The sequence below is a fragment of the Salvia splendens genome, chromosome 14, assembly GCF_004379255.2.
Source record: "Salvia splendens isolate huo1 chromosome 14, SspV2, whole genome shotgun sequence".
Taxonomy (NCBI): domain Eukaryota; kingdom Viridiplantae; phylum Streptophyta; class Magnoliopsida; order Lamiales; family Lamiaceae; genus Salvia; species Salvia splendens.
Genome location: NC_056045.1, coordinates 22,699,244 through 22,766,275, shown reverse-complemented (window position 1 = coordinate 22,766,275; position 67,032 = coordinate 22,699,244). Strand labels below are relative to the sequence as shown.

The following is a 67,032-nucleotide window of genomic DNA, read 5'->3' as shown; positions in this document are numbered from 1 at the left end:
CCGCGCCGCCCCAACGACGCTCCCGTACGTATATCCATCGTAACCGGGAGGAAGCCGCTGCAAGGTTAGTACGCGACTACTTCTGCGATAACCCAGTTTGGGGAGATACGTACTTCCGTCGCCGTTTCCGCATGGGGAAACCTTTATTTCTCCACATCGCGAATACTTTGGCAGCTCGGGAAGAGTTCTTCCAGGAAGGGTACTACGCGGTCGGCCGTCCCAGCCACACGACGCTGCAGAAATGTACTGCAGCAATCCGCCAGCTTGCGACTGGACAAACGGCCGACATGTTCGACGAATACCTCCACATCGGAGACAGCACTGGGCGAATGTGCTTGCTCAAATTCTGCAAAGGCGTCCGGACAGCCTTCACCGACGAATTTCTCCGGAGGCCAAGCACGACCGATTGTCAGTTCCTGCTCGACCTTCACGAAACAGTGCACGGATTCCCCGGGATGCTCGGCAGCGTCGATTGCATGCACTGGCAATGGAAGAATTGCCCGGTGGCGTGGAAGGGGTCCTACACGAGCGGCCACAAAGGCACCCACCCAACCGTTATACTTGAGGCCGTTGCCGACTATCGCCTTTGGATCTGGCACGCGTACTTCGGGGTCCCCGGGTCGAACAACGACGTAAACGTGCTCCACCAGTCCGACCTCTTGACCGAAGTTTTGGATGGTAAAGCGCCGGCCATCAACTTCGTCGCCAACAACCGGCTTTATAAAATGGGGTACTATCTCGCCGATGGCATCTACCCGAAGTGGCCTACCTTCGTGAAGACGTGCAGTGGGTCTGCGAACCCAAAGCAGGCTCTTTTTGCACAGAAGCAGGAGGCTGCTCGCAAGGATGTGGAGAGGGCGTTCGGGGTTCTCCAAGCGCGCTTCAACATCATCAAAGCCCCGGCTCGTACGTGGTTCATGGAAAACATGGTCGACATCATGTATACGTGCATAATCTTGCACAACATGATTGTCCAAGACGAAGGACCCGAGGCGGGAAATTGGTTCGACGACGAATCCCCCGGAAGCTCAACCGCAAGTAGTCCGCCTCGAAGTGGAGCGCATCCGTCTATACAAGAACGGTTATCTATTCGTGCAAGGACACGCGACTCTAGTGCCCACACCCAACTCTAACAGGATCTAATTGAGCACATTTGGGCAAATTTTGGCGGATGAAATTATTAAAATTGTGTAATTTTATTTTTTTAGGATTTTAATTGTGTGCTTTTTATTTTTTTAGGATTTTAATTGTGTGCTTTTTATTTTTTTAAGTTTAAGTTGTAATTTTTTTTAATGTTGTGTGTTTTTTAATAAAGTGTGTTTGTTTTTTAATAAAGTGTGTTTTTTTAATTGAATTTAGTTGGAAATATAAAAAATGAAATTGAATGAATAGTAATTTAAGGAACGGTTAAAGAACGGAGGGTTGCAGGTTCCGTTCCTTAATTAAGGAATGAAGTAAAAAAGTACAGTGTGGCCCTCAAATAGTGGTTTAAGGAACGGTATAGGAACGGTATAGGAACAACGTTGTTGATGGCCTAAAGATTGAGCAATGTGCGGTAATTAATATAGTATGCTGTCGTGATCCCAACAAAGTATTGGATTGTGCTAAAGATAGATAGCTGTAGTAATTAATTACAAGGGATTAACTTAATTGGTACTAATTGGGCTCGGAAATCCAAGCCAGATCTGCTAGCTACGGAAAATTAACCTCCCCACACACACTGTGGTTACTGTGTGGTGCAGAGGGGCAATAGGGCCTCCAGCTTTACAAATGTTCTTCTAAATAATGCCTTACGTCCCCCCGATTAATTGTCACTCTTTTCTATTTTGGTCTATCCCTCAATTTTTGTCACACTTCATTTTTTACCATAAATGGTAAGTAGGTCTCTGATTCCACTAACTCACTTCACTCACATTTTATTATAAAACCAATATAAAAAAGTGGGTCACACGTTCCATTTACTTTTTCAACTAACTTTTCTTTACATTTTTTTAAAACTCGTGGCCGATCAAAGAGTTACAATTAATTGGAGACGGAGGGAGTATATCCCACAAACAGTGACTTTACAATGGGGGGCCCAAATTAATTTTAATAGTTATAGGATTTTTTTTATGTTCATGACGTCGAAAGCTTGATTATTTGATATTTTCAATTTTAACGTAAATATAATTAATGGAAACGATTTTTTTATGATGTTTAAATGTAACCATAAAAAAATATCAAAAAAAAAATAGAATACAATAATTATTTTTAAGTTTTGTTTATTATGAGTATAATATGGAAGAAAACCATGATGAAATGACAAAGAATTAAAAGTAACATAATTAGTTGGGTAAGAGAACAAATAGAAATTATGTTTCAAAAAATTAAAAGCAAAGAAAAATAAAATATACACATTATAATGGATAAATAGAAAAAGAATAAAAAAACCGTCCCTAGGGGAATTCAATCTCGGGAAAATCAGAAATGAGACACATATTCACACCAATTGCGCCATACCTGGATTGGGATCCCCTGCTGTGCAAATTGCCACAGCAGGGGATGCTATGCACATCTACACCTTTAAATAATTTTCCATACTTGTATTATTTTTTTTCAATTCAACAATGGATGGTGGGGATGGGCACAGCATCCCCTGCGTGGCAATTTGCACAGCAGGAGATCCCAATCCGCCATACCTTCATTTGTAAACTTTTTATTACATATACAATATATAGGCAAGAGGAAAATTGATGGGGAATCAGGGGCTCCCTTGGCCCCAACGTGGCTTCGCCACTGCCCACAAAAATAAAAACAAAAATTTAAATAGCACAAGGAAAGTGGTCTGCAGGACCTTCACTTCACTTCCTTGTGCCAATTGTTAACACATTCGCTAGGGTATTATTCATTTTGATGGAGGACTGACTATTTTTCAGTCTCATGATTGATAGAAGAGACGAAGGTAGAAAACAAATTGGTGGGAATTTGGTCTCTAAGATCTCATGAAACTTGAGTTATATGATCGAAATAGATTGTAAGGCTTATGGATATTACTATTTGATACTTTCCTCCGGTCCACCATAAATGAGGACTATAGTTCTAGACCTAAATACAGAGTAGTACAAAATAATTTCAATTACTGTATTATCTAAATAATCAATAAGATGGTTTGGGTTCCTAAATTGCTAACGAGAACTAACATAAATTCGATATCTAAGAACAATGGAATTTATCCGTGTTAACAATTGGATATGAGAATTGAAGAACGCGAAATTTGGACCTTGAAAAACCATTTTTCAATGCATAATCATCAAATTTCTTGTTCCACTGTCTGGCTTGTATCAAAATAATTTATTTACAAATTAATTTGTTTGTTTTAGAAAAAAACAATTAAATTTGTGATGATGTGGCGAATTTTTGATGGGAATAAATGCAAGTAATAAACGATCACAACACGGAAAATTACGTGGTTCGATTTACTGAGGTAAATCTACGTCCACGGGAAGAAAAGAGGGCAAATTTGTATTGCTTGGTTTCGCTTACAGATTACAATACTGATTTGCTATAAGATTCAGGATCTAGAGCTTTTTCCCTGTCTATCTGATCTAGGTTCTATTTATACATTGAACTAAGATCGTGGTTTGCAGCACCACTCACTAGATCGTGGATGGTTGATAACTGCTTAACACCACTAAATAGATCGTGGGTGTAATGGAGGTCGTGGAGATCCTGCATGGGTCCACTATCTCCTTGTTCGGTCGAACACTGAGACCGAACTGCTGAACTTTGCCGATTAGCTTTTGCCGATCTGAGAGTAGAGCTTGATTGGTTCTTTTGCCGATCTGAGAGTAGAGCTTGATTGGTTGGCTTTTACCGAGCTGTAGGCTGCGACCGAACTCTTTGGTTGTGCCGAACCGAACTCTTTGGTCATGCCGAACTGATACTCTTTCTTGGGTTTTGGGCTGATGGGCCGTCACTGTTATTGGGCTCGCAACTAGGGTTTAGTTGTTTAGTTCGTACCCCATCACCACCCCCCCGAAAAGCGAAGTGAATCACTTCGGCATTTTGGATAAATGTAAGGGGGAGGCTGACGTCAGGGGACGTGCCATGCGCGTGTCTGCATTAAATGTGACAGTAAATCCGGCTGTTGAATCCAGAAAAAGTGGGATTTGAAACGGCGCGACGGATTTGAAATGCCTTTGCGAATCCGATAAATATTTCCTTTCTTCATCATTGGAAATACTTTTGCGATTATTTCTTCTGTATTCTCTCCCTTTTTCGAAAAATTTTCTTCCGCTTCTTCAAGACTTTCTTCAGACTTTCGACCATCAGAGAGTAAGAATCATGTCTTCTTCTTCTGAATCTGTTTCTGAATCAGGTAGCGGTAGGAAGGGGGGTAAGGGGTCTTCTGGCCGAAAGAAGTCCGGGGAGAAGACGGTAGAATATTTTCCGAGCATTTTGAGTAAGGATACTGTGATATCCTTACACGGAAAATATTTTCTACCTGGGGGTTTAGTGGTAATTCCCGACGACATTCATAGGGCTAACTCGCCGCCGGAGGGTTATGCCACCGTTTACGAAGCCTGCTTAGAATGCGGGCTTCGTTTCCCTCTTCCCCCTGCCTTTGTAGAGCTTCTTGATTTTTTTCAACTTCCTTTAGGTCAGGTGACTCCAAATTCTTGGAGGCACTTATCGGCCTTTGCTGCCGAGCTGCGTAGACTAGAAAAGGATCTGTCTCTGAGGGCAATCCTTAATTTCTTTCAGTTTAAGAGAAAGGGATCCTGGTTTTACTTGATCCCTTTACAGCCCTTTAGAGCATTCTGTAAAACCAAATGGCCGAAGTGGCAAAATCGTTTCTTTTTTTACAATAGGACAGCGGCTCCGGACTTTTCCTGGAGAGGGCCGAAGTCCTTAATTCCTCATCCTCGGGTAGAACCGTTGGACGAGCTCGAGGGCGAGCTCAATAAGATTCCCATGATTAGGAAACAGTATTCGGAATCTGAGCTCGTCAAGGGTGACTTCGTGTTCGATTCCTCGTCTTCGGACGAAGAGACTGAGGGTGAGGATTTCTTTTTATGCTTTACTGCTTTAACGACGAAGACTAACCTTGTTTTCTTGCTTTTTGGCAGTGAACATGCTAAACAAGCTCGGTCGCAAATCCTCCGAATCTAATGAGCCGGAGAGACAGAAAGCCACCGGCTCGGCGTCTGATGCCGAGAAGAATCCGAAAAGGCAGAAGACCTCTTCTTCGGATCCAAAAAAGCCGGAGTCGACTTCGGCAAAGGGGAAGGGGAAGATTCAGAAACCCCCAAGAGCGCCGGAGAAAGACATTGTCTTGGCGGCCCTTTCGGAACATGTCTGTGAGCCTTTTGCATGGCCAACGGACTTTGTAGAGGTGAATTCTCTTCTTGATTTTCTGGCCTTGCTTTTTTCCTATATTTTTGGTGGCCCCTCTGTTGACTTTTTCCTTTTTCCATTTTCAGAGGAACAATATGCTCTCCAAGCTCGTCGCCGTTGAACTCTCCAAAGCGTCCAACGATTATGCTGAGATGCAGAGGAAGTTGAATGCTGCTCGTCACCAGGCCGAACAGGCTCGGGCAGACTTTGAGAAGGCAAGGGCCGCTAGGATCTTGGCTCAGGATGAAGCTCAGCGTGCCAAAAACCAGCTCATCATCCAGAGAGAGCAATCTAAACAGAGGGAGGCTGCCGCCGTGGTTGCTCAGGGGGAGGCTCTCCGTGTTTTCGCGGAGAAACTCTTTTTGAGCAATCAATTTTCGGCCTTTATCGGTGATCTGCTGAAATTGATGACCGATAACGCTGAGCAGGGACCCGAAGTCGTCCTGCCGCTGTATGGCCGAGAGATTGCAGCTCGTCTCCAGAGTCTGCCGCTCCTTGAGGAGCTTGCTTCTTCCTCGGTCCTGCTCTCTGCTGAAAGAGTCTGTAACTGCCGCGCTGACCGGGACGAGAACATGGAGGCCATCTTTGCCTCCTTGGGACCTGTTTCACCCGCTTCAATCTTTAACGAAGAGGGTGGGCAGGAAAACGAGGCCGGCAAGGAGACCGAGCAGACGGATCAGCAGGCCGGCGACGGGCATGCCGAGCAGGAGATGCAGCAGATCGGCGATGGGGGCACCGAGCAGGCTGGAGGGAGTAGGGAGGCCGAGGCTGAAGCCGAAGTAGACAAGGAGAAAGAGGCTGAAACCCACAGAGGAGCCGGAGACGAAACTGGCGGAGTATGATTTCGTCTCCCTTCTCTTAGTTTAGTTTCTTTCTCTCCTTGTAAAATGGCCTTGAAGCCCTCCTTGTGTAAAAAAAATTTTTCTTGTGAATGAAAAAATTCTTCTTTCTACACTCGTGTCTTCTTTATAGCTTTTCGTAATCTCTTTTACTCCTGTTGTGGTTTACTGCCTGCTCGGTAAACTGAAATGCCGAACTGACATAGCTGCTTTGTATTCTTAACTCTAAGGAGCTGGAGGTACTTCACTGGAAGCGGCTATACTCTTCGGCTTTAAACGAAGCTGAGAAAAAAGCCATAGATGACCAGGTGAAGTATGACGAACTCTTGGCTCGGTTAGTGGAGCTGAAGTCCAACAATAAGGACTTAAAGTCCATAAAGAAAGATCTGGAGGCCGAGCTGAACACTGTCATCGCTGAGAGGACTGCATATGAGGATTTCATCTGCGGGCGCGGGGGAATGACCATATCTGAAGTTCAGAATCAAGTTGATGAACTGTGGGAGGAGCTTCATGTACTCCGGAAGAACAATGCGCTGGAGAGCTCGGCTTGCCAACAAGTTGTGAAGTCATTGCGGCGCTTGGCTTCTCGGTACGACATCATTCTTTCCCGGCGTCCCTCAATCGAGAGATTCCTTAGGCGTTTCCCGCCAACAGATGCTCACACTCCAACTCAAACCTCTAATCCACTTGCTCAAGATTCTACTCCAAACCAACAACGGACTCAGGATGAACCGGAAACGTCAAGACGAGAACGTACTCCAAGTCAGCAACGGACTCCGGAGCAACCGGAAATGTCAAGACGAGAACGCCCTGAAGTTCGTAGAGGAGTTGTGATTATGAGTGAGCAAGATCAGCGGATGCTTCGTGAAGAGACTCTTCGCCGCCGAGGTGCTAGAACTTCCCGGACTCAGGGAAGGGGCGGTAGGTCGATCAGAGCATCTCGTCGACCTACTTATTCTTCAACTGTTCGGAACACCCGAACTCAGCATCATGATGATGTGGCGAATTTTTGATGGGAATAAATGCAAGTAATAAACGATCACAACACGGAAAATTACGTGGTTCGATTTACTGAGGTAAATCTACGTCCACGGGAAGAAAAGAGGGCAAATTTGTATTGCTTGGTTTCGCTTACAGATTACAATACTGATTTGCTATAAGATTCAGGATCTAGAGCTTTTTCCCTGTCTATCTGATCTAGGTTCTATTTATACATTGAACTAAGATCGTGGTTTGCAGCACCACTCACTAGATCGTGGATGGTTGATAACTGCTTAACACCACTAAATAGATCGTGGGTGTAATGGAGGTCGTGGAGATCCTGCATGGGTCCACTATCTCCTTGTTCGGTCGAACACTGAGACCGAACTGCTGAACTTTGCCGATTAGCTTTTGCCGATCTGAGAGTAGAGCTTGATTGGTTCTTTTGCCGATCTGAGAGTAGAGCTTGATTGGTTGGCTTTTACCGAGCTGTAGGCTGCGACCGAACTCTTTGGTTGTGCCGAACCGAACTCTTTGGTCATGCCGAACTGATACTCTTTCTTGGGTTTTGGGAGTAGAGCTTGATTGGTTGGCTTTTACTGAGCTGTAGGCTGCGACCGAACTCTTTGGTTGTGCCGAACCGAACTCTTTGGTCATGCCGAACTGATACTCTTTCTTGGGTTTTGGGCTGATGGGCCGTCACTGTTATTGGGCTCGCAACTAGGGTTTAGTTGTTTAGTTCATACCCCATCAATTTGTTTATTAAGTTAATCAAAGGGATTACATAAAAACTGAAATAGAAGAAAAACTATAATGTTGATGACCAATTTAACAAAAATTACTACATATAACAAGCACCGATTAAATTGATAAATTGAGATCGACTGTTAAAATTTAACAACTCCATATAATTCGATAAATCTCGATGGATCACATCATGGTATTTTATATTCGTCTGAACACAAACACTGCAAATACACTATACAGAAAAAGTATCAGCATATTTGGGCAAAAGTTGAGCCCATCATTATTTGGGCTTAAATAAAATTGGATCCAAAAATCATTTACTAAGAAGCGAGTTTTACATTTCTTGAAAATCATTTTTTTTCCGCTTCTAATTTTTGTTTACTTCCCCTATCATGGAAAAAGTAAGGAGCAGTAATATTTGAAAGAAAGAAGACCTCAAAGTATTAGAGTGTCCACTATGGGAGCGGCTCGGCGGTCGCCGAAGAGGGGTGTGGGGCGAGGCGGGAGGCGCGGCGGTCATAGTGGCTGGGGTGGCCGCCGCGCCTGAGGACGGGGGAGGGGGGCGGAAACGGCTTCGCCGCGTGCGGGGCGAGGACGCGGCTGGTGGGGGTGAGGCGCGCCTATAGGCGCGGCGGTCATAGTGACCGCAGCTTCCGGCGCGGCGGTCGACGCGTGCAAAATTTTTTATTTTTAAAATGAAAATTGATTATAAAATTTGGGGGCTATTGGAGGTGTCCACTATAGTGGCGGAAATAGAATTTTGGGGCTATGGACAAAAATCCGGGGCTATGGACAAAAAACTGGGGCGGGGCTATTGGGCGTGTCCACCTTATAGTGGACACCCTTAGGGGGCAAAAGTAAAGTAAAGTAAAGTAAAGCAAAGTGAAAGTTGAATATAAGGAAAAGCTAATTTATTAAATACGGAGTATATTGTTTTGCAAATGTAAGTGTCAGGATCAACCGGTTTGGATTATTCATTGATTTCATTAAGTGTGATGATTGCTTTAATGAATATCAATTTGATGACACGACAAGATCTGGCTTTGACGAGTAATGAATAGCAATTTTTAATGATATGATAAAATAATTGGAGATAGATCCAACTTTGATTGGCGCGTCACGCTCGTATGTTACTCAATCTCCATAAACATAAAGTAAAATTCAAGAAAAGGGGATGCTGGTTTTTATATTGGAATGTTTTTTATAAGTAGAATAAATGCTGCAGCATTATTAGACATTTTAAAAGAGGACAGATGATTAGGGTGATTTTAATTTGTAAACAGATTTTAACACATTATGTTATAGAATATCCGAGTTGCACATGGATGGCACATGCCACATGCCAAATCTACCTATTGACGTCAATATTTTTTCCCCATCCGTCCCATAATAATTGTCACTCTTTTTCATTTTAGTCCGTCCCACAACAATTGTCACACTTCATTTTTACCATAAATAGTAAATAGGTCTCACGTTCAACTAATTCACTTCACTTATAATTTATTATAAAACCAATATAAAAAAGTGGATATCACATTCCACTAACTTTTCTAACTAATTTTTCTTTACATTTCTTAAAACTCGTGTCCACAATAAGAGTGATACTTACTGTAGGACGGACGAAGTATTTTTTTTACCTATCACTAATTATACCTTCTATTTTCTCCGGTTAGATTTTTGCAGGTGGTAATAAGTTCCTCCATTCCTAAATTGAATGGATTAATCGTTATCTTATTACTGAAATAAATTCTGACAGACTACTTGTAGCGATATGATTAGATATGCACGTGATGTATTCAACTAATTATTGTCTAACGGCAAATTTTGTAGATTGATTATCTATTAGAGGGAACTTTTTTTTTACATCGACCATCCTAAATGGGTAAATTTAGTCCATAACATTTAATAATATCTTTTGAGATTCGTCAACTATGGATTAATATCAATTCAACTACTTATTTTCAATATTTTCATGATCAAAGTACCCTCAAAGCAATGAAGGTCATTTCAATCTATCTACTCTATCTTTTTTATTAAAATATACTAATATAATTTATTTCTCCTTCTTTCATCATCTCCTTTCTTCTTTCTAATTTTTTCCTTCCCTTTACCCTAAAAGACCCTATCCAAAGTATGTAATTTACTCTCTATTCTTTATTAAAATATGTAATTTTTACCATTCAAAATTCCAGTCCAAACAAATCGTCTCCTCAGAAATCATAAACATCATTTCAAAGACCAAAATCTTGAACCAAGATTCCCTAAAAATTTAATCTTTCCATAAGGAATTCCAAAGAGAAGTGAAAGGGCCATGCAGGAGGAAATATGTTCTGTAGAGAGAGAGGGGGGTGTTGAATATATTGTGGTGTGGTGTAGGAGCATTGTGCATAAATTAACATTTGTCTTTCATGGCTTTAAGGGCATACTTTAAAGAAAATGCGAGGATAAATAGATTGAATTGTCTTTCATGGCTTTAAGGGCATTTTCGTCCAAAAAATATTGAAAATAACAAAAAAGTAGTTGAATTGATATTAACTTATAGTTGATGGACCTCAAAAGATATTATGAATGTTACAGACCAAATTTACTCATTTATGATAGTTGATGTACTAAAAAAGATGTTCTCTCTATCTATTATTATGCCTCTGTCACATTAAAAATGTACTCTTGACATTTTCCTTTTAGATTTATCCTAGATGTAAAATGTTTTTTAAAATAAAAAAATATTTTTTTATTAACTCATAAAACAATATTATACTTTCCATGTCCCATAAAAATATGTGCACTTTGATTTTCACCCGTCTCACAAAAATACGTGGATTCTATTTTTGAAAAGTTATCCCAGTTTATTAGCTCTGTACATGAACTTATTTATTCCGTCCCGCCCCAACTAAGTTGAGTCATATTTGTTATTGGATATCCTAACTAAGTTGAGTCATTTCTGTTTTTTTTACAAAAAATAAATCATCCAATCACTCTTATTTTATTTTATCATCTACTTTACTCTCTCTTTATCTTTCATATTTTATTCAACTCTCCTACTTTTCATCTCAATTTCTTGACTTTGTGCCCAAAAGTTTTGACCCATCTTAGTTGGGATGGATGGTGTATAACTTATACCACCATTAAACACTACTAATAATGTGGTCACACTATCCACTAACAATATTTTAACTATTTTTCCCCTCCTCTTTTTTACTTTACCAATTTTGTCTTAATTACCGTGTCATATCAATTGCTCATATTGTTATGGGACGCGAGGAAGTATAAAATTTGGTGCCAAAAACTAATTACTATTTCATATTCATTGGGACGGAGGGATTAGTATTACTTTCAAACTTTTTTATTAAATGTTTCAGAGCTAATGAATTTAACAAGCTGTTAAATCAAGAACAAATATATCGATTACACGACGCGAGAATTACGTGGTTCAATCTCTTGCGAGATTTACATCCACGGACGAAGTAGGAGGGGATTTTATTCAACACAGAAACAAGGAATCCCAATACAAAACAAACCAATCTCTAAAGCTAATCCCTCAATTGAAAACCCTTGTTTCAATTATAAAACTCAAAATGGAAAAAGCTGTGTGGTTTTGTATGTGCTCGTGTAACTCTTTCTCTGATTCCCCCTTATATATAAAACACAATACAAGAGATGAAACGACAAAACCTAGTCGTTTCAAAACAGAAAAGTAACGTCTTTCAGCTTCAACAATGAGCCGAACTTCATATCATCAAGCTGGAGCTTCTTTCTTGGGCCTGGACTTGATTTCTGTTTGGGCTTGAGATAATTCAGCCACATTACTTTCAAATCTCCACCTTGGTTGCATTTATCATCACCTCCACCTTCACCAATATTCCAAATCACCGAGCAACAAGCTTAAACAAGTCTAAGCAATGATTAAACTTAGAACTTGGTAATGCTTTTGTGAGCATATCTGCAACATTCTCTGTAGTGTGTACCTTTTTCATCTTTACCCTTCCATTAGCTATCTCATCTCTCACAAAATGGAGTTTAACATCAATATGTGTACTCCTTTCATGAAAAACTTGATGTTTTGTCAAGCTGATAGCACTATTGCTATCACATAACATGTTACTGAACTTTGATCAACACCAAAATCATTGAGTATCCCTTTCCGCCATATTGTTTCCTTGACTGTCTCAAGAGCAATATATTCTGCTTTGGTTGTTGAAAGTGCGACAACAGACTGAAGGTTGGAGTTCCAACTAATAGCAGTCCCATAAAGCTTGAAGATATACGCAGACTGAGACTTTATGTTATCTGTATTTGCAGCAAAATCAGAATCACAATAACCAACAAGCTCTTCATCCTCAACTGTTTTTTGCTTCGAAAAAAAAACAGTCCATGACTTTGAGTGCCCACCAGATATCTCAAAGTCCATTTTAGAGCTTGCCAATGTTCATTCCCATGATCAGCCATGTACCTGCTGGTTAGACTAATAGCATGAGATAAGTCGGGTCTTGTACATACCATAGTATACATTATGCTACCCATAATGTTAGCATATGGTATCTTGGACATCTTCTTCCTTTCCAAATCAGATTTAGGCCTTTGGTCGATTGAGAGCTTGAAATGCTGACTCAATGGAGTAGATACTGGCTTCGAACTGATCATCTGAAATTTACTCAGCATTTTCATGATGTATCCCTATTGTACTAGCCATAAACTTCCTTTATCTATGTCCGGATGATGTCCATCATTTGGTGAAACGGGAGATGATTACGCGTGATCAAGTTATATGGAAAAATAACCGACCGAGTGGATCAGTTTGCAAATTTCGTTGCGACTTGATCAAGGCGCTTCTCTCTTTCACAAAAATATTTATAACTTCCTAACATGCATCCTTCTTTAAACAGCAAGCAGCAAGTATGTGGTCGATCCCACAGAGAAACTGGTGCGTTGAGTGTGTGTTTAGTGAACAGGGTTCGGCTCCTGCCACGCTTTAACTTGGGAGTTTTAGACTACTGGATTAAACTAGGAGGAATGTAAGCTAACTACTGGATCAAGTGACTCATCATTCTGGAGAATAGCGAACCGATCAAATAAGCGACAAACTGGAATAAAAGATTTAACTACCTAAACATGCTACGAATCTATGAAACACTCTGCCATTCAACATAATGAAAGTTCAACTTTGGATCTGGGATTTTTTTTAAAGATAAAGATTAAACTAGAACAGTCGACGAAAATTTCGGAAACAACTAACTTTGATTTTTAACTCAAAACAGAATTGTGAAGATGCGGAATACAAAACAAGAAACGATTCTTTAACTACGCAACAAACACGAAATCAAACTAGTCAACTAGATCTAGAGTGTAAGAAAGCGAATAAAGCCGAGAGATCCTCGGTTGGAAACTTGAGACGGCGCCGAACAGATTTGGGTTTCTCTGTCGCTCTCCTTCTAGCTAACCATTACTACTCTCTAATCTAAGCTATTTTGGAACTGGGAAAAAAGAACTCTGGACCAGGAACAGGTGGAAAAGGAACTCAAGGAAGAAGAAGCTCTCTACTATGGCGTTGCGTCCTCTATTTATATGCTCTTCACAACAACCTCCAGCTATGATAACAACTTTGGCAGTGAATATTCATCCTTGCTGGGATTGTGCGCCTCATCCGTTGATACGTGTCCCATTTTCTGTTTCACAGCTGTAGTCCTTGATAACTGATTGAGGATCGTCTTCTAGCGCATCGGCCATATGTGTCCTCCTTTTGGAATATAGTGGTTCCCTGCCTAACTGCTTGATCACCACCTTGATCAACCCACACGGTTTTTGCCCTTTTCACCTTTTGCGCCAGCTTGACCAGTTTGGCTTTGCTGCCCTTGGTCAAGCGGCATTCCTGCACAATTAACACTCGCCTTCCGCGTGAAACTGATCAAGTAGCACACTTTTTACCCTTTAAACCGATGCATGAAATAGGCCTTATCACATCCCAAGTATCCTCTTTGCTTCTCCTAAATCCTTAATTTGAAAGACACTTTCAAGCTCCACCTTGACCTGATTCACCTCTGATATGCTTGGCCCAACCACAAGTATATCATCAGCATACAATAGGAGATAGGCTACTGGTTTCATATACTTGAATCTAATGTACACACAGCTATCAAAAGCTGAAATTTTGAACCTCATCTTGGACATCTGATCATCAAATTTCAGGTACCATTGTCTGCTACTATGTTTCAAACCATAGATTCTCCTTTTAAGCATACAAACCTTATCTTCATCACCTGGCTTCACATAGCCTTGTGGCTGCTCCATATATATGACTTCCTCTAATTCTCCATGCAAGAAGGCGGTCTTTACATCCAATTGATGTAATTCTCAGTCTTTGCAGGCAACAATTGCCAATAAGATCCTTATAGAGCTATGTTTCACAACCGGGGAAAAGATCTAATTGTAATCGACTCCCTCCTCATGTGTGAAACCCCTAGCCACCGGATTTTGTCATCTTGTGAAACTTCCACTTTCTTCTTATAAATCCATTTGCAACTAATAGGCCTTTGCTGAATCTGAGATCTTAAAACAAGAACCCATGTTTTGTTCTTCAACTATGATTTTATCTCTTCATTCATTGCCTTTATCCACTTCTGTTTATCCTTGCTGCCAATTGCTTCTTCATAAGTACTTGGCTCTGTAATCTCTAACTCTTCTGCTATGCAAAGTGCATAGTAGACATAATCTGCATCTCTATACTTATTAGGTGGTCTGACCTCTCTTCTTGTCTTATCTCTTGCCAACAAATAATCACTTTCTCTGTCATAATCATTTGAAGCTTCAGGTATCTGTTCAGGTGGTTCACATTCTTGAACAGAATCTGGACTGATTCATAATCATTGCCACTTTGACCAATTTGATTACTTAGATCAAAATCCACATACTAAGTAGACTCCTTTGTTGTATCATCAACCTTGTAGGGCATTTCTGATTCATTAAAAACAACGTCATGGTTGATTACAATCTTCTGATGACCAAGTTCAGTACATCATAATCTGTACCCCTTCACTCCATCTTGATACCATAAGAAAATGCATTTCAAAGCTCTTGCCTCCAATTTCCCTTGTTTGATGTGAGCATAAGTTCTGCAGCAAAAAACTTTTAGCTTCTCATAGCTCCCAAGACTACCAAACCACCTGCTATCTGGTGTATCAAAATTTATGGCTGAACATGGTCACTTATTTGTCAATTTTGCAGCGGTAGAGACAGCCTCTGCCCAAAACTTTTTAGGAACCCCAGATGTAAGCATCATGCATCTGACCCTTTCCAATAACGTCCTATTCATTCGCTCTGCTATCCCCTTTTGTTGCGGATTCCTAGGTGAGGTCCTATGTCTCTTAATCCCTCTTTGCTTGCAAAAGTTGTCAAACTCGTTGGACAAGAATTCCAAACCGTTATCAGTCCTTAAACATTTCAGACTGTACCCCTTTTCCACCTCAACAGATTTGCACCAGATTTTAAACTTATCAAAAGTCTCTGATTTTTTATTGAGAACGTATATCCAAACTTTCCTACTGTAGTCATCTATTATACTCATGAAATACCTTCCTCCCCCTACAGAATTGATTGGACTCGGCCCCCACAAGTCACTGTGACAGTAGTCAAGAGGTTTTGTGGAACTGTGATTACCCGAACTGTAGGGCAGCTTCTTACTTTTTCCCAGTAAGCATGATTCACACAATCTCGTTGTACCCGGATCACTGCCATTTATCAGGCATCTCTTCAACAACTTCTTCATTCCTCTTTCCCCAACATGGCCCAATCTCATGTGCCATACATTCAAGTTGTCATCCTCAGCTACACAAGACCTCCCAACAACAACTTCAGCTTTAAGATAATAAAGGTTGTTCCTCCTAATAGCAGTCATTACAATCACAAATCCCTTACAAACCCTCATACAACCATGAGATAAAGTAAAAGAATACCCCTTCAATTCTAACATTCCCAAAGAAATGAGATTTCTCTTTATTGTCGGTATGTATCTTACACCAGTGAGCAATTTAACGGAACCATCATGAACTTTAAAACATATATTACCAATTCCTTTAATGGTACATACCTGATTATGGCCGAACAAAACTGATCCATCGGCCTCAACAAGATTCTCAAACTAATCCTTGTGCGAGCATATATGGAAAGAGCATCTCGAGTCCATGATCCAAGAATCAGCTATTTCCTTCTCAGCCACATTAAGAACTTGTGCCGGCTCTAGTTCAGCTGCACAATCAGCCGTGCTTGCCTTGCCATTCGACTCTGACTGCTTCCGCTTCCATGCGTAGCAATTCTTTTTTAGATGGCCTGGTTTTGGCACCAATGGAACTTCCTCGTTTCCTTTACTTCTTCACCCTGCTTCTGGCCCAAAATATGTGATTTGCCTTGATTATCTTTTCCCTTAAGTTGCTTCTTGGGTTTGAATTTCTTGACCACAAGAGCCTCTGCAGTCTGATCATGGGTCGAGCCAGAAACTTTCTGAAGTTCCTTCGCCTTTAAAACACATTGGACCTCCTATGGAGTGATGGTCTTCTCTTTCCCATACAACATAGCATCTCGGAGATGATCGAAGGATTCTGGAAGCTCATTTAGAAGCAAGATAGCCTTATCTTCATCATCAAGGCTTACGTCTATGTTTTCAAGATCGTCTATAGCCTTATTAAAATCATCTAACTGCTCTTCGACGGACTTTCCATTTTGAAACTTGTAGGAATAGAACCTCTGTTTCATGTATAAGCGGTTCGCAAGAGATTTCGTCATGTAGAGAGATTCCAATCTCGTCCAAATCCCAGCAGCAATAGTTTCTTTGGATACCTCCCTAAGAACCTTATCTCCAAGACACAACACGATTGCGTTGTGAGCTTTCTCGAACGTTTCCCTCTTTTGGCCAAGATTTTCTCATCCTCTCCTTCTATAATTTCCAGCGTATCCGACTTGATCGCCTTGGACAGCCCCTGCTGTATCAATAGGGCTTTCATCTTGATTCGCCAAAGTCCAAAATCATTTTGACCCGGTGAACTTTTCAGCCTCCATCCTCGGCGTCGTCATTTTCCTACAGACGGCGCCAATTAAATCAAGAACAAATATATCGATTACACGACGCGAGAATTATATGGTTCAATCTCTTGCGAGATTTTCCACGGACGAAGTAGGATGTGATTTTATTCAACGCAGAAACAAAGAATCCCAATACAAAACAAACCAATCTCTAAAGCTAATCCCTCAATTGAAAACCCATGTTTCAATTGTAAAACTCAAAAAGGAAAAGGTTGTGTGGTTTTGTGTGTTCTCGTGTAACTCTTTCTCTGATTCTCTCTTATATATAAAACACAATACAAGAGATGAAACGACAAAACCTAGCCGTTTCAAAACAGAAAAGTAACGTCTTTCAGCTTCAACAATGAGTTGAACTTCATATCATCAAGCTGAAGCTTCTTTCTTAGGCCTGGACTTGAGTCTTGTTCGTGCTTGAGATAATTCAACCACGTTACTTTCACAAGCCATAAAAGTTTTTCATTTTAATTTAAATTGAAAATATTAATCATGTATTGCAATAAATCATTTTATTCACAGCAATTTTACTAGCAAATAAAAGTTATTTGGTCTTAATACATTTAATAGTACAATATTTCTATTTCTAAATTAAATGCCTTAACGAAGTTGTACACAAAATAACACTCTAGCTAAATACTGCATCGTTGGAGATTAGTCACTGAGAATTCAAATGAGTTCAATTATTGTTCCACCTCAAAATGACCTCAACATAATGCAGTGTCGGTGTTAAGGTTCACAATCTCTTCTATTAAATTTTTTTTTTGAAGCCAAGCCACACATATTTATTGAGATTACTTGGGCATCTGAATTCCATGAGTCAAAATTGTAGATTATTTATAAAGTTGTCTATTATTCTCTAGAGTCGTTATCATTATTTGCATTATATTCTACTATGTTCCTACTTATATTTGTGAAATGATTGATTTTCTTTTTTGGTTTTCCTTTTTTTTTTAATCGTATAATTTTCTTTATATAATAGAGGAGTAGTATAAAGTTGAAAAGGGTTCCTTGAATGGGACGTCTCAATTTCATTAGGAAAAGTGAGATTTGAAAAAATGGTGAATGTGCATTTCGGATAAGATTTGAAAAACAAAAGCGACAAATTGAGGTGCATAGATTCCAGTGAAAAAACTGCACATGGTTTACTACTGTAGCCTTCACGGAATTTCAATCACAACACAATAGTCATGCCTCCACGTTTTCAAACCAATCCAATGTTTACACTGGATGAAAAGATTGATTGTATATTCATAATTAGAATAAGGGATAATAAAGGGTTAGAATTTTTATTGCATTACCTGTTCTTGATATAATCCGTTCCAAAAACAAAAGAGATTTCAAAGATATAATGAATTTTAATGTGAAATTAATATAGGAGTATATATGAAAGCAAGATATAATATAAAATTTTAATGCAAAATTTGTAAAGAATGATAGAGTAAGAAACAATGTAATTAGAGTAGTGTTAGATACTGAGATTTTATTAAATAGAATAATTTGTGGAGATTTTTTTAGAAAAAAAATGAAAATTGACTAAATGTTTATTTTTCGTCACGAGATTTTATTTGGTGAAGCTTTATGAGTTAAGGTAAGAAAGAATACAATAAGAGTGAGAAGAACAGAGACAATATTATTTTTATTTTAGAAAATGTGTCGTTTTCAGAGGGATAAACCAATAGGAAAACATGACATTTTTAATGGGACTGCGTGTAAATTTTAACTCACGATGAGTTCTACAAAATGTAAAAGTTGATGAGAAAAGCTTGTAAAATTTGAATTCTAATTTTATATAGGTATATTAGTTTTATACTCGCTACATCTCAACAAGGATGGCACCCTTGCATTTTTAGTTTATATCAACTAAGATGACACATTTTTATTATTGGAAATAAATAAGTAATTCAGTAACTTTCCGGCCGCAATTAACTGAGCAACTACTATGTCTCATTCCAATTAAAATATTCAAACACTTTATTTGCTCTATATTTAATAGTAACACTCATACTTTCTGTATCCAATTAAACGCATTATCTAACAATTTCTACAATCCGTAGTGACAGAAATGTACCATCTTAGCTGAGATGAAGGCAATAATAAAATATAAATATGATGAGTTAGTGAAATTTAAAATCTTTGTAAAAAATACTAATAAAAATGAAATACGAATAGTAACAAAATATAAATGAAACGAATTACTCTCTCCGACCTTTAAAAATAAAAATTATTTCTATTTTGGTTCGTCCTATAAAAAGAGAAACTCTCTATGTAACCTTTTTTTCCTTTCGAATAAGGCGACACTTCATTCTTCACTAATAATACTTCAATCACTTTTTATTTATTTAGTTTTAGTTTATTAAATTAAATTTATGTTATTTCAAATAAAAAATTTGTAAAAACAGAGCCACAGAGGTAGTGTATAAATTTATTTTTAAAAGTCATATAGTGTAATAAATTGTGGATTTTATAAATAGTATCCCTCGTTCTTAATAATTTGTCACCATTTTACTCCAAACGGATTTTAAGAAAATGTAATAGAAAGTGAGCTAAAAAAGTTAGTGGCATGTGAGTCTACTTTTATATGCTCCCCTTGTCCATGAATAAATTTGTATTTTTTCCTTTTCAATCTGTCTCATATGAATATGTATTTTTTAATTTTGAAAACTTTTTTCTCTCTAATAAGTGGCACCCATTATCTACTAATAATACTTTAATTTTTTTTCTCTCTACCTCTCTTTTACTTTACCAATTCTGCATAAAATTTATATCGAATTCAAAGTGCATATTCTTTATGAAGGAAGAAAATATTAATTTTATAAAAGTGTAAGTGAAAATGAATTAGTGTAATGTAATGAACTTTCATTATAAAAAATGATAAAAGTAAAAGGTTATAAATTTTTAGTTCAGAATTAAAATGAAAATAAATGATAAATTTTTCGAGAAAGGGAGGTGTATATATTTTTAGAAATAGAATAAACAATAAAAAAGGACGCACGTCGTACTTGAGGTACGTGTCGCGAACATTTGCTTAAATGTAAGTTGTTATCATACACACTTGTTCGACCAAGTGTACATAGATCCTTGTGCAATAAATATATGGTAAAGTTGTAACCCAAAAATTTTTATGGTCAATTTCTTACATATACTGATAAAAACGATTTTCTACTATCATTTTCCGAATACTCCATTCCAATACGACAAAGTATAAATTATGCTGTAGCAATTAATGTACATGTGCCATATAATAATAATAACATATATATAGATGATTTCAAATGAGAAAGGATCTATATTTTAAATAAAAATGAAGAATAATTTAAGAATGATAAGGAACTATAAGAGCATTAGCATATCCTCACGGACATCCCAAAAACACCTCCTGCCACGTCATACGGACATCCCACTACACAGTGGCGGACATCCCCAAGGACATCCTGACGGACTTTCCACAATAATAAAAATTCACAAATTCACAAATTAAACAATTTCCGGAATTAAACAATTTATGGAATTAAAATTTCGACACAAATAGGGAAAAAATCCATTAAATAAACAAATTTCTGGAGTCGACATGGGCTTATTTTTGGCGCATGTCGGCAAATGCACGGACTCGATCGACTTCGTCGTGTGGTATCCCCATGCGTAGATTGCTAGCGGCCACGCCGTAGCTTGGACCCGCAGCATCAACATCATCATTGGTCCAATCAGTCATTGTTGGACCATCATCTTCGACAATCATGTTGTGTATGATAATACATGCGTACATGATGTCGGCGATGCTGTCAACATACCACAGTCGTGCTAGACCCTTCACTGCCGCCCATCGAGCCTAGGGCACATAAAATTCCCGCTCCACATCCTTGCGTGCTGCCTCCGACGACCCGCAAAATAGACATTCTTTTCTTCTGTGGGGCATCTGATCGTCTTCACAAAGACGGGCCACATAGGGTATATCTCATCCGCCAAATAATAGCTCATATTGTGCTGGTTGCTGTTAGCGACGAAATTGACGGTCGGACCAACGCCCATGCACTGGTCGTTGAAAAGGGGCGACGACTGGAGGACGTTGATGTCGTTGTTAGACCCGCCTACTCCAAAATAGGCATGTCAAATCCACAGCCGGTAATCAGCTACTGGTTCAAGGATCATCGTGTGATTCTTGCCCTTGAAACAAGTAGTGTACATCCCTTTCCAGGCAGAGGGGCAGTTCTTCCACTCCAAGTGCATACAATCTATGCTGCCTAACATTCCCGGAAACCCGTGCTGATTCCAGTGCATATCCAGCAGAGCCTGACAATCTTCGGGGGTAGGCTTCCGAAGATACCTATCCCCGAATATCTCCCTAACGCCCTGACAAAAATACTTCAGGTACTTGCGGGCAGTCATCTCGCCGATGTGGAGGTACTCGTCGAATATGTCGGTCGCGCTTCCGTATGCCAACTGCCCGATTGCGGCAGTGCACTTCTGAATCGGCGTGTGGCCGGGTTTACCAGCCGCATCCACCCGCACACTGAAATACCCGTATCGACTCTCTAAAGCGCTCACAATACGCAGAAAGAGCGGACGATGCATCCTAAAACGTCGCCGGAACATGTTCTCCCCATATCGTGGCTCCGGAGCGAAGGAACCATCGTACAACCGACGGTGTGCAGCGAGGTGGTCCCGGGGTACTATAGATCGACGATGGATAGGTCGAGGTACCGCTGGCTCCAAGGCCGCTTGTTCCTCCCTATCCGCTGCCTCCCGCACACGTGCATGAATCAGCCGCATCATGTGTTCATAATGCCCACCACTACCACTACCACTACCACTACTAGTCATTACGGATATATAAAAGAAATTTAGAGAAAGAGAGACTTGTTAAAACAAGTGGTGCGAATGAAATGAAATTCAACGAGCCGTATATATAGACTTTTAAACAAAAAAAATTAAAAATTAAAAAATCGGGACGTCCCGGCGGACATCCCTAAAACACCTCCTGCCACGTCATATGGACATCCACTGTGGATGCCACGTCATACGGACATCCCACTGCACATTGGCGGACATCCCCAAAGACATCCCTACGGACTTCCCACAATAAAAATTCACAAATTAAACAATTTACGGAATTAAACAATTTACGGAATTAAAATTTCAATACAAATACGGGGAAAATGAAACCACTTTATTTAAAAAAAACATACTTAATTAAGTGGTGTGAATGAAATGAAGTTCAACAATATGTATTTATAGAATTATTAAAAAAAGAAATTAATGCAATAATCGGGACGTCCGTGTGAGTCAACGCAATGGTGGACGTCCGCACGGTCGCGACGGATATCCGCGGAACGCCGAGGAACTCCGATGTCCGCAGCGGATGTCCATATCTGTGTCTCCCTTGCACAATGGCGGACGCCTCGCGCGGGCTTCCGACACGCCGATCGGAATTCCGTCGGGACGAGCGCCATTGCTAATGCTCACCTTAGCAGGAGTACAAGGCCAATACTAAATCAAAGACGTCATTTATTTTCTAATGTTATGTGTATATAAAAATACATATTAGTAGAGGGAAAACCGGAAAACATTCTATAAAATTTAGATTTGCTCATATCAGTGGACAGAATTCGAAGGAAAGCTATATAAAAATTTGATTGTATAGCAAAATTATAAAGGGCAGCGCGATTTCATTCTTTATGCATCTGGTTTGTATTAATAAGGAGTACTTCCCAAATCTGCAGTATGGATTACACATAATTAAAATTTAAAACACACGACTGATTTTGATTCCTTTTCGGTTAGGGTTGTTAGACGCATCCTCGCGGAGCGAACCCGACCCGATTAGCCGCCAAATCGAACACAACCCGGAAACTCTGCTGCTGGATATTCCCGATTATCGACAACCCGGTGTTGGTACCCGCAAAGGCAAAGCAAAATTTCCCATCACTATCCACCGGAATCAAGTAATTCGACGCCGGCAGCGACACATCCGCGCCCTCAAAATGCAGCACCACCGTCGGCACCTTCACCTCCGTCTTTCCGGATAGATCGAAGCACGTGTCGAAGAGCGAGAACTCCAAATCACGCTTCAGATTCGGAGCCCCGGCCACGAACGCGTCCCTCAGCGACACATACGCGGGTCGGGTCAGCCTGGTAACCGACGTGCCCGAATCCAAAATCACCCCGCCGTTTCCGATCCCATCGAGCTTGAAAAGCGACGCCGTGATTCCGGGCACACGCTTCCCGCCGACCGAGATCCCGTTCAATCCGAGGTAGTAGAACGTGTCGAGCTTCGGATTCGTGAGCAGCGGCGTGTAAACGGCGTTCCTCGAGGCGGCGGAGTCGCCGAACACCATCGACGACGGGTTGGAAGAGGCCGAGCGGTCGACCAAGCAGTAGGAGAACTTCTTCCCGAATCGGCCACCGGCTTGGGTGGGAAAAGAGAGCTTCCCGCGGCCTAGGCCTAGCAACCCGGCGGCGCCAACGAACAAACCCTCGTTATCGTGGCCGCAGCCAAAGGCGACGTTGCTGACTTTGGTGCGCCTAAACGTGAGCGTTTCGGTGGAGAATTCGCCGACGGTGAAGGAGCCGTCACCGTAGGAGACCTGGTAGAGGCATTTGCGGCGGGCGTTGCAGCCGGGGGAATCGAGGAGGCGGCAGACAGGGGAGGCGCAGGCGACTCCGAGGAACGAAGTCGATTTTTTGGGATCGAAAAGCGGGTCGGTTTGGGAATAGCATTTCCTACAGGGGGAGCATTGGACCCAAACGACGTCGCTGCCGGTGTCCAGCACCATGTACACGTTTCTGGGCGGAGTGCCGAACCCGATGCGTGTGAAGTACTCTCCGCTCCCCTGCGCGATCCCGGAGGTTACCGAGCTGCTGAAGTCGCCTCCGCCGCGTGGCTTGCTGGAGGCGGCCATGGCGGAGAGAGCTTTGGCTCTGGCGGCGTCACGCTGGAGGCGGAGTTTGAAGAGGGAGTGTGGGGATGAGTTGAAGGCGGGAGAGAGATTGTCCACATGATGCAAGTTTACTGAGAGAGTTGATTCGGATTGTTGAAGGTTGGGCCATGAAAGGGTTTGAGGGGAGGGTAGGGAGGTGGGGATGAGGGTCTGATATTGAAGAGGAGCGGCGAACGAGACAGCGATGGCGGCGAAAAAGGACAGGAAAAGGGAAAGACGTTTCCCGTTCATCGCCGTGATCAGTGTGAGAGAGAGAGAGGGGGGCATTGGGAGTATAAATAAAGAGGAAAAAGAGTAAAGCGCGACAGAAAGCAGCGGTTTGTTTGGAAGTAGTATTGCTTTGGATTCTCTGAATTGCTGGAAAATATGCCATTGCAACAGCAGGTAATCCGCTCCGGGCCACCTAGGGTATATCACATCCGCCAAGTAGTAGCTCAAATCAGGCCGATTCTCGTTGGTAATAAAATTGATGGCCGGACCGACACCCTGACACTGCTCGTTGAAAAGGGACGACGAGTTGAGGACGTTGAGTTCGTTGTTCGACCCGACTACCCCAAAATATACATGTCAAATCCACAGCCGGTAATCAGCTACGGCCTCGAGGATCATCGTGGGATTCTTTCCCTTATAGCCGGTCGTGTAGAACCCTTTCCAGGCAACGGGGCAGTTCTTCCACTCCCAATGCATACAATCTATTCTGCCCAACATCCTGGATAACCCATGCTTCTCCCCGTGCATCTGCATCAGATCCTGGCACTCTTTAGGGGTAGGGCATCGAAGATACTGATCACGGAATATTTCAATGACGCTCTGACAGAAATACTTCAGACAATCCAGGGCAGTCGTCTCACCGATGTGGAGGTACTCGTCCCACATGTCTGTCGCGCCTCCGTAGGCCAACTGTCTGATTGCCGCAGTGCACTTTTGTATAGGTGTGTGGCCGGGTCTGCCAGCCGCATCGTACCTGAACCGAAAACACAAATATTGACGCAACAAAGCATCAACGATACACATAAACACTGCCCTACGCATCCTAAAACGCCGCCTGAAAAGAGGAGCCCCAAACCGCGGCTCCTCCGCAAAGTAGTCTTCATATAGCCGCTGATGTGCAGCTATGTGATCCCGATCAATCACTGCTCGTCGGTGGACAATAGGTGGAGGTCGAGGTACCGCCAGCTGCAAGGCCCTTTGTATCAACCGGTTTATCTCGCGGGACGTATAGGCCTCCAACTCTTCATTCATTTGCCGTTCATACTCCTCAGCATCACCACCACTACCACCACTACTACCATCCGCGTTACTCATTTCACATTGTTGCTCTTGTACAGAAATTAAGATGGAGAGAAAACTCGTTAAAACAAGTGGTGCGAATGAAAATGACGTGTAAATCGCGTATATATAGTTTTTTGAAAAAAAAATTGAGCTGGTCGATCGCTCGCCGATCGAAAGCCTGCAATGGCGGCCAGCCGACCGGCGAGCGGATCGGCCAGCGCCCGAAAATCGGCGTCGGGTCGCCGATTTTTTTGCCGAAATGGCGCTCGCTGGTTCCAATGGTTGGGCGAGCGGACCGGCCAGCGCCGGGAATCGGCTAGCCTGTTCGCTCGCCGCCATTGGAGATGCTCTAAAGATATGATATTTTACTCTTTTTTTACTCCATGTTTTTAGTATTGTTACCTACTTTGGTATTGTCGAGATAAATTAAAAACATACCTTGGGCGGAGGTCGGAGCCGGAGCCTTGGAGGGTTGTGTTTCTCAGCGGCAACACCACTTCAGTCTTCAGCAGCGCGGCGGAGTGGATTTTGAATTTGGGCCTGAGCGAAAGAAATAAGCACGCGAGTAATTAATTGTTGTATGGATTGGGCTTGATTTTGATCGTTGGGTTTAACGTATTGGGCTTGAGTTTGACATTTGGTTGGGCTAATGCTTAGTTTAGAATCTTTTGATATGGGTTGAGACTTGAGGGTAAACCCCTCCAGCCCACTGCATCCACGTGATAATAGAAAACTTCGAATGATATTTGGTTTTGAATTTGGTAGTAGAATTTCAGTCAGGGTTGTGAACAAACCACGAGGAATTGTCTGGATTTCGTAATTAAGTATAGGCATATCTACTTCGTTTATGTTTTACTAGAAAAATATAAATACAGATTCTGATCTGATAATTTATTTAAAGAGTTGTTTTTAGGCAATTATTAATTAAGTTGGGTAGGCTCAATTTTTAATTAGAATCGACTAATGATTAATTATACTGTACTCCATTTCTTCTCAAGGCTTTAGTATCCTCTGATAAGATAGGGGTAATGTTTGATAGGGGTAATGTCAAGATAAAGAATTATATCTTGACATTTCTATTTGTTTGGTATCTAAGAAAAGCTTAACATAAAGCCCAATAAAAGAGAAAGGCCCGTCTCGGCCCGGCCAAAAGTGCGCTGTTTTGCCCATTTATGTAACCCACAAAATTGGTGGGTTATGTATCTATTCTCTCAGATTTGCGATGCTACCCTCTCCATCACATGACTTTTCTTCTCCCACCGATCCCCTCCTCCCACGATTCTCCCTCTTCTATTCTATTAAGTTCATACCACCAGGAAGATCATCTCATTCCTCTGTAACGACGACTGTCCAGATACTCCTGCGGTAGTGTTTATGATCTCGGTGGCCTTTCAATTTTTGGATTGTGTTTCACTCCGCAGCCTCCGTCGGAGCACAACCTTCGGGGCATCGCTGGCCGACGCAGATTCATGGCCTGAGTTTCTATCGTAGTTGACCAATTTTTCCATCTGATTTTCTGTTCAAATGGTTCAGCTGATTCTTCTCTGTGATTCTCCAAGGCAGTGATGATGATGTCGTTAATTTGAGCATATTTGATTTTAAAAAAAAAATGCTTGAATTGTGGAAGATATAATATTTGCTGTTTTTTTTTTTATTCTGGGTTCTCAATGTTGGGGAGGGCGTAGCTTTGTTCTTCGATGAATGTGAGTACTATATTATTTTATTCTTTAACGAAGGTAGTTATTTACATGATTAGATTGACAGTAGTAGCTAATTAAGTTATTAAATTTGTTTATACTATAAAGACTTGCACCACTAGTAAGTAGTAGTATGAAAAAAAGAAATATATACACATTTCAAAATAAGGGTAATTATGTTATTTCATGTATTATCTAATACAAAAATCAAGATAATTACTCTTCTACCAAACAGCGACAAAAAAACTTTATCAAGACATATCTTGATAAAAAGCCCACATTTATTATCTTACTTTACATATCTTCTTATATCCCAACATCGTTATCAAACAGACCCTAAGAGCTTGTTTACCTATGGTTTAAAATTTATCAATCATAACAACCTAATGTGTGTGGCGATAGGAAGCAATTGATAATCTATACTATCAAAAGGGACACTTGGGATGAAATCCCTATTATACCCTTTTCGGTGGGAAAGTTGTCCATTGATTGACAATTGTTTATTGATAAACTATAATATTAAATCAGAGTATATTAAAAGGAAAAAGTAACCTGTTTTTATGTAGTACTCCCCTCTCCAAATAATTGTCACTTTTATTGTGGCACAAGTTTTAAGAAATGTATAAATGACACAGGTTTTAAGAAATGTAAAGAAAAATTGGTGAGAAAGTTAGTAGAATGTGAGACTCACTTTTTAATATTAATTTTATAATAAAATGTGAGTGAAATGGATTAGTGGAATGTGAGACCTACTTATCATTTATGGTAAAAATGAAGTATGACAATTATTGTGGGATAGAAAAGATAGACAATTATCGATGGATAGAGGGATTACTTGGTTTAGACAAAAAAGCTGTATTGTCAGGCAAGCTTATCAAATAAGCTTTCATTAGACATAAAAGCTGCGATTGATCAAAAAAGTTTTCATTCTCTATAACTACCAAACAAAAATAGAACAGCTCAAAGAGAAATAGATGAAATATAAGATCAAGTAATGGAATGCATCATCAAGAACAAACGACACCGGTGAAGCATGCTTGCGGTGAGGCATGACGGGGGAAAGCCGGAGAGAGAGGACGGCGGGTGGGCGTCAAAGCGGCGAGGCATGGAAGGAGAAAAGCCGGCGAGGGAGGAAAGTGGAGCAATGCGGCGAGGCAGGCGACTGGGTGAGCGCGGCGGCAAGGCAAGGCAGAAAGAAAGCCGGCACTGGAGGAGGATGGAGCAGCGAAGAAGACGTCGACGGCGGCGTGTTAGGTGGGGCAGTGGCGGTAGTCAACCACCGCGCGCAGCAACGGCGGGGATGACCGACGGTGTTGAGGTGGGGTCGAGTTTGCGGGGACGACGAAGAGGCAGGCGGTGCTGTGGCTAACGACGACCGGCGAATGCAGGCAGCGGCGTTGGCTGGGGAATGGGGATGGAGGTAGAAGCAGAGAGAGAGAGAGATCCGGAAGAGAGAGATAACTAGAGAGGTTGAGAGAAATAAGATACTGAAAGAGAAGGGTCGCCGGAGGAGGAGGCGTGGCCGGCGGCTGGCGGCGCCGGAAAGGCAGAGGCTGCAAATCCAAAAGTAGGGTTGGTAATTGGATTTTTAAAAAATGAAGATAACTAGGTTGAGTATATAATATATTTGGCCGGTGATTTATATTTCCCTTGGGCTGAAATCAATGCAAGAATTCAATTACAAGATAAATTAAATTCTTAATTCAATACAAGAATTCAATTTGAGTTTTATTTATAAAAAAGTTAAGTAGGATCATATAACAATAGATAATATAATTTTAAATTGTGACCCTAGTATATTTTTATAAATAATCATTTGAATAATGCATTATCAATTCTCCATTATATTCAATTCCACAAACTTCGATTTTCAGGTTCGGCATTATGGGGGATAAACTGTAATTTGTTAAACTTCTTAATTATATAGACAAAGTAACTTTTATTAAAAAGAGTTAGTTGAAAAGATATGGGTAATAGTCAAAATAAGAAACTAAATGTGGAATTGTATTAAGTTATATATAATGGTCCTAGAAGTTCATTCTATCCTATCTTTACTTAGACGGAGTATAAGAGAGGTTTTGTGAAAATTAATAGAAATGCCATTTTAAGTGTTTTAGCTGGAAGGATTAGTAAATAAATATGTAGATTGTATTATACGCAACTAAAGCATAAAATAATAAACTATCAATTAGGTCCAAAGAAGGTTGCGTGCCAAGCTATTTAATTGCAGAAAATAGGATAGTGTGAAAATCATAGTATATACAATTAAATACATTCATTTCATTGGATTTTAAAATAAAATTTTAAGTAAATATTTGAACTTTTACATAACTCAAGAATATTTAAATTTGTCATCGGTTGTATTCTATCATCGGCTTTATTCTCTTCGTTTTTAATGATCAAGATGGGCCTCGGGTGGGCTAGCCTTGGCCGTTGTATGGTCTATGAAATGCTTCACTAAAGAATCATGTAACGGGTCAACGAAAGAGGCTCGAGCTGCTTATGCTTACTAGAACGATAGAGTCGGCGTATGTACCTTCTTTCTGAAGCAATGTGCCGTTGGAGAACCTAATAAAGAGGGGGAGTTGGGAGAAGTTCAAAGTCGAATGTGAAGTCCTGTCGCCCCGTATTCAAAAAGACATCAACCACATTTTCTCACTTTATTTTTTAAATGTATCAATTTATCGAATTTCGTGTCCAAAACAAACGGCTCTACTAACTTAGGACAGGGATAGCTTTTTATCGTCTTATATTTTATGGTTATGAGTTTTATGTTTTGGATATTTTAATCTTAATGAAATAAGTAATTATTTTGTACTATATTAATTTTATGAATATTATAATATGATAAGTGTGATTATCCTCTTTGTAGTAGATATCTAATTGTGCTCTAAACGATATTATACATTTCTTAAATTGTGTTGTCAAATGATACATTCCTAATTATGCTGATAAAACGATAATATTTATTAAATACTCTATAAAGTTTAGATAATGATATTGATTCTTATTTTTGTTGATTTATTGAGAATGTGTGATTAGTATGTGAAAATTATATGGCCCGTGCATAGCACGGGTGTTGATTATAGTATGGTCAAGTGTCAATCATGTACATCGGGCCCAACCCAATAATATTAGGGCATCATTAACCCCGGCCCGGTTTCAGGCCCCAAGTCCCCTCCACGTCATCATTCCTCTACAGTTGCGGCCCAGGTCCCAACTGCTCTAACCCTGCAGGCCACAACCAGGGCCGCTACTAATAAATGACACTATTCACAACTTCAACATATTTGACTCGTAAATGCAATTCGTTGAACAATTCAAACCGGAAAAATAAATTGTTCATTCGACAAAAGAAATTATAAATCCTAGAAAAAAAAATACAAATGCAAAAAAACTAAAAATTATAACATAAAAAATGCAAAAAAACTAAAAATTATAACATAAAAAAATGCAAAAAAACTAAAAATTATAACATAAAAATGCAAAAAAATGCAAAAAAAATAAAAAATTAGCAAATTGGATCCGCCGCCCCTCTTCTTCATCCCCCTCCCTCTTCTTTCTCTTCCAAATGCAAAAGAAATCAGAAAACTGGGCTCCGTCACCCATCAACCTCTCCCTCTTCTTCCTCTTCCAATTTTTTGCAAAAATTGCTTCCTCGTCACGGCCCCGAACCATCCAACGCCGGCAAGGCCGGACGTGGGAGCGTCACCGGGCCGCAACTGCGGCCCCGGGATAGGCCTGGGCCGGAACCTCCACCCCTCCAACGCGTGGAACTGGCCGGGACTCGCGTTTTGCAGTCCGGCCTCCCCCGTTAACGATGATCTTAGGGCCATGAAACCCGGAACTATTACCAACGTACATGTAATCCCAATCATATTCGCATGGATAGCATTAAATCAATCTACAAAATCAAATACCACGTGCCTTTTTCTTTTAACGCAAATTCACCTAATACAACTAGAGATGCCCAAGGTTTTCGGTTCCGACGGTTAACCACGAAACCGTAACCGTCTGTTCCGGTTCCGAACCGGAACCGCCATATTTTGAACCGCGGGCCGGTTCCGGTTCCAAATTTTATGAACCGAAACCGTGCCGAAACCGCCAATTCTGGACGGTTCCAAACCGAAACCGTGAAAAACCGTCGGAAAACCATGAAATCTAGCCGGAACCGTGAAAAAACCGCCGTAAAACCGGCGGTTCGGAACCGGAACTGAAACCGAAACCGCCAGTTTTCGAACCGAAACCGGAACCGTGAAATAGCCTCACGGTTCAGTTCCGGATCCACATTTCTCGAAACCGGAACCGCCGGTTCACGAACCGTGGGCATGTCTAAATACAACCGACACTTTGTTCATTGCATGTCTCCTGCAACATACGACTTTATTCCAATCAATTACCCAAATGGGCACGCGGTGAGTGGCACAAGTCCGTCCGTCCGTGCCAGCGGCGCGGCACAGCCTGCTCTCCGTTGGCGCGGCGCTGCTCGATGCATCGAGCACGTCCGTGCCAGCGAGCAGCTGACGTGGCGCGTTCTAATTGGCCAACGACATTTCCGTTGAAAATTCTTTTTATTTTAAAAAAATCGAAAATAATACCAATAATAAAAAAAATATTTTCAGATTCCCAAAAATATGGCCGTTTTTTTACCATTTTTCTGGAATTTTTTTGATTTTTTAAAATTTTTTTATTCCCAAAATCATCTATAAATACACACATTTATCATCCAATTTTCACATCAAATCATCTCCCATTCATCTCTCATTCATATTTTTTCATACAACTTATCTACATCTTCATCTCTCACTCAAACCCTCTCAAATGGATTTCACCAATCTCATTGCGGAAGCGGAGCGCGAAGAACAAGAATACTATGAACAATATCGTGCCGCCTATGAAGCCTATGTCACCGCGAATACCCCCGCCCCTCCTCCTCGATCAACTAGGTCAACTCGCCGCTACATCCATCGTGACCGGGAGGGAGCCAACGAAAGGCTCGTTGCCGACTATTTTTCCGACCAGTCGCGGTTTCTGGAAGATTACTTTCGACGCCGTTTTCGCATGTCAAAACGCTTGTTTATGCGTATTGTCAACACATTATCCGCCCATGTTGAATACTTTCGAACAAGTACAGACACAACCGGTCCGCAAAGTCTCTCGGCGTTGCAGAAGTGTACGTGTGCCATCCGACTACTTGCTATTGGGCAAACGGCTGACCTCTTCGACGAGTATTTGCATGTCGGTGAGTCAACTGGAATCTTTTGCCTTCAAAAATTTTGCGACGGCGTTCGTTCAGCTTTCAGTGAGGAATTCCTTCAGGCACCCACCACCGATGATTGCGAACGGTTGCTTCGTCTTCACGAAACAGTCCATGGTTTTCCCGGTATGCTTGGCAGCATTGACTGCATGCATTAGAGGTGAAAGAATTATCTGACTGCTTGGAGGGGGCAACACTTAAGCGGCCACAAAGGCGGCGGCCCAACACTTATCCTTGAAGAGGTCGCCAACTACCGCCTATGGATTTGACATGCATATTTTGGTATTGCCGGATCCAACAACGACTTGAACGTGCTCTATTCTTCACCACGTTTCAATGATGTTTTGAATGGTGTAGCACCGGCGATCGACTTCACCGTCAACGGAAATGCATACCATATGAGTTACTATCTCGCCGATGGATCTACCCAAAGTGGTCGACTTTCGTGAAGACGCTCAACAACCCGCAAGACCCGAGGTGGGTTCTTTTTGCGCAGTGTCAAGAGTCAGCTCGAAAAGACATCGATAGAGCTTTTGGGTCCTTCAAGCCCGATTCAACATTGTGAAGTTGTACGTGAAAAATAACGCCGACATCATGTACACGTGTATTATTTTGCACAACATGATTAAAGCTGACGAAGAACCGATGGCGGCTAGCTTTTACGACGAGGATGAAGCCAGAAGCTCAACCGCGAGGTCTCCCCCACGCCGAGGTGTGCATACGACGGTGGGCAAGAGAATCGAAACAAGGAACACAATGCGCGATACCTGAGCCCACATTGAGCTACAAGAAGAACTAATCAAACACATTTGGGCGAAATTCGGCCACGAGTAGTGGATTTTTTAAATTTTATTAATTTAATTATGTAATTTTTAATATTTAGGATTTTAATTATGTACTTTTTAATTTTTATGATTTTAATTATGTAATTTTTAATTTTTTTGTAATTTGTAATAGTATTTCAGATATTTTTAATGCATTTTAATTTTGTGGAAATGTATTTATTTAAATTGAATAATAGAATGTTGAGACCTTGAGTTTGTCATTGCGGAAGAGCACGAATGTGAGTGTTGTGCTCTTGCCTAAGAGTAGAGAGTAAAAGTGGGTCCGGGCCCACATCCGTGCTCGTTGGCAAGAGCACGGATGGGGATGTTCTTAGATTTTAAAAGTTTCAATCATTATCACGATGTACGTACTAATTTACTTGAATACAAAAATCACTCCTTAAAATTCTAACACTAAGTAGTACACACTGAAAGACTGTAACTATACTAAAATGTTCGCATTTGAGATTGTTGGCAATTGAAACTAAAAATATAACATATAATTGTCCCACATCGGTGTCAAGATAAAACTGAAACTAGTATATAAGTCTCATGGGCCCCTTCTCCTATCACCAATTGGTTTTAGGATGGAACCCATGGATTTCTATCATGGTATCAGAGCGGGTCACCGATTGTGGGCTAAAATTGACTGACCCAGCAGTATAACTGGGCTGAAACTGAAAAAATGACTGACCCAGCAGTATAACTGGGCTGAAAATTTGGGCCAGTGGTCCAACCGATCGGAAAAAAAATTGGGCCGATTGTCCAATCGATCATAAAAAAGTCCAACCCCTCCAAGATTCACCTTGAAGGGTTTGAGGGAGGGTGTTGGCAATTGAAACTAAAAATATAACATATAACTGTCCCACATCGGTGTCAAGATAAAACTGAAACTAGTATATAAGTCTCATGGGCCCCTTCTCCTATCACCAATTGGTTTTAGGATGGAACCCATGGATTTCTATCACTATCCAATCCCGACCTGTATAGTTATATGGGTAACCCGATACTCGCATCGGGTATCCCAAACCCGCAGGCATAATCTGAATTGTGTATTATATTATTCAATGGTATTATGTTTTTAGTTTTCGCTTACCATCAATGCTAGTCATCTAATACAATAATTTTATGTACATGTTTGTAATTCTAGAATGGATTTTGGGATTGTTGCTAGTTGCTACACTATGATTTTAGATTTGTATTTTTTTTACTTTGTTGTATTTGCATAATTTCCAACTATTAATGAGTGTCAAATTTCCATTGACTTTAAAGCTCTAAAGAGCACCATAGAAAAAGATCATAAATTAAATTAATCCATAGATTCCACAAGTAATTCACATCTTTCACAAATTAGGAGCAACGTAAGAGTTTAGTTACACATCCACAAACAATAAAGAAAAACCATAGAACTCATGAAATTGATGTGTAGATGGTAGCAAATCTCCTCGGGATGATGGAAATTGAGTGATTCGACCTCCAATCTTCTTCCCCTCTTCCTCCTCTTTCTCGGATAATTTTTGTGTATGAAAATCTCTGAATAATCCTCCCAAAACTGCCTCCAAACTATTTCAAAACCGAATCCGACAGTTACTGCATCTTCGTACCCGACCGAGGGAATTATTAGGCATGAAATTCACCCGGCCGGGTGGCTCTTTTTCAGCCTATTCTGGACTCGCGACACAGACTGCGCAGTATGTCAAACTGGGCACTTTGCACGACTTTCTTCAATGACCTTGTTCTCCACCCGAGCTTCATTCCATGTCCCGTTTCACCATTCATTCCGCTTTCTACACCATAATACATACTTTTGCGTGCATCAAACCATATAAATCACGTAAAATAAAGGGAATAAAGATATACAATTTGATTCACGTCAATTAACTATGCACAAATATGGTGATTTCTCATCTCTTAAATATAATATGACTACGTATGAAATATAATGCAAATCCTAATTTCAAATAAGCAAATATGATAGAAACATCAAGCATGTCTAAAATTAAATGACCATTCAAAAGTTTAAGATAAAGTGAGATTATATATATAAACTTGAAAATTTTACACTCCACTCATAAACATTTCGACACCCCTATTGTTATCATACACGTCTTTTTATTATCTTCCACCAATCGAAAATTTTACACTCCACTCATAAATAGTCACATGATTGAATAAAAACGTTAACGTATCTATTTGTCGCTTTTATGTGTTGATGAATTTCTCTAGTGTGCAAAAATTGGTGTTCGGAGTGTTTCGTTTGTGTTTGTTTTTCAGTGATTGTGAGATTTTCTACTTAATTCATTAAAAAGATAAAACAAGGAATGGATTATTGTAGACTAACAAATTCTTCTAGTATACCTATCATATATGTTTCCCTTTGGAAAACAAACATAATTTGCGTGATTAATCTTAAGTGGACACTCGAGAATTTATAACGAGTATGACACGAATAATTAATGAAGTTTACTAAATTTTGCTAAAATGAGCTTTTAAATGTTGCTATCTGTCCATTTATGCCCCGCCATTTTTTTCCTGAAACCACATAATGACATAAATATTGTATTTAAATAGCAACAAAGATGTGGTATGGAAATAAATTTGATTATTAATTGTTATTAATAAATTGATAGAGTTGAAATAAGCAGTTTCTATCTTTTATGTGCACGGGCATATCTCCAATCAACTAGGGCTAGCAATTTTCGACACGACACGATAATCCGACATGAATCCGCACGAAATTATTGGGTTGGGGTCAAGTCTTATTGGATCCGTGTCCTTATCGGGTTGACCCATTAAGAACCCGATAATTTCGGGTTGGGTTCGGGTCGGATGCGGGTCGGATACGGGTAACCCATTAAGAAATAATATTATTATTTTTATTATTATTTAAAAAATATATATTACTTTAATTTTTTAATTTCTTATAAATTAGGTTTAAATAGTATAAAATGAATTTTAATTGTGTAAATTAGGTTAAAAATTAAGGTTTAATCGTGTAATATTAGGTTCTAATCGTGTAATATCAGGTTCGGGTTGTTATCGTGTCGTGTCAACCCATATTATATCGTGTCGATAACGGGTTCGTGTCGGGTGCGGGTCGTGTTCGGATTTGAAGGTAGCAAGTCGGGTTCGTGTTCGGATTTACAGTTTCCTTAACAGGTCGGGTTCAGGTTAGACCTTATTGGGTTGGGTCATTATCAGGTTGACCCGATAACGACCCAATCCGCACGATTTGCCAGCCCTACAATCAACCGCAATAACACTAGTAAATCATACATCAAAACTTAATTATAGATACATAAACTAAAACTACACTTGATTTACCAAATAGAAGGTCGATAAACTACTGAGCCACTGTGAAATTCAACCTTTAGACATCAACATTTAAGCCAACTAGTGTTACTACCCGTGCTATGCACAGGACAAAAGATTTTGGAATAATAAAGATATATTTACGGTTTAATAGATTAGAATAATGAATATAGAGAAAATAATAGTATAAAAATATTCTTTTAAGAATATGAATTAATTATAAATAGTATTACTACGATTATAAATAATTAAAAACATTATAATCAACAACAAACCGACATTTGTAATTATCTCAACATACTGTAATGAAACATTTCATATTCAGCATACTATTGGATTATACAATTTTAATACTATCAATTATAGGTGTAGTAACATAAAATAAAAAATAATAACAAAAAAGTACATGCGTGAATTATATAGAATAAGATATACAAATAAAAGAAAATGTATTCCTAAATACAAAAAAAAATATTTGAACGAATAAATTCACTTTCATCAAAATTAAATTCAATACATGATAATATTCATAAACATAATATTTTAAAAAACATAAAAAAAGAAATATAACTCAAAATCATAAAAAAACATTATCTTATTTAGTAGAAATAAATCAAAATCAACTCAATTATAATTAATGAACACAAATTGTAAACAATTAAAAAAGTATCATCTTATATATCTTTGAATGAATTCAGCGCCGCTGCACATCTCTCTCTCATGTCTCTCTTTTTCGTCTTCTCAACTGTCTTTCCATCTCTCTCGTTTCGGATCCCACGTTTTCTCTAGCCCAACCGCCGCCTTGCCGCCACCTTTCCATCTCCCTCAGCCTGCCGCCCTCTCATCGGAGCTGTTGCCGGATTCCAAGCACCCTGCTAAGCTGCAATAAAAAATTAGAAAATCAGTCCAATAAAATGCAAATTCTGTGTGTCTATATAAATGTCTTAAACTTCTTGGAGAAGCCATTTTTTCTGCATTTCATAGGACCAATTTTTATCAAATAATATTTTCCTTTTTGTTTGCCCAATTGATAGTTTTCCTGCCCAAAAATGTGCCACATGGCAACCTAGAAAACTCTCACTTTATATATTTATAGATTATAGATTATAGATATTGTTATCACTTTTGTTTTTTTTATATATACACACACTAGTGACAAAGCCCAACATAGTGGTTGAAGAGGAATCATTCTATCTATGAAATTGTATTTTATCATATCACGGTATGTATATACCATAAATTTGTGATGGAATATGTATGAATTCGTCAAGTAAATATATGAATTTAATATTTTAAATTAGAAAATTTTGTATTCTATAGGATTTGAACTCATGATTGTAAGTTCATGCTACAACGTGTTGAATTAATGTATATCTTCACGATATAGGTCCAAAAATGATTCCAGTAATACGTATATTCTATTGGTTTATGAAAAATAAATTACTACAATTTTCTAATTTTGTCACTTTCATATATAATAATACTATGATCCACGCGATCGATCAGGGGCGGACACACATTGGAAAAGTACATATATTTATGTTCTCAGAATGGTTTTATAAGAGGGAGGGAGGGAGGGAGGGAGGAAGGTCACATAGATATCGTGGTGGCTTTTGCTCATGTGAAGAAGCCCTTAACGGGACCATAATCTTTTGATGCATTTATGCCTTACAATATAAGGTCGGCTTCAGGGCTAAGTTCGTCATTTGATATGTATGTGTAAAATACTATGGAGCATCCATAAACCTATATACCAATGCCATGGACCGTTTAAGAGCATCTCCAATGGTGGACGTCCGGTCGGACATCCGGTCGGACGTCGCGACGGGCGACCCGGACGTCCGCCACTGTGGCGTTTAGGGTCGGATACGGACGTCCCGTGAGGACGTCGGGTGTCCTCGGACGTCCCTGCGACGGGCGGGCGGACGTCCCGCTCGGACGTCCGAATTTTTTTTATTTTTTTAAAACCCTATATATACGGCTCGTTGAACTTCATTTCATTTGCACCACTTGTTGTTAACAAGTTTCTCTCTTCTTTTACTACAAATTTCATTTCTACTTTTAATGGAGAACGATAGGAACTCCCTGGCCACGAGCGAGTCGCAGACTCCAGCGTTTCCCATCGACCTGGAGGGAAACGTAAGCGGAAATGCGACAACGGTACCGGGAATGGGACAGATGGGGGCCATGGGTGGGATGATGTCCCCTTATATGTACAATTGGATGGGACAGATGGGTGGTATGGGTGGTATGATGCCCAGGGCAGCCGGGATGGGGGGCATGACCCCAAATATGATGATGCCGGGGATGATGGCGGGGATGATGCCGGGGATGATGCCGGGGATGATGCATGTGGGAGGGGGTGGCAGGGGTCATGAACCACTAGCGGACGATGTCTATCGACCGGTTGTGGATATGCAGTCTACTGATACCCCTTCCACTTATGTTCCGGATACTCAGTTCACCGGCATAGACACTTTCTCTTTTGAGGAGTTGGGGATATCTCCAGTCAGGCAGACGCCCGATGATATGAGCGGGGGCAGGGGGAAGGGACGTGGCAAGGGCAAGGGGAAAGCCCCAGGGTCTTCCTCACGAACGGTGGCAGAGGAGGAGGATGAGGAGACGGGAAAGAGGACGATCTGGAGCCAGTGGGAAAACGTTGCGCTTGCGAAGGCTTGGATTGCAATTGTCGAGGATCCCTATGTCGGTGCCAACCAGCATATTGACAGACTGTGGCATCGGATCGCTGAAGCCTACCACACACACAAACCGGCTGGGGCGAAGCGTCGCCTTCCCGAACAGTGCCGGAAACAGTGGGAGCGGTTGAGGCCTAAGCTTAGTCGATTTGCTGGCCTCTACCAAAACAACCTCCGCCAGGCAAGCAGCGGTATGTCCGAGGAGGATGTCCGGAACCGTGCCTTTGCTCAGTACCCTGACAAAGCCTTGAAATTCAAACAATTCGACCAGTGGGAGGCCTTTCTCATGGTGAACGATTCCCCAAAGTTTTGTGGGGGAGTCGAATCGGGCTGGGCGAAGCGGACGAAGATCAACGCTTCCGGTGAATACAGCAGCAGTGCTGGTTCGCACGAGCTCCCGGAAGCCGATGAAGTGTCCCCGCTACCGCAATCAGACTCTCGCCGTCGTCGTCGCCCGGTTGGGCAAAAGGCTGCGCAGCGGAGAGCTAGGGGAACCAGCGGCGGTAGCGGGTCGTTCGAGGTCGAATCGGAGGCCCCTGCTCCCCAAGAAGATATCGACCGCCTCGCCCGCGCGCAGTTAACGACAAGCTTGGTCCGAACCATGCATAGGTGGCATAGCACGACCGATCCGCTGTACAAGAGGATGCTGAAGGATGTCATAGATGGATGTCGGCGCGATTTGGGGATGCCCCCCATTGGAGATGATGGCGCCGAGATTAGCGGAGGGGACGATGGGGGCGGCACGGGCGACGGTGACGGCACGGGCGACGGGGGCGGCACGGGCGACGAGGACAGCGCGGAGTGAGCCGGGGATGTTGGATTATGTATTTTTCTTTTTTTTGAATGACTATGTATTTTGCTTTTTTCTAACTATGTGTTTTTTATGTTTTATGAATATGTATTTTTGCCCGTATTTTGCTTTCCCGTATTCCATGTCAAAATTATATTTCATTTTTACGTAATTAAATTATTATGATTTTTTTTATTGCGGGATGTCCTAGTGGGAAGGGCGGACATAGGAGGGGATGTCCTAGTGACGTGGCAGTGGGATGGGAAGTCCTAGTGACGTGGCAGGAGGTGTTTTTGGGATGTCCTAGTGGGATGTCCGCCCACTGGAGATGCTCTAAGCTATGTGGGCACTGACATGGCTGTTGTGATTTGAAGGGTGTTAAATTGTGATCATTACTTGCACGTGTCACATTTTTTTACCAACTCATTTCCTAATACTCCCTCCATTTTCGTATATCCAATAAAAATATATGAGCATCCATAATAGGAAGTGGACAAACAATAGCTCAGCCATAGCCCAGCCACAAACTCCTCTGCCATATCATCAGCACTAAAATCTCCTCTACCACATCATCAGGATAAGCAACTGGACAAGCAATAGCACAACCATAGTCTAGCCACGTCGTCAGCACTAAAAACAAATAATTAACAATCACACAAAATACGGAATTAAATTACAACACATATACGGGAAAATTCAATAGTAATATTAAAATTTTAAAAAGTACATTAATTAAAAAAATCCATTAAAAAAATTACATTACATTAAAAAAAACTCATAATCCATGCACGAGCCCCCCCGGCCTCCGCCTCACTCCTCGCCGTCGTCGCCACTATCCGGGACCCCCAAATCTGCGGCATCTGAGCCCGCGTCAGAGCCCCCCACCTGTGCCGCGGCGGGATTCAAATCCTCTCGCATACTCACGAGCACCGTGTGAAAAAAAAAACTCTTTTCCTCGGGGTCAGTTGCATTCTTCCATTGATCTATGACCTTGATCATCTAAGCTCGCGCTTGTTGACGCGCCAAGAAGACGAGGTCGGCTGTCGAGCTGCCAACAAGGGGGATGCCGACTAGACCTCCTGGGACCTCTGGCGAGCCCGTTGCGCCCGCCTTTGACCAACCGGGCGAGTGCGGCGAGTAAACGCGGGAGGGGACAGGGTCTCCTGAGCATCTTCGGGGAGGTCGTGGGAACCGCCGTTGCTGCCGCCGGCGTAATCACCGGAATAGTTCAGGCGGTGCTTCTTCGGCTAGCCAGCATCGACACCTGCCCGAAACTTCTCAGAGTCCATTAGCACCTCATAGCAGTTCCAGTAGGTGAACTCTTTGTAAAGTCCGGGCAAGGGGAACTCTTTCTCCGCCATCCTCCTGCAGTCCTCGTCAGTTTGGCCACTGGACTTCATTCGGAGGGCGTTGGTGTACAAGCCCAAAAATCGGGAGACCCCAGACCGGATTCGGTCCCACCCCTTCCGGCACTCATCCCCGCTGCATGGCCTCCCCGCCGGGCAAAATGCCTTGTAGGCTGCTGCTATTTTAGCCCACAAGTTGAGGATCCTCTGATTGTTCGAGGTGAGGGGGTCATCGCAGACACTCACCCACGCCTTGGATAGCGCGACGTTCTCCGCGTCCGTCCATTTCCTTCGTGGCTGGCTGTCGTCACCAGCCGGCTGCGACGACTCGCCGACCACCCTCTTCCCCTTCTTCTTCTTGGGCGGGCCCCGACCCCGACCTACTCCCCCCGTTTGAACGGGAGTGCCCGCATCCCCGAGATCTATTCCCAACTCCTCTAAGGAGAAGGTCTCAAACCCTGTGAACTGCGTCTCCGCTGGGGTCGATGTGTGCGAAGAAGTAGTACCAAAAGCAAAACTGGGGCGATAGGCGTTGTCCCCCCCCCCCCCCGGCATCCCCTGCATCCTCGGGTACCCCTGCGTCATCTGTATCTCGGGTGCCCACCCCGGCATCATCGGACCCCCCTGCATCCCCTGCCATCCCGGCGTACCACCCCTGGTACCCCCTGCCCGCCCTGCATCGCCGGACCTCCCGGCATCCCCTGCTATCCCGGGCATCATCTGCTGCCAAGGGTGGTAGTACCACGGCATCGGAATCCATCCACCTCCCACGGGTACCGTGGGAGTTTGAGACCCGCTCGTCCTCGGAGTAGGCTCGTTGTTGTGCTCTATTTCGCGTTGTTGATCTTGTACAGAAATTAAGATAGAGAGAGTACTCGTTAAAACAAGTGGTGTGAATGAGAATGACGTGCAAATCGCGTATATATAGTGTTTTGAAAGAAAAAAACGCTCGCCGATCGGGAGGCTGCAATAGCGGCCAGCGCACCGGCGAGCGCTCGGGAATCGGCCTGCGCTTGCCGTTTTTCTTGCCGATTTGGTGCTCGCCGGCTGCAATAGTTCGGCGAGCGGACCGGCGAGCGCCAAAAATCGGCGAGCCGGTGCGCTTTCCACTATTGGAGATGCTCTAATAGTTATTTATATTTATAGAAAGTTATTTTAATTTATTATCCATATATCTTAATTTATTTAGTACATCTTATACTACCATCAAAACTAATAATAATATTAGTCTCACTATCCACTAACACTACTTTTACTATCTTTCTTCTCATCTATCTGAATTTATCAATTTTGATTTAATTCCCGTGCCATATCATATGTCCATATTTTTATGGGACGGAAGGAGTATTTTTTTTAAAGGGACGAGAGGAATAGTGATTAATAACTGATCTTTTTCTATTATAATTTTTTTAAAAATTTTGTTAATGTGAATTTACTCGTAGATATTATTATGTTAATATATTTTGAGATATTTTATTCTTTCGTTGGACCTTATATGTCAAATCCTGAATTCAATATTATTTATGACTTCGTCTAGAGAATAATCTAATGGTGTTTCATTTTTAAGAGGATCGATATTCATATAATGGATATTGTAGTTTGTTAATAGCAAAATTTAGAGTTCAAAATTCATTGCTCTTTCTTCTCAAGTAACAAAATAAAGTACTACTACTGCTTTTTGTATCGTGAAAGACATATGTAACATACCATCGTGTAGGGGCACCAGGCAGGGGGCAGCTTCGACAATTTTCGTACAACTCCCCCAAAAATTACAACAACATTAATTGACCGATCCAGCTACGACAATTTTCATTATGTTTCTTTTATCATCGAAATAAAAAAAATACAATGAGAATTACTCCTCCGTTCTACTTAAGATGACTCATTTTCATTTTTAATTTATCTCTCTTTTATTCCATTTCTATTACTTTACTTTCTCCACCCGACACATAAAATAAAACAGCATAAAATCCCATGCTGCCCAAGGAAGGGGCTTATCTTCCTTGGGACGGAGGGAGTAAGGCTTATAAAGATAAACACTATTCAATAATTATTAGCAACTTTAAAGGTTAAAATTAGATACATCATATTTAACAAAATTATATATATCGATCCACTAAGTGATTCTATCAAAAGGAGATTTTCTTCATATTAAAAAAAATCTTAATTGGAGGCATTTCTACATTATAAACTTCTATAGTATTTGAATAAGTCAAATTAGAGTACATCTTATGTTTACAGATTTTCACAATAAATAGGGTTAATAATCGATAACAATGAGATGAACAAATCATTTTCCACCGTTCCTTTTCAAAGCAATCAACAACTTCCAAATAAATTGTACTCTTTAACTAAAAAGCCAATATGAATTGTTTTGAGTGAAAAATTGAGTATCAAGAACAACATATGCAAATTGTGGTATCTTCATAAAAAATACGGAGAGCAAGAGGGGTATAGTTGCAAATACTATACAAGCCACTCTTTCCACTTTAACACCATAGCAATAAATAAACACTCAAGACTCCGTTGCCTCCTCCTCCTATGCAAATGCAATGGAGCAACCTTCACCATGCAACGCTTCCGCACGCGCCACCCTGTCTACCGCGGCGTGCGGAAGCGCCGCTGGGGGAAATGGGTGTCCGAAATTCGAGAACTCAAAAAGAAGACGAGAATATGGCTTGGCTCTTTCCCCGCGCCGGAAATGGCGGCGAGGGCGTACGACGTCGCGGCCTATTGCTTGAAGGGACACAAAGCGCACCTCAATTTCCCCGAAAGCATCCATCTTCTGCCGTGCCCCTCCTCCTCCGCTGCTAGAGATATACAGGCCGCGGCGGCTCTGGCGGCCAATATGGTCGCGGAGAAAACCGGCTATGCCGAGGACGATTTTTGGGCGGAGATAGAGCTGCCGGAGTTGATGAGTGATCATGAATATTCATCGCCGGAGGTATGGTGTTGGACTTCTAACTATGGAGACTTGAACTTCTATGGTGATGCCACTTTTATGGATGGTCATGATCGGATTACTTGATTCATTATCTTAATTTTGTTTTATATTCTTTATGAACATATTTTTGGTTACAGATTGTTGTTATGTATTCTCTTCCTCTTGTTTCTCATTTTAATAAATATATGGTATAGTATATGTTTAATATAATTGTTCTATATATCTACGGTTTTTATTTATGTAAAACTCAATCTTAATATAAAAATACTGAATCAAACATACGAAAGTCATTTTTAGGTCATTGTTAGTAGTTTTGTAGGTCATTGTAGTAAGGATGATCTAAAATGATCTTAACATAACTAAAAGTGAGATTGATTATTATCATTCGAACCATCAACATCATCAATAATATTATTGATAGATATAGACAAACTACCGAGACCATGACTATAGTAGGATCACGATTTCAAGATTCATCGACTCCTTTTTAATTAAGCATGTCGATCTCACGCCCCACAAATGATGAGTTGGGTTTCTAGCTTCTTGTTGAATTGCCATAAAAAATATGAATGCCAGTTGATTTTGATTGCCCCTAATATATAACTTAGGCCAATATATAATTGTTAATTAATTAGTTTTGAATTTACAATTATGTATTTATCTATATCATCCTATTTTTCAATTTGAACACCACCTTTGATAGTTATATATATAGAAAAGAGATCAAATAAATCTAGAAGTAGGAGTTATTATTCGATCCTTGGAAAAGAAAATGAAATATTATGAATCAACCCTTTTTCATTCACATAAATAAAAGTTTGTGTGACATATCGTTGTCACACATCAAAATTTATGAAATGTATACAATCTAGGATATAAAGATCTATTTGAAGAGGGAAGTAGTAATGACGCAAAAGTAAAATCTTTTTCAAGAAGTAATTTGTATCTTTTTCTAGTCATATATTAAATGATCGACAGAAGATAAGAATTGGGAAATACGACACACATGATCAGGGACGGATCTAGCATTAAGCTAGATGGGGCAAATGCCCCTGCTCATATTTCATTGTTTATATATATGTATAACCAATTATAGAGATTTTTGTATTAATCTTCCACTAATTGACCCTTCTTTAATTTTAAAATTTCTCTATGTATATTTTTGCCCCTCTTGCTAAGAATTCCTAGATCCGTCCCTGCACATGATCATACCAAGTATTATAAAAAGCTGCACATGGAACCTAAATTCTAATAAAAATACAATCAATGTTTTATATTTTCATTGCCTACTTAGAAAATTCAATATATATTGGGGTATATGACACACATGATGACCTTACCAACTAAACTAAAAAGCTTCACATGGAACATAAATTATACTAGTAGTAATAAAAAAGACAATCGATGTTTTATTTTATCACGGCCAATTCAGCAACGCCCTACGACTAAAACCTCGCACCTCGTGTCGGATCAAGTTCAAGTACATTAATACTATATTGAAATGTTTCGAGTTCAAATTTAATTTATGAGTTTTTTAGATCAAATCTTTCATATTTGATTTGCATTATATTGTATGCTTATATAATACTATGAACATTGTATATAAATGAGATTTAATTATCTAAATATGCAACTTAAATTTGATTTATATATATTTTATCCATGTATGACTTGTGAGTTACCTAATGTGTACCTCAAATAACGTAAGTAAAAAGTTGATTAGAAATGCAACATTCTTCACTCAGTTGGATTTCAGGCTGGTAGGGCCGAAATATCCTATTTGGACTATATGATCTACCTGTTAAAATAAGCATTCCATTTCAAAAGGCTTATTTTTATATATTACGCTGGGCCGACCCATATTATATGGGCCTATATTTTTCACTGCCCTCATGCCGACATGCTCCGGTACGATGACTCATTAACTCCTATAATTGCATTAATCTACTGTTAAAAACACTACCTCCGTTCATAATGAATAAACTAATTTTATCACATTGGGGTGTCTACTAAAATTAAATTAATTCTAAATATGAAAAGTTTTAAACAATCTTAACGATACATATCATTCTAAATATGGATCTCACAATCCACTAACACTACGTCCACCAGCTTTTTCATCTTTCTCTTTCCCTTACTTTACCAATTGCGCATCAAAACCCATATCATTCTATTTTTTGTGGACAGAAGAAGTAGTAAAATTGAATATTTAAAACTTATTTTTATAAGTGATCTATGTTTTATTCAAACGAAGACAAATTTGGAGTAGTTAATTAAGGATGTACTATTAGACAATTTATTTGGTCAAACAATTACTACTTCCTTTGTAATCTTATTGTTCCATCATACCGTACGACTCATGTCAAAAAAGAGTTTCCATATTTTTACTATGAAATCTCCATCCTCAAATTTTAATATAAGCATGGTAAGAACCTAGAAATTTCCATCCTGCAATTTGAAATCTAGATTGTGATTGTCGATTAGCATTTGTTAAAAAACAATAAAATTGATGAGCCAATGATTTAGGTACCCTATGTTCTGTGACAGTAACATATCTTGGACCATAAAGTCAAAGACATGCGAGTATTTATTCTCTTCATAAAATTATTGAAAATAAAATAATTAAGAAATGCATGATTCAACCACACCTCCCTCTTCCCTAAACATAAATACTGTATCTACATCATAAACACTTCTTAACTATAAAACACACCGCATTAAACCAAGTAGTGCTCCATCACCAAAATCCAAAACACCATGTTGTACGAAGTGGAGCCCACAAACAAATTCGCCGCCGCGCTCTCGCCGGAGCATCCCTCGGGAACAGCCACGCCGCCGCTCCACGCCCTCGCCTCGGTGCCCTTCAAATGGGAGGAGCAACCGGGCAAGCCCAGACCCTGCACCGACATCATCCTCCGACCCGAACCCGCCGCCAGATGCCTAGAGCTTCCACCCTGCAGAATTGCCAAAATGTCCTCCCCCACCACCGTCCTTGATGGGCCTGATAATCTGGGCCGCCCCAAATTCTCTTCGTTCAGGCTGTTTAGGGAGAAGCAGATTTCCTTCGACAGCAGCAGCGGCAGCGGCGGTGGAAGCCCTCAGAGCTACGTGACGGTCGGAAAAAAGAGCAGTGGACGGCTGAAAATGAGCAGGTTGTTTGGTAGGAGTTTGAGAGTGAGGAGTGGTGGAAAGGAAGCTGATGAGGGTAGTTTGGGGTTTTCGCCATCTTCGTTTGGTGGTTTTGAAAGTGTGGAGGGGAAGAAGACTGCAAGTTTCTCTCGGTCTTCGCCTACTCCTCTCTTGGTAATACTACTATAATTTTATTTTTAGTTCAATACTAAAAAATTGATGCTTATCAATTATCACATTATCATATAATATGATCCCTACAAATATTTCTTTTTCGATTTCGCCTGATGATAATAATTAGGACTTGTATTAGCATTATATTATCAGAATTTTTGTGTAAACACATAATTTAAACATCACGGCTCTCTTTCTATCAAGTCAAAAAAAGAGCAATAGTTTTTCCAAATATGATCAATCCAAGCTGCAGCTAGTAAAAATTGTAGTAGACAGTTAATGTTATTGAACCTTTTCTAATGCAATACGTATCTGTTTTTAAGTCTCTGAAAAAAAGAAGTCCATACGTATGGACAAACCGCCCTAACTCGTCATTGTTGCCATAAATATTATGGAAAAGAGTAGCAGTTTGTGTGGCTAATATGAAACCTTAGTAATTAGGGCAATTGGAAAATTAAATTAGCTAGGGGGCCATCACTATAAATAATCATCTAACCTTCTTGTTCCACGAAAGATGCCATAAATATAGTTGTCAAAATTCAATGGAGGAGTGGGTACAACAGTACTGTCCACAGCTTTCATGTGTTGTTTTGTCAATGTCCAAGAAAAGGGAAGAAAAAATATGTCCCCTTTGCGAAAAGTGAGATTGTAATTTAGGCTCAATTTGAATTTCATTTTGATTTACTTGGATACGTACATTTATTATACATGTGCAGGCTACTATGTATGAGGGTTTGAAGCAAGCTATACCGTGGAAACGCACTAGAAAATCAAAGAAAGAAGGCTCTTTTTAGAAGAAGACAAATGTGTTTGGTGTCTTTATGTTATTTCTAGTGTCCAATATAGAGTATTATAGAGTAGTAGTATATGTAAATTTGGATTCCATATTTTATTATTATAATTGATGCAAGAAACACGTTGTTTATTTCATTCTGGCATGTACTGTATATAAGAGCATCTCCAGTGGTCGGCGGACAAGCAATAGCTCAGTCATAACCCAGCCATGCCACATCAGCAGCACTAAATTCCTCCTGACACATCAGCTGGACAAGCAACTGGACAAGCAATAGTCCAACCATAGCCTTGCCACATCATTAGCACTAAAAATAAATAATTAAACAATCATACAAAATACGGAATTAAATTTACGACACATATACGGGAAAATTCTCTAATAATATTAATTTTTTAAAAATACATTAATTTAAAAAAAGTAAAAAAAAAATTACATCACTTAAAAAAATCCTAATCCACGCACGGGCCCACCCCTTCCGGCGCCGCCTCACTCCTTGCCGTCGTCGCCGCTATCCGGGACCCCCAAATCTGCGTCATCTGAGCCCGAGTCAGAGCCCCCCACCTGTGCCGCGCCGGGATTCAAATCCTGTCGCATACTCACGAGCACGACGTGAAAAAAACTCTTCTCCTCGGGTTAGTTGCATTCTTCCATTGATCTATGACCTTGATCATCTGAGCCAGCACTTGTTGACGCGCCAAGAAGACGAGGTCGGCTGTCGAGCTGCCAACAGGGGGGATGCCGACTGGACCTCCTGGGACCTCTGGCGAGGGCGTTGCCCCCGTCTTTGACCAACCGGGCGAGTAAACGAGGGAGGGGACGGGTAGTGTTGCCCACGGTTCGGAACCAGACGGTTCCGGTTCGGAACCGCCGGTTCCGGTTTGGTCGAAGGCGGAATCGGAACCGGACCGTGAGGCTATTTCACGGTTCCGGTTCCGGTTACCGGCGGTTTCGCGATTCGAATTTTTTTTTTTTTTTGAAATTTGGATTTATACAACAATTTGGAACAAGAGTACAAGACAATGTATAATTCAAATAGAAATACGACGAATAAGGAGAAAATGATATCAATTTTATTGAGTTTGAGTTGTAACGGACAACGATACATTACAATTTACAATACATATACATCTACAACTACAACTACAAGTATACAACATACAACAATGTAATATAATTTACAAGTGTCGTCGGACTCGGGAACGTAAATAAAAAAAACATGAAATGGGGGGGGGAATTGAAAAGGGCTTGAGCTCAACTTAAACTTTCAAAGTTTAACTTTTCAAATTTAAGTTGAGTTGCATACGTATCCACAATTTTATTGAGGAATCAAAACCGACGTAGTTCTCGGGATGATGACATATTGCTATGTAGAAATGTAGAAATATGGAATAATATATATTTTTTGTTTTAGCAATTGAGAAAGAAAGACAACTTATAGAACTACGGGAACAAGTATAAGTGTATAACAATGCGTAATAAGAGTAGCACTTGCGTAATTAAATGGAAGCACGATAGCACAAATGAGAAATTGGAGACAAAGAGAGCGAATTGGGAGATTGAAGAGAGAAACTCTTATGGAAGAATTCGAATTTGAAAAAAAAATTGAATTTTCGGAAAACCGGCGGTTTTGGCGGAAAACCGCCGGAACCGCCGGTTTCCGGGCAAAACCGCCGGTTTCACGGTTAACCGCCGGTTAACCACAAAAAAACTGCCAAAACCGGCCGGTTTTGCAGCTGAAAAGCTGCCGCCGTCGGCCTCATCCCCGATGCCTTGATATACGCGCCCGAACCGGCGGTTCCGCTGGTTAACCGCCGGTTCCGAACCGTCCCGAATCGCCGGTTCGGTGACGGTTCCGGTTCGGAATATCTTGAACCTGAACCGGACCGCGACCCGAATTACGACGGTTCCGGTTCGGGAAAATTGCCACGGTTCCGGTTTGGCGGTTAACCGCCGGAACCGGAACCGGTGGGCATCTCTGGGGACGGGGTCTCCTGAGCATCTTTGGGGAGGTCGTGGGAACCGCCGCTGCTACCTCCGGTGTAATCACCTGAATAGTTCAGGCGCTGCTTCTTCGGCCAGCTCGCGTCGACACCTGCCCGAAACTTCTCGGAGTCCATTAGCACCTCGTAGTAGTTCCAGTAGGTGAAGTCCTTGTAAAGTCCGGGCAGGGGGAACTCTTTCTCCGCCAGCCTCCTGCAGTCATCGTCAGTTTGGCCGCTGGACTTCATTCGGAGGGCGTTGGTGTACAAGCCCGAAAATCGAGACACCCCAGACCGGATTCGGTCCCACCCCTTCCGGCACTCCTCCCCGCTGCGTGGCCTCCCCTCTGGGCAAAATGCCTTGTAGGTTGCTACTATTTTAGCCCACAAGTTAACGATCCTCTGATTGTTCGAGGCGAGAGGGTCATCGCAAACACTCACCCACGCCTTGGACAGCGCGACGTTCTCCGCGTCTGTCCACTTCCTCCGTACCTCCGTCTGCGACGACTTGCCGACCACCTTCTTCTTCTTGGGCGCGCCCCGACCCCGCCCCACGGGAGTGTCCGGTGCCCCGAGATCTATACCCAACTCCTCTATGGAGAAGGACTCAATCCCCTGGAACTGCGTATCTGCTGGGGTCGATGTGTGCGAAGCAGCAGTACCAAAATCAAAGCTGGGGCGATAGACGTCAGAGCCCCCGGCGTCCCCTACCCCCACGGTGTACCCTGCGTCCCCTGCATCCCCGGCGTCCCCTACATCCCCGGGTACCCCGGCGTCCCCGGCATCATCGGAATCCCGGGATGCATCCCCGGTCCCCCCGACCCCCCGGCATCCCCTGCCATCCCGACATACCACCACCAGATGCCATCCCGGGCATCATCTGCTGTCAAGGGTACATGTTGTTGTAGTACCCGGGCATCCGCGGGAGTTTGAGACCCGCTCGACCCTGAAGTTGGCTCGTTGTTGAGATCCATTTCGCGTTGTTGATCTTGTACAAAAATTAAGATAGAGAGAGTACTCGTTAAAACAAGTGGTGCGAATGAAAATGTCGTGCAAATCGCGTATATATAGTGTTTCAAAAAAAATCGCTTGTCTGTTCCTCTCCGATCGGGAGGTTGCAATAGCGGCGAGCCGATCAGCGAGAGAATCGGCGTACCCTCGCCGAAATTCTCGCCGATTTGGCGCTCGCCGGCTGCAATAGTTCGGCGAGCCATTCGGCGAGCGCCAAAAATCGGCGAGCCTCTCGTTCGCCAACCACTGGAGATGCTCTAATGGTGTTCCTACTGAAATATTTAGCTAATACAATTAGTCGTCTCACTCGAATTATTTAGTATTATCAGTATATGAGAACGTTAAGTACTCTCATTTTAAGATAAGAACAATTTAATACTACTATTAAAATTCGAAGGCAACATTGTTATACTTAAGTCAAAAGGCGACGTATGCAACTACGAAGGGAAGAATGTGAGGGTGCCATACCTAATAAACTTGTGATAGTGATCATTGCGTTTCAGCAATTAATTGTTTATTGGTTTGAAATTAAGACTTGCCATTAATATACTTGCATCATTGCAAATGGCAATAACCCTTTCTCTGGAATTATGTGGGAGGCTGCCTTAACTTATAAACTAGTGATAGTGATGGGTAATTTCGTATGTTGGAGAGAGAGAGAGAGATAACGCACCGCATCTCCAGAAAGTCAAAAAGATGAGATATGGTGCCAGTATGCTCATTAATAAACTGTAAAGAGAGAAGGCAAAAAAAAAACAAGAAAAGGAGTAAAAAAGGTAACAGAAAGAGATCGCTGTTAGGCATGCTGTGGTTATTAGTAGGGATGCTTGTATCGTTATCGTAACAAAAATATCGATATGAAAGAATTTCATATCGTTATCGTATCGAAAGTTTCGGTATATCAAAATTTCGGTATGGATAATATCTATACCATTACCGTATCGAAATTTCGGTATATCGTACCAAACTTCGGTATACCGTTCTGAACGATATATCGAAATTAAATGGATATCTATCTATGATTTTAGGTTTCCAATAAATATTTTTTGAGTATATAAATAAATTAAATGGATATCTATTTATGATTTTAAACTTTTAATCTTTAAAAAATAAATTATATTATTATTATAATTAGTATAAACGGTATGTATTGATAATTCAATACTTATTGATTTTCGATATAGTTCGGTATACCGATAATATTGATATATATCAAATATTTGATATAAAGCGGTATACTGCGGTATAAGAAAATTCATATCGTTATCGTATCGAAAATGTACGATACGGTATTGTATCGTACCGAAAATTTCGGTATACCAAAAATTTAATATTTTTCGGTACGATATGATCGATATACCATTTTTTACTCTGCCCTAGTTATTAGCAGGAAATTAATTCATATTCAAATCCCAGACCTGAGAAACGGCAAATGCATGACAGAGAATTTAGAGTATGTTTTTTCAAATAATTTGCTTCTTGAAGTTAGTGTTGTAAGAGCTGTAATTTTGACCGCAGAAGTCAAGTTATTTTTGGAAAATATGTCGAAACATTACTATGCAAACATTTCATAAGATAGTGCAGTGATTCTAGATTGTGACACAAATTTTAACAAAAATTAAATACTCCTACAATGTATTAAGAATGAAAAAAACACTACTTTATTATATAGGGTGTGGTATGATATAATCATTGGGTTGTGTGGTAAGGAGTAGTAATTTATACCTACAGTAAATATCAACAATTCAATTTTCGTAACTATCTTACATATTAACTGAAGAATACTAGTAATATACTATGTTCATAAAACTTAGATAAAATATCTGAAGTAGTAGTGCAATGTTGAATACTCAAACTGAACTAGTTTTCAACTTACCCACAAACGAATCCCATTATCATCCCAATCCATCCGTTGTGTAAACGGTACTTGCTGTGCGTAGCATATCATAATTGACATTCAATGTTTAAGACTTGACTTAAATGGGTAGAGAAAAAACCTTAATGAAAACGTTGCTTCTTGCATATTCAGCTACTACAATTCAAATAAAAACTAAATTTGCATATTTTAAAAAATTATTCCATTTCCTCAAACAAGCTAGCCATCCGCCCCATTATCTTAGCCCTGTCTCCTTCCGGTGATACCAGCAACGACCTAAAGATACATAAAGGAAAATATTTCATGCATTCCGCAAGACATAAAAGATATGCCACAAACGAGAAAAATCCCCTTGAACCTCCACATACAACAACTATGCATTCCTATATCTAAGCAGACAGATACCCAAAAATACGCAAAAACATTCTGGATAGTAATCCTAGAATCGAACTTCTGATCTCAAACATATGTTTACTCTTTTTGCATAAGAGCATAATATCCTTATTCAAGACAACTCGGTACCTTTATAAACCCACAAGTTGACCTATTAAAACTTGATGAAATATGTCCTCAGATACCACCCAGTCCCCTTGTTCTTCTATGCCTTAATAAATCTTTGTAGTTATAGATGAGTCTCGCGATATAAGATTATCAAGAAAGAGTTTTTAGATGTATAAGTCACACCAATAAACTGAAGCTTAGTATATTCAAGCATGACATTTTGTCGGGGATCTAACAAAGGTCTAATATACAACCTGCAACATTACCATCCACCAGCACAAAAATATGTAAATAATCAAAACTAGGGAGCAATAGTTATAGAATCAGAACACAAGAAGTTAGAAAAAACAGCAGACAGATCTAGGAAAAAGAAACAAAGTAGTGCTATTTTCCTTCAACTTGGAAGTAAAATGGTGCATAATACAGAAAATCACTCACATCGCTTAATTGTGGTGGAGGTACTGGCTTGGATGTTTCAAGAGAGTCTAGAATAGGCCTTACCACAGCTGGAAGGAAGAGTCCTGAAATCAACCCAGTATCAACTATCTTAATGAGGATAAATTGTGGATATTGTTAATTTGATATTTACATCAAGAAAGCATATGATTTCTTGAAATCAAAATACAGCTACAACATCGCTTCTAAGGAACAATGCAAAGCCTTTAATAGAGGCAACCTATTCTCATAAATATAGTAAGTTCATCCATTCACCACACACTCTAACAATACTAGAAACATAAGCCAGAAAGGAAATCAAACTTCATAGATACATACTACAAGTTTCTCAAATTCAATTCCAGCAATGCAGTGCATCAGTAATCCATAATCGGGCATTTCCTGTGTTGTGGGTCGTATGTGAGAGTTAACCAGAATTTCTCCACATTTCTCAATTTCATTAACCTCAAATGGGAATTTAGGGCTAAGAAAACGAGAAAGGGAAAATCGGCTAATTTCATATCTATTGGACCCAATTTCGACAATATCCCGATCATTGAGTCTCGGAACATGTATTTCGTACAAAAATCGACGCGCGGAAGCCGCCAAAATCACAAAACGCAAGTAGAGATACTGACCGATTCCGGCGATGAGGCAGGAAGCGGCAACAACAGGCTCTTGGGCCACAAACATTCTGAGCTTTTCCATGACCGGCATCTTCTCCGATTGCTCTAAATTATTGCTATTCACTTTTGATCTCCTCTTTTTCAGTGGCTTCGGCTCGTCTATTTTCACAAAAACTCGAAAAGCTATTTCGTAGTACAGATGCTACATTAGAAGACGGGCTTTCCGTTTCTAGCCCATGAATTGGTGGACTAAGAAAAAAGCCCACTAAGTGACAATAGTCCATAAAAATGTTAAGAACCCAATATGATTACACCTCGGATTCCAACCATTTAACATTATATGCCCCATGATGTGATCCTATTTCTATCCCATAAAAATGGATACTTTAAAGATAAAGTGAGTTTAATGCGAAATTGAAAAAGTAAGAGAGAGTTAGAAAGAAAAAATGATTGGAGTATTGTTAATAGAAAATGAGACTCACCTCAAAGAGAAAAACTTGCCAAAAATGGAAGATGACTATTTTTGGGATGACCCATAATGGAAAAAGAAGACTATTTTTATAGGACCGAGAGAGTAGTTTATTTTTGGGAAAAATGATATATTTTGATAAATTCACAATTTATTAATAAATTTAATATTTTCTATATTTGTCAAGATTTATCCCTTTTTGACTCGTTTTCCATTTCTTTTAGTCGTATTTTTTTCACTGTGTAAATTAGAATTGATGTTAAATGCATAACTTCCTACTTTCCTCTTCAGCTAATAGTACATCTTTTATCTTCATTGCGTTTGCAGTGTCTCTTTGATATCACCTACCTGTCTTTTATAGTCAATTCTTTCAAAACTAATGTTGTTTATGCTGTTTATATAAAAAATCGTTAGAATATCTCTAGTAGAACTGTTGCGGTCAGGCTGATGCACTCTTAGCACGACACATGCCTGGTATGGCCCGACCAATCAATAAAACGAAGCAGGCCTAAAATGAATTCAGTAGTTAGAACATACTCCAAGTATGCAACCATATTAAAGAATTTAGGTTTAATTGCTAAAGTTCGCAAGATTAATTTTAATATCGGACAAATCATTATTACTATATAACATTCACAGAGCTCAAATATTCTTCCTTTCTGTTTCAACCAAAACATGTAAACACAGACACACCACTATACCTGCTACCCTCCTATGTTCAAAATGCCACTTACATACCAATCATGCACAAAATACAATTACGTTTCACCCCACAAAGCTGAACTGTCTGGAAATAAATTTCTAAAATTTACTAATAAGTCTAGCTATCTATATACAAGAGGAGCAAACCTATATGCAGATAAAAGAGCATATCTCACCATGTTGGTAGCATCCATCCAATGGTCCATCCCAATAGCAATCCAGCACCAACAAGCCCCAAACCTAGTGCAAATACGATTGCATACTTGCTAACATCATACCGACCCCGATGCCTGGGCCGCAGCCTACTCCTCCTGCCCCGATTTCTACAAGACTTCATCCAACCTTTCTTGCTTCTCGCACCTGTCCAACTCCAAGGCGATATCTCGGGAAATGCCGACAGAATTTTGTTGTTTTTGAGTTGCAAATACATGTTCTCCAGTTGCAGAAGTTGGACCCACTGTTTATAGGCTAAGAGCTGCTGTGCTTGCCTGAATACAAGCTTGACGACGTGCTCTTTTTCGGCACAAGCCTGCTTTGCCACTGTCTCGGCTTCTCTGGCACGCGTCTGAGAATGGCGTAATGCTTCCAATAGTCGACCCTTGCCTGCGTCGTCCTCAACCATACGAGTTTGATTCCTTTCATGTGTATCCCTGGTTATATGATGACAAGTCAAATACTTGTATAGAATGGTTATAGAAACAATTTAAGACAACGAGCTTCACCTCAAACCTAAACGATGTACCATTCGAAACAATCAACTATAATGAGAAATAGTCCTTTCATGTTTATCACCAGATCGATATGAAGATGATCATGTCAATCAGGGAAAAACAAATAGAATAATGTTTGAGCATACGAAATAAACCTGATCTTAATACAATCATGCTAACTCATGTTAGAATTTCAATATCTGAATTTTTTGAACTTAATGTAACGAAAGAAACAATATAAAAAATCACATGAGACATTACCTTGATTGAATTTTTGCAGAAGATAACAAATTCTCATCAGTTATCATCCTAAAGTTCCGGCTATAACTTCCTTCAGATGCTGCTGTAGAAGAACCACGAGTAGCAGAACAGTGGTCATCCCTCATTCCGAACTTCTGAACTGGTAGAGAAGTGGAAATTTCACTATGACTTAGACGACTTAAATACGAACTCAGATTTTTCTTCACATTAACATTCTGAGGAGTGGGAAGGTCACAGTTCTCTATAAGGTCGAGGGATTTCTGTGAGACCAAGAATGCCAATTCCTCGGTATCGGCAGTTCGCCACCACATAATATTTTTCTGAGTCCTAGTCCAAGACGATTCCGTATCAAAATAGTGGTCACCAGAACTTTTGGAACCTTCACTGCTGACAATAAACATGTCTCTTAGCTCTTCCATATCCTCTTCAAATTCAATCCTCATAGGATCTTGCCATTTCTGATGATAGATTGACCTTAACTTCTCCTCCTCAACTTTGATGCCTTTCTTGTCACATGTAACAATGGTTTTGCACTGATCAACAACCTCATAATCATCGTCGCCTCTTGACATGTCTCCCGAGCTTTCATGGATTCGGCAATCATCAATACTACCTTTCTGGCAACTAAGCTTTTCATCGGTTAAGCCCCTCTGACACCCATAATTTGGTTGTGTTTGCAACCACCATTTTGTATTGGGGGATAAATTAGAATACGAAGGAGTGCGATGAAACGGCAAGGGGTTCGAGTTAGGAATATCTTGGCCACCAGCGGCATTTGGCGGCCCTGTCTCAGTGTGTTTAGCAGAAGGCGGCACTGATGAGCAGCAAGCCAATTTGGGAGCCCTTTTTGCATCTTCTTGGACCAAGCATCTGTTGGCAGTTCTCTGCCAAGCCGCCCTAGCTTCGGCTAGCGCCATTACTCATCCATTCATCACAATATCTCTCTACATCTGTCGGAAGATCTATCTGAGAAGCATGTAAGAGACATCGTTCAAACGTTTAGTAAAGAGTACCATTATAACTACATACTAGTAAAATCGACAACTAAAAGGCTAGGTCGAAAACGGACACAAAACCAACTCTGGTTGGTTCCAGCAGAGAAACAATTTATGGGTGCTAACACACATCAACTTTCAAGTAACTCAACCACCAAAAGCTCAGATATTTTATATACCAACACAGTTATCTAATGTTGAGATATTTAACTAACCGATCAAGCACATAACTGTCAGATCTAGAGGAATTTTGTTGCATATGAAGTACGAAACATGAATCAGTAACTTCCACGACAATATCTAACAAATGCGATGCTCAGTTCTCAGAATTCATTCCAATCGTACAAAAAAGTAAACTTGAAGAGAAAGAGACTTTGTCACTTGGAATTTGACAAAAAATCAATAACAGGTTTCGATGCTTTCGTCAACGTTGAGCTAGAAAAAGGAAAAAAACAAAGATTCATCAGTTAAATGTGTCTACATCATTTGTAAATCGAATGTAGTCAGTAGTAACCATCCCAAATCAAAGTCTTCCTTCAGAAGCGCACAATTAATTGATCATAAAAACCCACAAAGATGCAGCAAGCAAGCAGCATACTAGAATAAATTAGCCCAAGAGAGGGAAACAGAAAAGGAGAAGAAAGAATTAAGCAACAGAGTATGAAATCTATAAATACACGCATAGGCTATAATTGCGAGCAATAAACTCAACTGGCGCGAAATTAACTGTCCATCAAAAATATCCGCAGGTTCATGAGGTTGGATACACAGAAACAGAAGCAAACCTCGTAGGATTCCCTGCGATAAAAACGGATATGGATGTGGATCCGAATGAATCTTAATGTGTCGATCTCTACACGTTACCGAAATTCCTCATCCTTTATGTCCGACACACAGAGTGGGGGAGGTGAGTTGGATTTACTTTCTTCAGTTATTTTACTGCTGTCGGTTTAATAAAGCCACGTCCAAAACTTCGCACCAAGTTGTGATTTTTTTTTTGTATTAATATGCTTCTCCCATATTATTCTGCCGGCTACAAATAACATTTCCTTCAATGCAAAAGCATGAGATATTTTTACAATATTATTAAAAATATAGAAACTAGTAATTATTAATTTGTACGCAAACCGGAAGTGGGTGGATGGATGGAAGAATGCATAATAATAACGTTGAAAATAAAATTGTATAGGGATTTATTTTGGAGTTATTTAAGATTGATATTTATTCTGGGGATAGCGATAAATACAGCATAACCTTCTTGGTAGTGAAAGTGACATAATATTTGAAGAAGGCTCTATTGTGAAAATGGAATTAATCTATTCGTTTGGTGGTGGTCCATTTTACGTGACTCATCCATCACCCCTTCTTCTATTATTTCCAACTACTATTTCCGCATTTATGCGGAAAAGGATAACTATTGCTAGATTGTATTCAGACAAAATACAGTATTATCTTTAATCTCATCAACTACTTACATCTAGCCAAAATGTTATGATTGTCAAGAATCCTAGGAATATTATTTAGGAATTGATTATAAGGGTGAGATTTTAATATTAAATTTTTTTTGTAGATTCTAATTTTCAACGATTATCCTTCTGTGATTTGATAGCAATTTCTCTTAGAGTTAGGTCAAATTTCTATGGGTATGACTACATTACTTTTTCACTATGAATTGCCAATTTGGCACATAGGTTTTGTTCACTCCGTAGCATAAATCGAAGTGTGGGGGCAGAGGCAGACCTCCAAAAACGATGTGCAACGTGTAAGGTGGTCAGCTCTTGAGTTGCTGATTTACAACTAGTTTGCGGACAAGATTTCAGTGCCTCTTGTGATCATCGGCTTGGATATTGTGGTCGTGTTTTGACTCCGACGTTGCCATTTTTCATCATTTCCTCAAACGTCGCCTCCTTCATTCTCACCATCGTAATCAAATTTCACACGGAAAATTTAAATTAAAATATTCTTGTAAATCCTCACTTCATGCTCGAATGTGGCATCTAAATACGTCACTTGGAAATCATGTGACTTGCCTCCAACAACAGCCGGGGATATGTTGAACATTCTCGATTTCCAAAGTTGTTATAGGACGACCTTTAAAAATTCACATATAAATCTATAAAAAAAGTTATAATGGAAATTGATAGTCAACAAATCCAAAATACAGAGATTTATTTTTAGGTATACTCAAAATATCGATTGATTGCATATCTTAATTCTGTAGATGAGATTACAATTCCCTACACTCAGACTAATGGATCTGATCTTCAGATCTTAACAAAATACTAGTATATTCAAAATTTGAGTATTGGTTGGATAAAAAAGCTATAAAGGCCAAAGATCAGATGAAAACCAGAAGAAATTTCAAAACTCTCAAGAAATTATTGATCCAAAATTGTTGAACAAAACCGCAAGAAGGGGAAAATAGCATATAGATGAAAGCCAGAGGAGAATTCAAAACTCTCTCTAGAAATTATTGTTCCAAAATTGTTGAAGTTCCAAAACTTAGAACGATTACAAACGCACCCTAAGCTTCATACAGGGATAAGAATCTGTGATTAAAAGCTTAAAGCTAAAGCGGGGCCTACTTTATATTTTACTTTAGTTGATGACGTAATTAGCTTTGATCGTCGGTAATCAATGACCTATCCCTCGGAGAGGATCTCCTACTCCACTCCTCTTACTCCACTCCTACTCACAACAAAATAAAATAATATTATAATCATGGCCAATTTTAATAAGTGATGATGAATTATTTTATTTTGGTGTGAGTGCGGAGTAAAAGTGAAGTAGGATATCGGCCGTGCCTTGTGGACATATTCCCAAATCCCACCACCGTAGTATTTTGGAACTCTCAACCTCTGCAGTCTCTCCCATTTTCATCACCTCAAATTTCCCCTGTAGTGCCTACTCCCACCATCCGTCCGCAATTAGATGTCCCCGTTTAAGCATTTTAATATAAAATTAATAGTACTTATATAAATGGGATCAACATTCTATTACTTTTACCCACCAATTTCCCTTTATATTTATAAAATACAAACTCAACTGAGACTCAAGACAAAGGGAGAATTTCACGTATTTAATTCCTTACCCGAATCCAAGATCAGAGATAGAGTCCTCAAATGGGGAGACCAATGTCGCCACGGCGTTCTTTACTTTGCTACAGGGGTGCTCCTGCGATAAAGATTGTCTTCTCATGGTTGCTTTGGCTGCAGCGGATGCCAATAAAGCTCCCTTCCTCCGCACCCCTTGAATCCGTCCCAACACTACCTTTGTTCCTGTACAATAATCGTAGCATCCACGTATCTATTTTGGACAAAGTTCCTTACAATTATAAAGTTCCTTCTACTTTGGACAAAGACTGAAGTGAAGTATCAAATTGCATTTCAACACGAAACCTTTCTAATAAGAATGACAGTACAAAATATCTACATGGGAACTGAAGCTGCTTCCCACTAATTTATTACAATATCAAAGTAATTAATCCTTACAATTATGTATGAAGGGAAGAAGGGCTAAGGATTCACTTTCTGTGAAGTCCAGAGCTTCTGTCCGTTGTCGCTGGCTATTGACGTGAACACCAACCTCTCATTGCTTTTCAAATTTAGATAGTCAACCTGTAGAGGAGAGACGTATTCCAAATCATTCAAAAAGCATATGACAAAGCACCAGCAGATTTGGTGGAGATTTAGGATCAAGTTGTTCAATCAAGATAAGAATGTGTGTGAACCTGATGGGGGTCAAATAGGAGCAGGCAAAATGCAGCAACTGGTCCAATGGAAGGATCCAAAGAGGGAGGCTGGGATGATTGTTCACTTGCAATGGCAGGTAGTCCTGGAGAGGCCCCAACATACTGCACTCTTGATCTAAGGGAAGATGCAAACCATGATTTCTCTCTTTGCTGCATTACCATTTCACATATACACATCAACTCTCTTGTTTTTCAAAAGCACAATCCAACTATATACCTTTTCTGCAAATAGCATTTTAATTATAGAGTTCACCTCAAGTTTGAGTGGATCAGGAGTAGTTCCATCTATGACATCCACCACTCCACTAATCCGGAATTGCTCCCATGATTCCGTGAAGTACCAACATATCTATATAAATGCAAAGCATTTTTACTCAAAAGAATTCCAAGGTAATTAATCTACCAGTTGAAACTAATCTAAACGCAAGAAACCATAGATACATGTAATGTACCTCAGCAAAAGGGCAGTGCTTGAGATCATTTATCTGCAATAATTAAGTTAAATTGCGAGAGCACAATCAATGGATATTCGATTATCTAAAGCATAAACATGAAAGATTAATAAATTCCACAAAGAAAGAACATATGAACATGGCTTCAATTCGATAGTAAATTCGTTAGTGTGTTGGAACAGACGATCAAATATTGGGTCCAATAACAATGTTGTGAGAGAATTGCAGGGTAATTTATAGAAGATGGGAAAATGACCTTGCGGGTTCGAGTGTCGGTGTTGATCATAATCTTATCACCATCATCCTGAAATCCTCTGATTACAATACACCAAGAGGAATACAATTAATTAAACGGAAAAAAGATCCAAACTTTATTCCACACACCGAACCAGAAACAAACCTGAAAACAACAGTGCGATTAGAGGGTCTGTTATTCGATGAAACAGTTGCCTAAAAATAGTCAAATGTGAAAAAAAGGGAAGATGGATTAACGCAATACTATTTGAAGAAGATGAGATTGCAGTTACAAACTGAATACGAAATAAAATGCGCGTACGAGCTGGAAGTAGGAGTGGTGCTTCAGATGGGAGTTGGCCTCAATTGAACTGAGAAGGAGCTGTTTCCATGGCGCCGACGAGCTGCCCATTTGCTGTCACTGCAGAGGCAGGTTAGCCAATCTCGCGGAGCTGAGGATTTTAGATGTGGAGTAATAATTTAGGGCAAAAAATATTGGTGCAGAAATACTTTGAATGTTGAATTTAAATTTTTGGCAAAAAACAAATAAAAATTTGCTATAATCCATCTGTATTCATGACAAAATATTCATCAGTCCATCCATAACAAAGTAGTACTGTATATGTGTGTCCAATTAAATCGATGACAAACTTTAGTAAAAGACCATCCACCGTGCTCTTGTCAACGAGCATGATTGTGGGCTCAGCCCCACTTTTTCTACCTGCTCTTAGTCAAGAGCACAACACCCACATCCGTGCTCTTCCGCAAGGAAGAGCACAAGGGTCCCACCATTCCATTATTCAATTTAAACACAAAATTAAAATACATTAAAAATACCCGGAATAATATTACAAAATACATTAAAAATTACATAATTAAAATCCTAAAAAAATAAAAATTACATAATTAAAATCCTAATAATAAAAATTACATAATTAAACTCCTACAAATTAAAAATTACATAATTAAACTCCTACATATTAAAATTTACATAATTAAACTCCTAAAAATTAAAAATTACATAATTAAAGGCTAAAAATACCCCGTGGAAGACTATTCATCCGGTGGCACTACCCCTAATTATTTTTGGAGGCCCAATATCATGGCCTCATGCGATCGAAGTTGCGCGGGGTCATAGTTGACCTATCGGCCATATTGAGTTGGGCCAAAATCCCCCACAACGAGTTGGTGGGGGTGGAGGTGGCGCATAGGGAACGGGAACTTGAACGGGAGCGGGTTCGGGAGCATCGCCGAATGGAGTCGCGGTGCGACGGCGGTTGGCCCCCGCCTTCTTCCTTCCTTGCGGTCGGCGTTGGGAACCGCTCGGGCCGGCGTCGGGGCTACCCAAGTTAGCTCCGGCAAGTTGGCTAGCCACGTCTTCGGAGTCGGCGTCGGATAGGGATACCGACCTTGACCGTTTGGAGGAGCCGCTAGAGGAGGATGTTACGCCTCCCCTATACTTCGGATGCGACTGCGTCTCCTGCCAAATGTTGAGGTACTTGAACGGCTTGTAGTTCATGGATTGGTAGGTCGACAAGGCGAAACTGATGATGTCGACCTCGCTCCTGCCGCTCCCCGCCGACCGCTCTTCCTGGAGGTAATACCCCTGGAACTTTTGGATTTCTTCGTTGACTCTGTATATGGCGTTGTGCACCATACTGTCGTTGCGCTCGATCGTTCCCCCGGCCGGTTTTCATTGTACCGGCGACAGATGCGCCACCAATAATGATCGCCGAATTGGTTCGTGCCAACCTCTGGATCTTCGGAGATTGACAAGAACGCCTTGAACAATTGCTCCATCTCCACCGGAGTGTACGGTGTGCGGACACCGCGAGTAGGAGGAGTCGGAGTTTGGGAGGGGCCGCTCGACCTCGCTCTAGGCTCGGGTGTCCACCCGTATTGCCCTTCGGGGGCATCTTGGTCGTCGATCGGGTAAGGCCGGTAGCCACCCGGAACTCCCGAACTTTGGGTTTGAGGAGGGGCCGAATATTCCGTTTCCGGACTAGGAAACGGTTGTGAACCGAACCAATCGGGGTTCCAACTGTGGGAGCCCGGGGGTGATCGCCGTGGCCGGACATTGTTATGTTGTAGGAGTGGAAGAAAGATTGAGAATGGAAATGAGAGAATGTAGATGAGAATTGTGTAGTGTAGTGTGAATTTTTTGGTGTGAAAGTGGGGGTATTTATAGATGAAAATGTGTATTTTTGGGGGAAAATTTTGAAAAATAAATTAAAAGTGAGTAGAAAACGGATATATTTTTTTGGAAGTGGAAAAAAATATATATATTTTTATTTTTAATCGATTTTTTAATTAAAAACTGATTTTTTTTAAAAAAAAAATCAAATTGCCAACGTCTATGCCATTGGCCAATCACCGCCTGCCACGTCGCCTGCTTGCTGGCACGGACGTGCTCGATGCATCGAGCAGCGCCGTGCCAGCAGCACGAGCGCAGCGGCGGACAGCGTCTCCGTGCCGCTGACACGGACGGATGGACGAGCTGCAGCTCGCCGTTGTGGATGCTCTAAAGGGGCTCACATGCACTGGTGCATATTAATGAAGCTAATTTTAGTACATGAGTAGTACTCATTAGACGACTTTTTATAGAAAATTGCATAATCTTTAAATTTGAAAATTGCTAATATTTTGTGCCTCTTATTTATATAAAAATAGTCATGTTGTTTGTTTTTCACCGTAATATCTTAGACATGTTTGTTTTTCATATTTCCTAATTTGTTTTTGAATTATTGAAGTTCCTAGCTATATTTGATTCAAACATTATGTAAATTATCGATATCCTTAATAGTCCGCATATGTATCTAGGGCTGTGTTGTGCTCTCAACCATCTGAAAAAAACATATGAATTTTGTATGGACGAGTCAATGCCTTTTTAATTAGTGTGTTTTGTTGGTTAAACAAAGTTTGTTAATTTTCCTTTGATTTGGGGATGTGAAAATGACGATGGAGTATGTGAATATAATCTTATTACTATATTATGTTTTTAGTATGTGAATATAATCTTATTACTATATTATGTTTTTTTTCATTGCTGCTTGATGTTCAAATGAATTGCAGGACAAAAATAACGAAAGCTAATGACACAATACACTCCTGTTTTGTAGCAGGGATAAAGTAGGTTTAGGATTTTAAACCTATGTATTCCATCGGTTTTGTACACCGGATAAAAATTTCAAAAGCCTGTCCAAGCCCGTGTCCACATCAGCATTTTGCACTATTTGGCCTATATTATTATCCCTAAAAATGTGAGGGTTTATACACTGTTTGAGATGGATTTCCATCTTCTACCCCCTCTCATTCGCACTCTTTCTCTCTCCGTTTATTAAGAATGTTGGCTCAACAACATTCATTCAAATATGACCGTTGGGGGTCAAGGTATTGAGCTGGCTGCATGAGGTGGTTAAGTTGTTGGAGCTAGATATAAGCTACTTGAGCCGATTTCAGTTAGAAGAAACACAACAGAAAACACACACAAAATTTCATTCTCTCTCGATTGCTATCTTGAGCAAGAAGTTGGCATCTCAAGAAGATCTTTGAGGATCAGAGTCGATCGATGAAGTTGATGATCGTTGTCGAGCTTCGGTGAGATCATTCCGTTCAAATTCGTGATTTTGAGCCGTAGATTTGTGTGAGCTTAGATCGTGTTCTTGTATTGTATTCATCTTGATTCAGATTCATTCATTCAATAAAATCGAGTCGGAGTTTCCCGTGGATGTAGGCATTATGGCCGAACCACATATATGATCGAGTCGTTTACTTTCTGCATTGTCTTGTTATGGTTTGATTGATTGATCTATTCTCAAATTGGCGCTGTATGTGGGAAAGATTTGGGGGAATCGATCGCGATGTCGACAACCAAGTTTGATATGGAGAAATACAATGGGAAGAACGATTTTGGGGTTATGGGAGGTATTGAAGGGAGAGAGGGCTCAAGGCGATGAGAAGGCCAAAGCCAAGAAAGTTGACCTTCAGGATAAGGCCTATAGCACCCTAATCCTCAGCCTTAGCGATCGAGTGTTGAAGGAAGTGTCAAAGGAAGACACTGCAGAGAAAGTATGGGCGAAGCTTGAGTCATTGTACATGACCAAGTCCCTCTCCAACAGACTGCACTTGAAGCATCAGCTATTCACATACAGATTCTCTGATTCAAAGGGGATTGGTGAGCAGCTAGAAGAATTTGCTAAATGTGTGGATGATCTTGAGATCATTGATGAAGAAATCAAGGATGAGGATAAGGCCTTGATGTTACTCAACTCTCTTCCTAAAAGTTTTGATCAGTTCAAAGATGCAATCCTCCTGGGAAGAGAGTCCAAGATCTCATACGATGAAGTCCATTCTGCCTTGAAGTTGAAGGATTTTCAAAAGACAGCTAGAAGATCTAATGATCCCGCAGCTAAAGCAATGAATGTCAAACATGCAGACAAGAAAGGATTCAAGAAGAAAGGGCAGAAGAAGTGGAAATCTGGGAAGGATAAAGAAGAAAAAGAAACTAGATCTTGTCATTATTGCAAGAAGTCCGGGCACTTGAAGAAAAATTGTTATGCATGGAAGAAAAACAAGAAGAGGTAGAAAAAGGGCAGAACAGAGCAGATTTAGCTGAGGAAGTAGAAACTGTGGAAGTGATGAATGTGATCGAATCTGATATAAGTGAGTATTGGATAATGGATAGTGGATGTAGCTTCCACCTATGTCCTAAGAGGGAATGGTTTCATGAGCTCAAAGATGCTACTGGATCTGTACTGCTTGGAAACAATCAATCTTGCAATGTGCAAGGTATTGGGAAGGTCAAGTTCAGACTCCCTGATGGATCTGTGAAGGTGATAACAGAAGTAAA

At 40.4% G+C, this 67,032-nt stretch overlaps 5 protein-coding genes across 11 annotated transcripts; 2 read left to right on the top strand and 3 right to left on the bottom strand.

The window, feature by feature from the left end:
- Positions 1-22,670: 22,670 nt before the first annotated feature.
- On the bottom strand, positions 22,671-24,269 carry LOC121763619 (aspartyl protease family protein 2-like). The gene has a single exon (XM_042159679.1). It carries the CDS (start codon positions 24,209-24,211, stop codon positions 22,793-22,795), a length of 1,419 nt encoding a protein of 472 aa, XP_042015613.1. The 5' UTR covers positions 24,212-24,269; the 3' UTR covers positions 22,671-22,792.
- A 19,438-nt stretch (positions 24,270-43,707) lies between these two features.
- Positions 43,708-44,166, top strand: LOC121764362 (ethylene-responsive transcription factor ERF023-like). The gene has a single exon (XM_042160398.1). It carries the CDS (start codon positions 43,708-43,710, stop codon positions 44,164-44,166), a length of 459 nt encoding a protein of 152 aa, XP_042016332.1.
- A 2,537-nt stretch (positions 44,167-46,703) lies between these two features.
- On the top strand, positions 46,704-48,315 carry LOC121766095 (uncharacterized protein At4g00950-like). Its single transcript, XM_042162435.1, has 2 exons — positions 46,704-47,385; positions 48,102-48,315. Exons 1-2 carry the CDS (start codon positions 46,840-46,842, stop codon positions 48,177-48,179), a joined length of 624 nt encoding a protein of 207 aa, XP_042018369.1. The 5' UTR covers positions 46,704-46,839; the 3' UTR covers positions 48,180-48,315.
- Positions 48,316-55,670: 7,355 nt separating this feature from the next.
- Positions 55,671-58,765, bottom strand: LOC121765267. 4 transcript variants are annotated; one of them, XM_042161350.1, is made up of 3 exons: positions 58,459-58,765; positions 56,752-57,717; positions 55,671-56,430 (listed from the first exon to the last, which is right to left on the bottom strand). In XM_042161350.1, exons 2-3 carry the CDS (start codon positions 57,666-57,668, stop codon positions 55,953-55,955), a joined length of 1,395 nt encoding a protein of 464 aa, XP_042017284.1. In that variant the 5' UTR covers positions 57,669-57,717; positions 58,459-58,765; the 3' UTR covers positions 55,671-55,952. The 4 variants fall into 4 exon arrangements, with proteins under 4 accessions (XP_042017284.1, XP_042017285.1, XP_042017282.1 ...); XM_042161351.1 differs by having other exon boundaries at positions 56,752-58,181; positions 58,532-58,765; XM_042161348.1 differs by having other exon boundaries at positions 58,532-58,764.
- A 1,385-nt stretch (positions 58,766-60,150) lies between these two features.
- LOC121765268 (pyridoxine/pyridoxamine 5'-phosphate oxidase 2) lies at positions 60,151-62,768 on the bottom strand. Of its 4 annotated transcripts, none has more exons than XR_006042803.1 (9): positions 62,506-62,768; positions 62,350-62,399; positions 62,206-62,263; positions 61,950-61,982; positions 61,751-61,846; positions 61,477-61,647; positions 61,238-61,363; positions 60,838-61,024; positions 60,158-60,650 (listed from the first exon to the last, which is right to left on the bottom strand). XR_006042803.1 is itself a non-coding variant. In XM_042161354.1 (8 exons), exons 1-7 carry the CDS (start codon positions 62,593-62,595, stop codon positions 61,262-61,264), a joined length of 600 nt encoding a protein of 199 aa, XP_042017288.1. In that variant the 5' UTR covers positions 62,596-62,768; the 3' UTR covers positions 60,151-61,024; positions 61,238-61,261. The 4 variants fall into 4 exon arrangements, 2 of the variants coding, with proteins under 2 accessions (XP_042017288.1, XP_042017287.1); XR_006042802.1 differs by having other exon boundaries at positions 60,172-60,434; XM_042161354.1 differs by having other exon boundaries at positions 60,151-61,024.
- Between the last annotated feature and the right edge of the window lie 4,264 nt (positions 62,769-67,032).

Coding starts and splice junctions, on each gene's coding strand:
- LOC121763619 (XM_042159679.1), bottom strand. CDS start 24,211: ATGCCCCCCTCTCTCTCTCTCACACTGATCACGGCGATGAACGGGAAA.
- LOC121764362 (XM_042160398.1), top strand. CDS start 43,708: ATGCAACGCTTCCGCACGCGCCACCCTGTCTACCGCGGCGTGCGGAAG.
- LOC121766095 (XM_042162435.1), top strand. CDS start 46,840: ATGTTGTACGAAGTGGAGCCCACAAACAAATTCGCCGCCGCGCTCTCG. Junction 47,386..48,101: donor CTTCGCCTACTCCTCTCTTG/GTAATACTACTA, acceptor ATACATGTGCAG/GCTACTATGTATGAGGGTTT.
- LOC121765267 (XM_042161350.1), bottom strand. CDS start 57,668: ATGGCGCTAGCCGAAGCTAGGGCGGCTTGGCAGAGAACTGCCAACAGA. Junction 56,431..56,751: donor TCTGCAAAAATTCAATCAAG/GTAATGTCTCAT, acceptor TCATATAACCAG/GGATACACATGAAAGGAATC.
- LOC121765268 (XM_042161354.1), bottom strand. CDS start 62,595: ATGGGCAGCTCGTCGGCGCCATGGAAACAGCTCCTTCTCAGTTCAATT. Junction 61,983..62,205: donor CCGACACTCGAACCCGCAAG/GTCATTTTCCCA, acceptor TAATTATTGCAG/ATAAATGATCTCAAGCACTG. Junction 61,364..61,476: donor TCCTATTTGACCCCCATCAG/GTTCACACACAT, acceptor TCTCCTCTACAG/GTTGACTATCTAAATTTGAA.